This window comes from Bos javanicus, chromosome X (genome assembly GCF_032452875.1).
Source record: "Bos javanicus breed banteng chromosome X, ARS-OSU_banteng_1.0, whole genome shotgun sequence".
NCBI lineage: Eukaryota > Metazoa > Chordata > Mammalia > Artiodactyla > Bovidae > Bos > Bos javanicus.
Window position 1 is genome coordinate 13,549,875 of NC_083897.1, and position 71,292 is coordinate 13,621,166.

Consider the following 71,292-nt stretch of genomic DNA (forward strand, 5'->3'; position numbering starts at 1 on the left):
GTCCAAACTGCTGGAAAGTAACAGCAATAATTTGAACTTCATAAGTTACCCCCAAACTTCACAGCTTCAGACGACAGGCATTTTTTTTTTTTTCAAACTTTAAACTTCTTATTTTGTATTGGGTTATAGCTGATTAACAATACTGTGGTAGTTTCAGGTGAACAGCGAAGGGACTCAGCCATACATATACATATAGCCATACTCCCCTAAATGCCCCTCACATCCAGACTGCCACATAACATTGAACAGAGTTCCCTGTGCTAGACAGTAGGTCCTTGTTGGTTATCCATTTTGAATATAGCAGTATGTACATGTCCATCTCAATCTCCCTAACTATCCTTTTCCCCTAGCAACCATAAGTTCTTTCTCTAAGTCTGTGAGTGTCTTTCTGTTTTGTAACTAAGTTCATTTGTATCATTTCTTTTTAGATTCCACATATAAGGGATGTCATATGATATTTCTCCTTCTCATGACAGGCATTTTTATCTCATGGTTCGTGTGGGTCAGGAATGGGGTACACTTAGCTGGACTCCATCTCAGGTTCTCTCAGAAGCAGTCGAGGTGATGGCCAGGTGTAAGTACCTCAAGGTTCACCTGGAGGATGGTCACTCCCAGCTGTCTTATGAGGCTGTTGGAGGGGCCTTCAGGCACTCACTGGCTATTAAATTGAGAGCCTCTGTTTCCTTTTTTTAAGTTTTATTTCTTAAAGTGAATGATAGGTACATGTATCACTTTCCATATCCTCCTGTATTTTAAACATTGCCTAACTCCAGTATTTTGGCCACTTCATGCAAAGAGTTGACTCATTGGAAAAGACTGTGATGCTGGGAGGGATTGGGGGCAGGAGAAGGGGATGACAGAGGATGAGATGGCTGGATGACATCACCAACTTGATGGACGTGAGTCTGAGTGAACTCCGGGAGTTGGTGATGGACAGGGAGGCCTGGCGTGCTGCGATTCATGGGGTCGCAAAGAGTTGGACACGACTGAGCGACTGAACTGAACTGAACTGAATGCAATTTTAATCTGAAGTACATTTAATTAAAATATAAATTGCTAAAACATATAATACCTCTTGATGAAAGTGAAAGAGGAGAGTGAAAAAGTTGGCTTAAAGCTCTGCATTCAGAAAACTAAGATCATGGCATCTGGTCCCATCACTTCATGGAAAATAGATGGGGAAACAGTGGAAACAGTGGCAGACTTTATTCTTTGGGGGCTCCAAAATCACTGCAGATGGTGACTGCAGCCATGAAATTAAAAGACGCTTACTCCTTGGAAGGAAAGTTATGACGAACCTAGACAGCATATTCAAAAGCAGAGACATTACTTTGCCAACAAAGGTCCATCTAGTCAAGGCTATGGTTTTTCCAGTGGTCATGTATGGATGTGAGAGTTGGACTGTGAAGAAGCTGAGCACCGAAGAACTGATGCTTTTGAACTGTGGTGTTGGAGAAGACTCTTGAGAGTCCCTTGGACTGCAAGGAGATCCAACCAGTCCATTCTGAAGGAGATCAGCCCTGGGATTTCTTTGGAAGGAACGATACTAAAGCTGAAACTCCAGTGTTTTGGCCACCTCATGCGAAGAGTTGACTCATTGGAAAAGACTCTGATGCTGGGAGGGATTGGGGGCAGGAGGAGAAGGGGACGACAGAGGATGAGATGGCTGGATGGTATCACTGACTCAATGGACGTGAGTCTGAGTGAACTCCAGGAGTTCGTGATGGACAGGGAGGCCTGGTGTGCTGTGGTTCATGGGGTCGCAAAGAGTCGGACACGACTGAGCGACTGAACTGAACTGATGCTAAATTTTATTAAAACTTTGTTTAAAAATTAATTGGAAAAAAATCCTAACATGGAACTTTAAAACTGAAAACTACTCAGAGATCCCCTAACTAGCTACTTCACAGAACCAAAAGAATAAAACCAGAGAGGTTAAGTAGTTGGCCTATTCATCACTATAGACTGGATCTACTAACTTATAGTCTTTTCATCACAGGAATATGGGTTGAAAATAAATTGACAGCAAACATTATTTCTAACACATATTTGGAACTGAGAAAATTAATTTTCTATGGATCATAAAATACCTGCTTTGCTATGCTAAGCACTCCCTCTGCATAGTCTCACTTGACCTTATAAGGTAGGTATCATACTACCAGTATCCCCAGGGCAGCTCACAACATGGTAGCTGGCTTCCACAGCACCAGCAAATGAGAGATGATGGGAGAGTGCAAGAAAGACAGGGGTCACAGTCTTACAATCTAATCTTGGACAAAGCAGCCCATCACCCTTCAGTTCAGTTCAGTCGCTCAGTCGTGTCCAACTCTTTGTGACCCCATGAACCACAGCACGCCAGGCCTCCCTGTCCATCACCAACTTCCAGAGTCCACCCAAACCCATGTCCATTGAGTCGGTGATGCCATCCAACCATCTCATCTTCTGTCGTCCCCTTCTCCTCCTGCCTTCAATCTTTCCCAGCATCAGGGTCTTTTCAAATGAGTCAGCTCTTTGCATCAGATGGCCAAAGTACTGGAGTTTCAGCTTCAACATCAGTCTTTCCAATAAATACCCAGGACTGATCTCCTTTAGGACGGACTGGTTGGATCTCCTTGCAGTCCAAGGGACTCTGAAGAGTCTTCTCCAACACCACAGTTCAAAAGCATCAATTCTTCAGTGCTCAGCCCTCTTTATAGTCCAACTCTCACATCCACACATGACTACTGGAAAAACCATAGCCTTGACTAGACAGACATTTGTTGACAAAGTAATGTCTCTGCTTTTTAATATGCTGTCTATGTTGGTCATAACTTCCTTCCAAGGAGTAAGCATCTTTTAATTTCATAGCTGCAGTCACCATCTGCAGTGATTTTGGAGCCCCCAGAAATAAAGTCAGCCACTGTTTCCACTGTTTCCCCATCTATTTGCCATGAAGTGGTGGGACCGGATGCCATGATCTTAGTTTTCTGAATGTTGAGCTTTAAGCCAACTTTTTCACTCTCCTCTTTCACTTTCATCAAGAGGCTCTGTAGTTCTTCTTCACTTTCTGCCATAAGGGTGGTATCATCTGCATATCTGAGGTTATTGATATTTCTCCCAGCAATCTTCATTCCAGCTTGTGTTTCTTGCAGTCCAGTGTTTCTCATGATGTACTCTGCATAGAAGTTAAATAAGCAGGGTGACAATATACAGCCTTGACGTACTCCTTTTCCTATTTGGAACCAGTCTGTGGTTCCATGTCCAATTCTACCTATTGCTTCCTGACCTGACCTTGCTGCTGCTAAATCACTTCAGTCATGTCCGACTCTGTGCGACCCCATAGACAGCAGCCCACCAGGCTCCCCCATCCCTGGGATTCTCCAGGCAAGAACACAGGAGTGGGTTGCCATTTCCTTCTCCAATACATGAAAGTGAAAAGTGAAAGTGAAGTCGCTCAGTCGTATCAGACTCTTAGCGACCCCATGGACTGCAGCCTACCAGGCTCCTCCATCCATGGGATTTTCCAGGCAAGAGTACTGGAGTGGGGTGCCATTGCCTTCTCCGGACCTGCCCTTGACCATATTCTATTTGTGAGAAGCGAGTCACTAGGTTCAGCCCATACTCCAGGGAAGAAATAGACAAGGGTGGGAATCTCAGGAGGTGGGGATCATGGGGACCATCGTAGAGGCTGCCTACCACAGAAACCAGAGGACTTAGGTGGAGAGGGGTCAGTGAGACCAAGTGCCTACAGAGACACACACTAAGAAGGATGAACGGCGAGATGGGGAAGGGGGCAGAGCCAGAGAGCAGAGGTTGGGGACGACTCTGAGTTGAGCCAATGAAGATATCTGGTAGAGATTCTTTTTTTCAGATTTGGCAGTGAGAGCGAAGTGCCTATCAGTGAAGGGATGAGAAGCTTGTAGCACATTTGAAGGTCAAGGGAAGGAGCCAATGGAGAGGTGAACATTGCAGATGGTGGAGGGGGAATGAGAAATTGTGGAGCCAGACCCCCCCTAGGACAGGACAAAGGGAAACCTGTCAATTGCTGGGAGCATTTACATAGTGCACTGTAGGCTACAGGTGCTTTTACATGTATGTACTTATTTGATCCTCATAACAACCCAGAAATGTTAGCAGGGCAAGTTATAGCATCACCCCCATTTTACCCCTGAGGAAACAGGTGTAGAGAAGGGCTGTCTGAACCAGGGCTAGAATTCAGGTATTCTACCTCCGAGTGTTTCAAGTCCGTGTGGCTTCCTCACTGGGCCCCAATGCTCTCAGCGTGCTACTCCACTGCTCAACAACCAGCCTTGGCTCCCTCATGCCTGTGAAGTTGAGGAGCTTTTCTCACCCCGAGGGGACTGATGAAGGGCAACAGTTTCACTTAAGGCAGGGTTGCAGATGGGAAGGAGTAAGAATTCCTCAACTGCCAAGGGGGCTGTGACTCAAATTCGGCAGCTTTGGGATATGAGAGGGGTGTGGGGAAGACCCTGCAGAGTGGCTTGGTGACATATATGCCAGGGTCCACGCGATTCTGATTAGACACTGTGAGGCAGCGTGTGGGGACAGTTGCCTGGTCAACGTGGGCCAACAAGGCCCCCGAGGCTGACTCTCCCAGTGGAGGGGTGGTCCTCGTGAGCTCCTCTCTCAGCCACTCAGCGCGGCTGACTCTCCTGACTTTGGCAACATGTGGAAACTCACTGTGGAGATGTTGGCCTCCCTCTGGGAACTCCAGCTCCACCTCCCCCCCCTTACTATGGCCTTAACCTTGCCCCAGAAGATCTGGAGCACCTTGGGACTGGGGGCTGTGTCTTGCCCAGCAGGCAGGGAAGCCAAGCCCTGCCCTTGGTGAGCTCCAGGACATACATACAACTCACACACAGCAACACACACAACAATACCCACAACTTACCCTGGTCCCAGGACAAGGAGCCAAGAACACTCGGCCATCTGGAACCACCTCAGCTACAAGGGTCCTCAGAGTCTTTTCAGAGCCTCATTTTTAGATAAGGAAAATGAGGCAAAGGAGAGGGAGCTACTGAGTGGCTGAGAGGGAGGGAGGCTGAATAGTCTGAGGGAGATGCGATGCTAAGGCGGGAGTACTGCTAAGGAGAGTGTGAAGGAGCTGATGAAGGCAATGCTTGAGAAGGCCTGGGAGTGGCATACTGTAGGTGCTTAACAAATGCATCGTAAATAAATAAAAGAGATTCTTGCTGCAGGAGTGGGGGAAGGACCAGGCCACAGGGGTATAAAACTCAGTCCTGCTGGGTTCAGATCTGTGAGACTGGAATAGCCTGGCTGGGCTTTTCTTTTCAGGGGACACAGCTCTGACAGGAAATGGGGGTGGGGACAATGGGGAGCGGGGTTAAAGAGAGGGAAGCCCCACCCTTAACTGAGGCAGAGAGCTCCCTCCTTGCTTTCTCCTACAATTTTTATGGAGCATTTACTTAGTGCCAAGCAAATGCGTGGGCACACGCACACACACACACACACACACAGCAGTGACACACTATCAACACCTCCGTATTACACATCAGGAAACTGGCCGTGAGAAGTTCAAGACCTTGCCCATAGTCTCACAGCCGATAGTGGCCATCTGGTTTCAGTGCCTGCGCTCTTAACCCCTACACTACATGCCCTTCTGGCTGTAGGGACAGCAGGGCCCTAAGGAGACTGCCCCAGGGAGGCCTGCAGTCACAGAGCTCCCAGTCTAGAGACAGAGAGCAGCTACCAGGAGTGACACAGCCGTGGGACCAGGGCCCACACAGGAGCAGTGAGAGGGCCATAGGCACCACGAAAAGGGGCCAAACCTAGATCTAGTCCAAGCCTGGTCTAGCGTGCCAGGGAAGGTCTCCCTTGAGCACTTGACTCTTTCAGCTGAGATCTAGTTTGATTCTTGCCACAGCCCAGTTTACAGAAAGGACAACTGAGGCCCAGAGAGGTCAGATGACTTGCCTGGGAACACAGAGTCACAGAGCTGGGATCCAGAGTCGAGGCTCAGACTCCCAGGCCCCTCCACTGCCCTGCAGTAGGAGCAAATGCGAAGGAGGGAAGCTGTGCCATGAAGAAGGGTGTGAGGCAGCGATTCTTGGAAAGTCTCCGGCGGGAGCCTGCACACTCTGGCAGTTCCTGGGGGCAGACAAAGGGGGGCCACACCCACCAGGCCACCAGCTGGGAGGTAACTCCATGTGCTTCTGCCCCAGACCTTCTGTGTAATGGACGCGGTGTTCACGACACCTTCCCCTGAGTTTCCATGGCAACTAGGAACCATCTCGCTCCCCAATCACAACTCACAAGATGTTCTGCCTGTTGTGGCCAGCAGCTGTGTCAGGTTGTGAAGAATAACAGATGCCTGCACTTTGAGACTCGATTTGTTCTCCAGTCATCTCTGATGGGGCAGAGGTAGATGTGATTTTAGTTGGGGGGAACAGGGCGAGGGAAGGTAGTAAGGGGTTTCTAATACTTCAAATGCATCCACCTGTCTCAGCTCAATGTCACTAGAGATAGACCATTATCAGCATTCATCCCACAATCCCCTGCTGGAGCTAGTAAGGCGATGTCTCTGCTGAAGACATGCTCAAGATTCAATAGACCCAATCTTCAGTTACCCTCGAAGATTCCATTTTCTCACCTGCTAAATGAAGATAATTTATTTTTCTTTTTGGCCGTGCCACATGGCATGTCAGATCCTAGTTCCCTAACCAGTGATTGAACCCATGTTGCCTGCATTGAAAGTGTGCAGTCTTAACCACTGGACCACCAGGGAAGTCCTGGAAGAAAACTATACCTGTCTAAATAGATTATTATAAAGAAATAAGATGACACCTAGCACAGAAAGTATGTTTTAGTAAAATGTGTAGCACACAGCAGGTGCTCAAAAATGTCAAATTTGGAAGGTCCATTCTAAACATTTTTGCCTGTCCCCACAGATCCTTATTAAAACCTCCATAAATAAATAGAAAGACAGAAGCCCCAGGGGTCTTCGAGAATTCAAAAAGCCCAAGTTAGAGGTCAATCAGATGTGCATAACACACTGGTTTATTGACAGTGGGCCTACCAGCATGAGAGTCCTGCGTTTCAGTCCTGGCTTCCCTTGTAACTCAGCTGGTAAAGAATCTGCTTGCAATGCAGGAGACCTGTGTTCGATCCCTAGGTTGGGAAGATTCCCCTGGAGAAGGAAATGGCAACCCACTCCAGTATTCTGACCTGGAGAATTCCATGGACTGTACAGTCCAAGGGGTCACAAAGAGTCGGATACGACTGAGCTACTTTCACAATGATTGGCTGTGGGGCCTTAGGCAAGTCACCTGCCCTCTTTGATCCGCAGTTAATCTTTCCATTTGGACTGGCTTAAGCAGAGGTTTTTGACTATGTTCCACAGAAGCTAAGGTTCCTCAGGGACACTGTGGTAGGGAGAAGGACAAGACTGAATGGGGAATGCCCCCACCCATCCAACTTTGATGGAATTCATATGTGCCACAGCTTTCAAAGTAGTTTGAAAACTCTGGCCTCATGGTCCTGGAGTTGCTAGGCAGACATAGCACCTTGGCTGCTTCCTTAGCCCCAGAGGGTAGTGAGTCCAGTGGCCTGGCAGCAGCCATACCAGGACATGTCCCCAACCCCAAAGGTATCCCAGACTTCATTTTCCCCCATGAAAAACCAGCCCGAGCCCTCTTCCTGCCTTGGCACTTCTCCCTGACAGTCCCAATGGCCCAAGCCCTGGCTGCTTCAGCCAGACACCCCAGACCTGTATGGTGAGGGGCCTGGGGCAGAGAGGGGGCCTCTGAGGGGGGACAAGGCTGGGCTGGCTGACTCTTCTCCTGGGGGGAACAGCAGGAGCCAAGCCCCAGGACACTGGACCAGTGGCCTGCCTCCCAGGGTGTTCTTGCTGAGTGTGGTGGGTGGGGGCCTAATCTGCATTTGGGACAAAGCCTACCCGGTGCTTGAGTGTTGTTGCCATAGAGACTCAGAAAGGTGTTATTAGCATCTTTTCAACTCAGTGGCCCTGTGTGGTCCGGTCCTGTGCAATCTTAGCAGTAGCACACCATCACCCTGGCAACCCATTAGCCTAGTGTTGTTACCATGGAAACCCCAGCAAGGTCGATCAGCCCAGGAATTCCCCGGAGGAGATGTGTGCTGGGGGACCCGCCCATGGCAGTGCCCACTCCTCAAGCCTCCCAATTGACAGTGCCCCATTCCATGGGCACCAAAGGTAGTTTAGGATCTTTTTTGGACGAGCTCAGAGTCAGTGTGACAGGAAAGAATTTGGCCCTGCAGAGTGGCAGATCTATATGCTTCGTTACCATGGAAATGGTGCTTTTTAAGGATCTCAAAGCACAATGCAAAACTAACTCTTCCAGGGGATTGAGGCTGGCAGGAAAGGAGGCTTTGAGCCTCATTCATTTGTGCATTCATTCATTCAGCATTCATTGGCTACCTATTAATACAGTGAAAGCTGTGTATGTCTTAGGTGCTTCCCTGGTGGCTCAGACAGTAAAGAAGCCACCTGCAAGGCAGGAGACCCAGGTTTGATCCCGGGGTCGAGAAGATCCTCTGGAGAAGGGAATGGCAACCCACTCCCAGGTGGCACTAGTGGTAAGGAGCCTGCCTGCCAATGCAGGAGACATAAGAGATGCAGGTTTGATCCCTGGGTCAGGAAGATCCTCTGGAGGAGGGCATGGCAACCCACTCCAATATTCTTTCCTAGAGAATCCCATAGACAGAGGAGCCTAGAGAGCTACAGTCTTTAGGGTCACAAAGAGTCAGACACAACTAAAGCAACTTAGCATGCAAATATATGTGTTGGCTTCTAATTATAGAACCATCTTCTCACTCACTAACCCCAGTTGAAAGATAACTAATGAGATGGGGGTAACCATCCTACTTCCTGCTTCAGTCTCCATTTGAGAAGATATTGGCATGCCAAAGGGAATGGAATCATAGGGCCTCTGTGTGTCTAGGGATACAGGGAAAATATTTCCTTCTGTTGTCTCCTGTTTTAACTTACACCCTACTTGAGTCTTCAGGAAATTGGGATCTTTGTGTAGTCTGGATCACCAAAGGCTTGGCCAGACATGTGAGAAGATTCTAGCAGCCACAGTTGCATGAAGTCAGAATAGGCTATGCTGGTGAGTAGCGAGCTCTCCGTCACTGGAGGTATGCAAGCAGAAGCAAAACAGCTGCTCAGTGAAGACTGTCTATAGGCCATCAAGCACAATGATTAAGAACACAGGTTCTGGGGGCCAAACGCCAGGCTTCAACTCTTGGCCCAGTTGACTCGCTAGGTGACTTGGGGCAATTTTCCTAAGGTTATCAAGCTTTGGTTTCCTTGTCTATAAGATGAGAATGATAAGAGTTTCTACCTCAAGGGGATGTTGTGGGGATTACATGAGTATAATATATGCAAAGCACTTAAAACAGTATATAATAAGTGTTCAATAAATAGTAGCTGCTATTATCTACTAATTGCTCAACTAAGGTCCCTGCCAACCCCAGGACTCTTGGTTACACCTTGGGGATAAAAAAGAGATTCTGGCAAGGCTAAGATTGCAAGATCCCCTGTTGGGAAGCTGCCTGAGGGAAGCTCTCACTCCTTACCTGCTTCTAGCAATGGTTTCTGTCTCCAAGCTCTGGGAATCAGTGACTCCATTGAGCCTCAAGACAACTCAAGAGGTACAGTGATCATCAGCATGTTACAGACAAGAGAGGCCAAACTCGGAGGGGGAGGGTGACACTGCTACCAAGGGGCAGAACAAGGATGGGAGCTTCCTTTCCATCACGCTGCCTGGCAGTCCTCAGGGCCGCCATATGGGGAAGATGGCAGGTGGAAGGGGCATGTCATGGGGCAGGCAGAGGAGCCCTGCCCGGGCAGTAACTTGTGAAGAGCAGCTCCGCACAATTCGCATTTTTCCTAGGAGGAGCTGAGGCCCAGGGAGCAGAAGAGGGTGTTTCCTAGAAATGCTGTGGGTGTGGCTGGTGTGCATTACCCATGGGCAAAGGACAAGGCCAGGCCTGTTCATGTGTTCTTACTTGAACCTAAACTTGAATCCTTCTGAGCGCCCATCCCTTTGATCTCACTGAGAAAGCTGGGCCTTTGGGCAAAGTCCAAGGGAGTCATTAGACTCTGATCTGACATTTCTGTTCTCAACCTAATGGCTCAAGTATTTAACTGATGGCTGGTGGCCTGAGCAAGTGATTTTGCTTGCTGAGACTAGTGAGGTGGACCAGTGTTTTCATGCCATTTGGAGACGTGATGAAGAAGGGGGCTGTTTAAATAGAAAAACCTGCTGTTAGGCTGGAGAACAAGAGTAAGACTCATGGTATCCTGAAGCTCCAGGTTAATACATACATACATACATATATATATATATATATAAAACCTGGGAGTATAGGAAATGGACAGGGGTGACCGATAATCTTTAATAACCAGCATGGCATGGCCATTAACTGATCGGAATGTTCAGAAATACCCAGGAAGGCAGCACTAGAGCATACCGGGAAAGAACAGCCCTGGATTGGGCCTTGCCAGGCAGTGGGATGCTCCTTTGGGCCTCTCCTGGGAACACGTGCAGAAATCAGATTTGTTGTTGCCTCTAGAGGCTGTAAGATTCCCACAGTAGCTGCGGGTGTGCAGGGGTGGGCCTGCTGGGGGAGAACTGGTGGAAAGGCTCTTCGGGAAAGCCCAAGACCCAGACAGCCTAGGAAAAGTCTGGTATGGAGGCAAATAGGGCCCAGCCTGGACTCAGAGAGCCGAATGCCACCTTTTGAAGCCACCAGCTGGAGAACTTTAGCCCGGCATCCTTAGGTGGTAATTTCTGTCCCTCTTCCAGGCACAAGCAGGAAACATGCAGGCATACAGTCCATGCCGCGGAGCAAACACACATACCTGCCCAGACAGTGTTCACACACACAGTCCACCTGTGCGCATGACCTGTAGATAACTTCTCAAGTCGTGGGAGCTCCACACTCACACCCACAAAATCATTCACAGATTCAGAGTCCTGCAGCAGAAGCAAGAAAAACAGTCAGCTTTCACTAACTCCAGTTGGTTGCCCTCCACATACACATTGGTCTTTGCCCTTCCTCACACCTCCCGGTGAACCACAGAGTTGAGGTGACCTCAGGAACTTTCCTTCAGTGGCCAGTGAGAAGTCCCTGCCATTCCCAGGCTCAGCCAGCAGGGAGCAGCCTCTCACGCCACACTGAATTTCACCAGTGGACGGAGGGGCCAGGAGGAGAAAGGGAGGTGGAGCACAAGAAAAGTGGAACATTTAAGCAGCATGCCAAGTGTCCAGCCAGTCTGAGAGCTGGCCCAGGCACAGCCAGCCACCCGGTCCTGTGGCTGTGGGGCCTCAGCCCCTCCTGCCCAGCTGATGAAATCGATAGAGCCTTGGGCAAGCTAATGAGATGATATTTTAGTTACCATAGCAGGGCCCTGCTGTCGCTCTGCCCAGCTGAGAGCTCAGAAGGGAATCAGCTAGCACACACGACTTGAATGGAATCTCTCACTTTGTGAATCATAGCGCCTCTCAGGGCCCACTTTCTGTGAAATGGGTTTAAGAATAAATCACACATGCTTACTCCCTCCAAGCCGTGGGCTCCCTCTGCCAGGACTTCCTTTTTCTTGCTTTATTCTCTATTCACTCTGACGTCTCCTGCCACATACTTCTCAAGGAAGCGTCTCACACTCTCCTCCCCAACTGAATCCTGCCACTTCTCTGTGATAAACTTCCTCGAGTCCTGTGCTTGCCCACAGGGCCCTGACACCATGTGGTCAGATGTGCCCTTGGGACTTTTGAATAACACAGGTCTCCCTCACCAAGTTCAAGGAATGTGGCACAGAGCAGCCACTCAAAGGCATTTGTTGAATGTTGAGAAATGAATTTCTACGGCCCATGGCAGGAGACAAACTGGGCACCCTCTGAGGTAGGCATTGTTCACACCTGAATCACCTCTGTAGTGTAGCAAACTTTTCCACTTCAGAAACTTCAGCCTCTCGACAAGCCTGTGAGGAAGCTAGGGATTATCATTTTCATTGTACAAACAGTAAAACTGGGGCCCGGAATGGTGAAGTGTGACCCAGGCTTAGTGCTTGGAGGAGCCAGGATTTGTAAGCCTCCAGATCCCGTGCTGATGCAGGTAGACGTAAGAGACGTGGGTTTGATCCCTGGGTCAGGAAGAGCCCCTGGAGGAGGAAGTGGCAACCCACCACAGTACTCTTGCCTGGGAAATCCCATGGACAGAGGAGCCTGGTGGGCAACAGTCCATAAGGTTGCACAGAGTTGGACATGACTGAAGTGACTTAGCACAGCACAGCGCCCCGTGTGGAAAGGTGCTATCGTTAGATTCCCCTATCAGTCATCACTTTGGGCATCATCACCTCCATTGTGGTAAAGGTCATGCTCAGTCTGGCCAGAAAGTATATATTTGGCAAGGACACAGGCTTTGGTGGAGGAGCAAGCCTGGATTATCTGGGCATCGCCTGCCCGTGACTTTCAGGGCTGCAGGAGCATCTGGTCAGGCTTCATAAGAGAGGCGGCCTTAGCTGGCACTTGAAGGACTGGGAGAATTAGAGAAGGCAGAGAGCCAGGGAAGGGAAGGCTGGGGAGACTAGAGGTGCACCGAGAAATGGGGTTTGGGTGACGTAGGCCAAGTCCTTCCCAGCCTCTGCTTCCTGAAAGATACATGAGATGCTCACTTTGTCACACTACTGCTGGGACCATGGCAACAGTCAGGTCCCGCCCTTGCCAAAGGCAAGGAAAGGAACAGTCGTCTCTGCAGTCACTCACCTACCATCCTGCACAGAGTAGGTGCTTTTTTTTTTGTTGAGCTCATTGTCCAGGAGATTGATTCTTTTGAATCAGTCTTGGGTGGGGGCAGGCAGAACAGGTTTTTCTTGTGCTTTGGTTCTGAAAATATTAGCCTCAGCTGAGGCGAGCTGGAGCTACTTTTGCAACTTGCACAATGCATGGGACCTGAAACTTGACAGGCCATTCGGGAGCTGGGATGGCGGTAGAGAGGGCTATGGGGCTGGGCTGCGGGGTAGCCCAGAGTCACCTTGGGGTGGGGTAGGAGGGGAATCAGTGTGAAACTCCTGGGGAAAGTAGCATCTGAGGTGATGGAGGTACAAGGGACCCAGAGGTGAGAACTCCCTCCTGAGATGCCTCCTCCCTGTATCCCCCATCCCTGTGTGCTCTCTCCCCTCCCTGCTTTGTTTTTCTTCTCTTATCATTCAGCTTAGGAGTTCCCAAAAAGGTGTGTGTGCTAAGTCACTTCAGTCGTGTATGGACTGCCGCCCACCAGGCTCCTCTGACCATGGGATTTTCAGGCAAGAATACTGGAGTGTATTACTATGCCCTCCTCTGGGGGATCTTCCCAACCCAGGGATCGAACCTGTGTTTCCTGTGTTTCCTGCATTGGCAGGCAGGTTCTTTACCACTAGTACCACCTGGGAAGCCCCAAGAGGACTCTAGGCTATGAGAAAGTTTGGGGGTCTAGAGACAGGAAAGCTTATGACAGTGCCAGGGTCACTGACGCTTGTCCCCACACTTGCTGGGGAAGAAGTCCGAGACATCCCTGCCTAGATGGAAAGCTGGCTTCTTCATCCAGGCCAGGCCAGTGTCCCAGATCCTACAGACACAAGTATTGCTGCTGCCGTTGGACTGAGGGAGCCAGAGTGAAGGCTTCCCCATCCCCGGGGAGTAACTGCTTGGCATTTCACTAGTGCCTTTGGCTTCCTTTAAAACAGTGTCACCTGGGTCCTTATTCCGTTACATACCACAGAAGATCCTCAGACGAACTTAGTCTCTTTGTGCCTCAGTTTCCTCAGGTGTAAAATGGAGTTATGATGGGGACTAAGTTAGCTAGGACAGGCGATGCACTCAGAACAGTGCTTGGCACCCAGGAAGTGCTGGCTCCCTACGTGTCTGTTAGGACCGGCTTGGCAAGTCCCTTTAAGTGAGTCTCTTTCCTTTTCTGAGCCCAACTTTCTGTAAAAAGGAAGAGGCTCAGCAGACTGAATGGCCTCTCAGGAGCCTGCCAGCTCTGCCCTGCTAGGATTCTGTAAATCCGAGGGAGGAGGAGCTGCAATTCTTGTCCTGTGAAAATAGGTGAGGGGGAACTGGGATCCCCAGAAGATGAAATGACTTGCCTAGGGTCACACAGCCAGTTACAGGCCAAGCTGGGATTAGGATCCCAAGTGCTGAGCCACTAACTTCAGGCCACTGGGCTGCAGCCTGCCAATTCTCTCACACTCAGCGAAGGTCAGAAAGCATTTGGCTTGCAAGATGGGAGCAGTATAACATGGAGGTTCCAGGGACTTCCCTGGTGAACCAGTGGGTAAGACTTTGCCTTCCAGTACAAGGTGTGCAGGTTCGATCCCTGGTCAGGGAACTAGGATCCCACATGCCTCATGGTCAAAAAACCAAAACATAAAACAGAAACAATATTGTAGCAAATTCAATAAAGACTTTTAAAAAATAAAATTAAATGAAGGTTCCAGCAGCCTCTGGGGCCAAGGGACGCTTAGACAGACCCACAGAACCCAGTCATGGACTTCCTCACTGGCCAGGGGTCCTGTTTCCCATCATTTCTTCAGTTTCTTCTCCCAGAGCACTGATTCCCTCTGGAGCATCTTCGCTGTTTGCTGGGACCACAACAAAGCTTCCTACCACCCGCCTCTTTCCAGGCAGCCAAGGCAGGTGAGGAGGCTGAGACCCAGAAGGGGCTAAGGGGAGACTTTGCCAAGCTGCCCAGCCAGCCCTGGGCAAAAGCAGATTCGGGACTGGAAGTCAGGTTTCCGGGTCCCTGGCCTCTGGTAGAAAGTAACCTACGGGCCAGGCAGTTCTTCTTGAGCAAGTGCCCAACTCCGAAATTCCGGATAAAGTGCTGCCCAAGGTAACACTGCCACAGGGGAGAGTGCTGAGGGCCATCCATGCTCGGGTAGGCCCTGTGGATTGTCTGCGTGTGCACATGTGTGTCAAGTCGCTTCAGTCGTGTCTGACTCTTTGTGATCCTATGGACTGTAGCCCACCAGTCTCCTCTGCCCATGGGATTCTCCAGGCAAGAATACTAGAGGGGGTTGCCATTTCCTTCTCCAGGGGATCTTCCTGACCCAGGGATTGACCAGCGTCTCTTCTGTCTCCTGCACTGGTAGGTGGGTTCTTTACCACTAGCACCACTTGGGAATCCCATGGGTTTTGTAGGCAGCTAACCTGAGCTGAGAACAGAGCCAACTTTGAGACTGTCCTGGCCAGTTAGTGGCTCTCTGAGTCTGAACAAGTGACTTGACCTCCCTGAGCCTGTTATTCCGTCTATAAATTGGGGACAATGATGGCTGCCCTGTCCACTTCTCAAGGTTAGACTAAGGCTTAGTGAGGATAATATTACCTCCCACTAGGGAGCTCATACATGAGACAGGCACGGTGCCCAACACTTGACCTGCATCGTGGCATTCCATCCTGGCCATAGTGCTCAGAAGAAGCCAGAGGATCCTGTCCACAGAGGAAATGGGGCTCACTGAGACACCAGCTTTCAGGTCTCACAGAGAAGTGAGTGGTGGTGCTGGGAGTTGAGCCCTGATCTGACTTCAGACTTCCCCTTCCACAGACAGCCCTCTGCTAGTATATCTATGGTCAGATAGCATGGAACAGGAGCCAGCTCCTAACAAGTTGATTAACTGCTTTTAATTCTAGACCTTGCTGCAGAATGGGAGTCCTCCCTTTGGGCCCCAGAAAAGGGTTCAAGGGCTCTGTTGGAGGGCTTGCTGATGCTCCACATGAGAAAGGCTTCTATGGCCCACCATCTGTTTTTATAAATACAGTTTTGTAGCACAGCCACTGTGGTTCATTCACATTTTGTCTATGGCCACTTTTGAAGGGCAATAGCTGACTTGAAGACTTGGGACAGAGACCTCATGGCCTGCAAAGTCAATTTACAGGAAAAGTTCACTGATCCCTGATTTGAAACATTCAAGGATATGTCCTAGATGCCCCTCTGGCCTTCGACTGATGTCCAAGGCAGCAGTCAGGAGTGTCCTTCTCTGAGCACTGGCCAGTATGTAGGGAAAATTGGTTTTTCAAAGAACCCTGGAGAGACCTTCCATTTCAGGGGTTCCAGAAAAATGCTGGCTCAGTCAGCAGCCCCTTCTAGGATCACAAAAGAAGGTAGTAAGTCTTCTCCACCATGCCCTTTGGCAGTCAGCTGAGATTCACTCTATTTAGAAATTTGGAGTTGAGAAATTTCAGTTGAATAAACTTCAGGCCTGAAAAATAGAATTCTATAAGCACCTCGGAATGACTAGCCCCAGTTAGCAGTATCGAGTCAGCCAGGGCTTGTGGGAGAATCTGAAATGTTACACATCTAAGTGGCTATGGCTCATTTTATATTACACCTGGGGTCCTGAGAAGCCTTGTATAGCCTGAGTCTGTTTACCTCCCTATTCTCTGCCTTTTGGGGACTGTCCGATTTCCAGGTGGATTTGAAGAACTGTTGTTTTTCAGGTTTATCTGCCTCCCCCCGTGCCCTTCCACATCTTGGTCCAGTAGTAATCAGTGAACAAAAAGTGAATTCCTTTTTCTTTTTTATCTCTTTTTCAAAAACAACCCCCCTGCTGCTGCTGCTGCTGCTGCTAAGTCGCTTTAGTCGTGTCCGACTCTGTGCGACACCATAGACAGCAGCCCACCAGGCTCCCCCGTCCCTTGGATTCTCCAGGCAAGAACACTGGAGTGGGTTGCCATTTCCTTCTCCAGTGCATGAAAGTGAAAAGTGAAAGTGAAGTCGCTCAGTCGTGTCCGACTCTTAGCAACCCCATGGACTGCAGCCTACCAGGCTCCTCAGTCCATGGGATTTTCCAGGCAAGAGTACTGGAGTGGGGTGCCATTGCCTTCTCCAACCCCCCTACTCTGGTTCTATTGTATTTACTTGGTCAAGATATCTCCAAAGGGTGGCAACCCTTATGTCCCACCTTCTTTGGGTTTGATGTCTAATTATACTTCCCAGGTAGATAAAAAGAACCTGTCTGCCAATGCAGGAGAAGCAAGAGACACAGGTTCAATCCCTGGGTTGGGAAGATCCCCTGGAGGAGGGCATGGCAACTCACTCCAGTATTCTTGCCTGGAGAGTCTCATGGACAGAGGAGCCTGGCAGGCTACAGTCCATAGGGTTGCACAGAGTCGGACATGACTGAAGTGACTTAGCACACATGCACGCCTATCTTTACAGAAAGCCACCAGCTTTACTTCTCCTCATCGTCTGGTCCAAGGAGATCAGACTTACCACCACCCACTAGCATCCAGTGACGAACCATGCCTGGAGGAGCCCGGTAGCTACTCCCCTTCCTTGTCCCCTCCTCCACTGTCCATCATCCTCCTGCCAACTTTACCAAACGCAACTGGGTCTTCTGGGGCCAGTGTTAGCTGGTCAGTCTCCATTAGCCTTTCTTTGATTCCCCCAGTCCACACCACACCATCTATTTCAAGTGCACTTACTGGTGTTTAAGTACATTTTATACTTTAGTCTTCTCTCTAATTAGGGGATCTTTCATAGTACTATAGAAAGAGTTTACATTCTAGAATTCAAAGTCCAGATTCTAGATTCACTTACTGGCTCTGAGCCTTTGGGCAAGTTCTCTTAGCCTGTTTTCTCATTTGTAAAATGGGGGATGTGTGTTGTACAGTTGTTAGGATAATACAAAGATTTGATATTTTTTCAAAGAGCTCTGTAAACTGTTACAGGGCTACACACTTACAGGTCAGTATTAAGTCGTTCTGTCCTGCCACCGCCCACCCCCTCCTTGGTTTCATGTGAAATTAGAGCTTTGGGGGTGATTAGGGGAGGTAACAGACCAATCAGCATGAAGCCAGCCCACCCCAAACCTCCTTGCCTAAAACCAGTTCCTTTGACGACCAGTTTGCCTAAAAGTCAAAGTAGTAATTTTGAAAGACGGCATTTTGTACCAATTTTCCTAAGAGGCACTTCCAACATAATGTCGTTTTCTAAAATCACTGTCACAATCTGCAACATTTTTGTCAATGATGAGATTGCTGTGTGTGCTGTGGGTGGTGTTTTCTATTTGACCTTTCATTGAGCAGCTTTATGACTTTTTAGCAAGTGTCTCAAGACCCTTTCTTCAAATTGTATATTTCTAGAACTAAATACCTGTCAAATCTGTAAAATTTCCCACAAAACTTGAAGGTACCTTTTGGATCACTCCTGTCTCCTCTTCGCTGGGTTTTACTCTGGATTGTGTATGCCTGTGTGCACCTAATGAGTTGATTAACCAAATTAGCATGTACCCAGCATTCCTTTCTGTTCTCCAAGATATTGGCATTTTGACAACAATCGTGAAGAAGTGAGACAGATGGGGCAGAATTGCATCGAACTCCTTGCATTTTATTTCTCAGGCTATCTTGTGCATCAAGCAACTCTACTTTGTGAGACATAAAATGATACATACAAAGTCATTATCAAATGTATTTATTGCAGGAAACAGAACATTTCTCAAGAAAGGCAAACTGGCTAAAAAGTCCCAGGTGTGTTCAAAAGTAGATAAAAATAGAAGAAGGCACGCACCAAGGATATAAAACAATTTTTAGTAGAAATCCCACCTTTAATCAGAATGTTCTTAATTTTTTTTTAATCCTTTAAAGGACACTGCATATAACAATTAGGACACTCAAACAGATGCCAACACACTTAAAACTGGACTGTATGTTATGTGAACTGGTCATTAAGCATAGCAATTCTTTTTGTGAGTTTTTGGCAAATTAGTTAGAAGCCATCAGACCTGGAACTGATATAGAAGGCAGGTACTTCCTTCCCTGTGCGTGAAGTTCATGGGCATTGGGGGTGGGGAGGGACTGGGGACTTCAGGGGAGAGGTGTGCCCCTCCTGAAAGTGACCTCCAAGAGTAAGGGTGAATTGTCAGCTTTTCATTCTTTATTATAAGACATATTTACACTGAACAATCTTTACAAACACAGTGAACACAACTAGGGAAAGGGAAGGCTTTCTTAATGAAAAGGGCCTTAATAACTTTGTATAAATTAGTCTAAGAATCACACACAACCACTTTAAATAAGACAGCCCCTCAGCATCCCCACTTCTCGTGTCCCCAGACTTTCCCAGCCATCCCTTTCCATCTCGTTCCCCACAGGGCTGGGCAACTGATGCGACAGGAGAAGCAGAGAGGAAGAGGGGAAAACGGCCCAGTCCCTGGTGGGGGCATCCATGGCAGAAGAGGCTTTCTGGACACTGGTCAGCCCCCACTCCGGGCTGAGAGGCATTGGGGGGTCAGCGGGTGCCCAGCCTGGTTCCCCAGGGTGGGCCTTGAAGCAGCAGCAGCAGCAGCAGTAGCGTTAGCAGCAGTGGAGAGAAGGGGAAGGGTTCGGGTATAGGCGAAAGGGATCTGTTGTGGGACTCGGGGGGCCCTGACTCCCCCTGCTCCCACACATACATGGGTGGCCATCAGGCTCCTGTCTTCCCTTTTCTCCTTCCCAGGCCTCTCAGAAGAAAGCCTGCTGAGATCCACACTTCCTCCCATCTTTCCTTCCTCCCTCCCTCCCTTTCTTTCCTCTCTCCTTTCTGTCTCCCCCCTCCCCAAGGAAAGGCCACTGGGAGAGAAAGTCCTGTCAACATGAAGGGACGGCTATTGAGTCCAGTTGCTTAAGGCCACCTCCTGGCTCCTGGGAGTCTTGGTGCCTGAGCTGCCGCTATGAAAATACCTGGGGTCTGCGAGTGTCACAGGAATGGGAGTGGCTGGCCAGTCATAGAACTTTCCAGGCCAGGTTGGGGAATGGACCCAAGGCCAGGGAGGCTGGGACAGCTCCGTCCCACCATGGGGCAGCTCACAGCCAGTTCCCTCCCCCTTCCTAGGCACCCTGAGCCCCAACCCCGGGAGAAAGGCACTTCATGGCTTTGGAAAGCCTCATCAAGAAGGAAGAGGATGTCCTCACGTGGGAGCGGGAGACCTGAGCCCTCATTCTGGCTCTGGTGACACTGAGCAGGTCACCATCCCCCTCCAGGCCTCTGCTTTTTGCAGGAGTTTGCATAAGGAGGTGGAGCTAAGTGATCTCCAAGGTGCCTTTTGGCTCTGATAGTCTGTGATTCTTGGCAAAACCAAGTGTCCTGCTTGGCTTTCGTTCCTGGGAGGGTACAGAGCCGCCTCAGGCCCATCTCCTCCCCTCCAAAGCTGGAGCTGAAACTAGCCGGGGTAGGGGGAGAGGGACGGTCAGGCAGCACAGCAAGGTGGTGAGAGAAGTGACGAAGTATCCATAACAGCTTTATGGAAAGCCCAAATGAACTTCTTGGCCAACCCAGTACAGCATGGCCCCTCTCCTTCACCTCTTTCCTTAACTGGGCCAAACTCAGGGAGGAGGAAGACACCACAGTAGCTATTCCTCTCTTCTCTGGTGCTTCACCTCCTCCTTGACCAGAGAGCCAAGCCCCCATTCCCGTGTCCCCCAAGGCACCCTGTCTGCATGCCAACACCCCATCCCTCTCCCCTCTCACTAGAGTCTCTCATTGCTCAGCTCCCTGTGCCCCTCTGGCAGCCAGGGGAAGGCTGATGCCCTAGTTGAAGAAGGGAGGGTTCCACCCAGCCCGCAGGGCATACCTGAGGCAGGAAGGGCCAGAGAAGGGTTAGGCATTAGGGTATCAGACAGAAGAGGTAGGGCTTAGAGCAGGGGGAGGGCTGGTATTCCAGTGCGAGGTCTCCCAAGTCAGGAATCAGGGGCTGAATGGATCCTTGATGGGAAGGCAAGTGGGGGAGGAGAGCCAGCCGGTGAGCAGCTAGAAGAGGGGCCAGGTGAGGCGAACGGCTGTGAGGGCTCCAGAGAAGCAGGCCGATCTATGGAGGAGTAGAGAGAAGTCACAGGGGGTGGGCGTGTGGTGGCCCCTTCAGTCCTAAAGAGACAAAAATGACCAGAGAGGAGTCATTGATGTGTCCTAGGTCAAAGGAACCGCCCAGGGCAGGACAGAAGACCACCTTCACCCTGCTCCGCGCAAGCCTGAACCTAAAGCCTCAGGCCCCTGAGCTGGTGCCCCTGTCCCGGAGACAGTGGGAAGGACAGCAGGTCACCTCTAACTCTCCTCCCATAGCTCCAGGCAGCTCTCTTCCTGTCTTCTGCCTGCGGCTACCCCCAAAGCTCCCTGCCTCCTTCTCCGCCTCTGGTGAGGATCCACACTCACACACATACCCTGGGGCACCCCTCCCCAGCTTATCAAAGCACGTTCCCCCCCTAGTCTTCCAGAACACTCCACCTGGGCCAGCCAGCCCAACTCTAGGCAGCCGGGCGGACGGGAGCCAGCACCTGACTCCCGGGGGAGCGCCAAGCCCCTCTCGAGCCTCGGCCTCCCATCTGTGAGCCCCAGGGTTCTGTGTGGGGCTGGGACTGCCTGGTGCAGGTCTCTGGCCAGCAATCAGCAGCAGGCCCACCCAGCTTCCAGACTGTTCCTCCCCTGCCCACTCTGTGCCACCCACTCACCAGAGGCTCAAGTACCTGCTTCAGAAAGGCATGGGGCCCTTGTGGGAGAGGCGTGGCCGCTGGCGCCGGAACTTCCTCCGACCTCCCTGCCAGGGGCCTGGGCCGCTCCTCGGCCCCCTGGGCTGCACCAGGTATCGGATGGTGCCTTCTTCCATCTCCTTCCCATCAGAAGTCTGCAGCAGGGGTCCTGTAAGAAGAAGAAAGCCAGTCAAGCCAGTCATCCCCAAAGGCTGATGCAGAGGCCCGGCCTCACAGCCGGCCAGGAGGGGCAGTTTCCCCATGAGGTGGCGCTCTCATAGTTTTTCTTTTTCAATCCATGAACCAATGAACTTTTTGCAACAGTTACACTGTTCTGGGGCAAATGGAACCCATGACTCACATTTTGCAAATTATACACCTGACTTTATGTCCTTTTGAGAGTTTTATCATGTTTCTGATGGGCACAAATACACGTTCTGTGTTCAGAACGTCATCAAGAGGTGCAGTTTGGGGTATCAGGCCTGTACTGAACCTGGGGCATGGCAGACAGTATACCTCCCACTGCACCCTGGCAACTGATACACTGAAAACATTTCAGACACAATATTTCAATGAAATGAACTCCCCCCATCACGTGGCCATCACCTAGATTCAACAGTGATCCAGATGGAGTCACATATGCTTTGGTTCTCCTGTTTCTTTCTTTGCGGAGGTATTCTAAAGCAAATCTGAAACATGATGTCATTGTACATCCTTTGATATGCAGGTGACCCACTTTTGAGTCCTAGAGCTCTCAGACCTCCCCCCTGGGCATGTCATCAGTGTCTAGCCATCTTGGGGCTCACTTGCTCCCATGGCCTCCTGGTGGGTGACTGGGGGACTGCTGGGGGGGGCAGTCTCTGATTCTCTGTGTCAGGGGGACAGGGTGGTCTCTGACTCTGCCTTATGCAGGATTCTATTCAGGTGACCAGATTCAGAGGCCAATAAATATTGTACAAATGAATGAGTAAACAAATGAGTGAACGTCACCTGAAGCAGCAAGTGCATCGGGAAGGGGGCTGGGCTGCTAAAGTTGCCCCCCTTACCACACCTCTTTTCATCCCCAGATCATACCCCCATCCTGTGTCTGATGCACATTCCCTCTATTCTGATCCCAGTTGGCTTCTTTTCTGCTCTAGGGGCTCCCCTCTACATCTGTGCACAGAGTAGAAACCTCCTGATGCCAGAGCAAGCCCTGCCGATAGAATCCAAGTGGTGCTGGGTGTTCCTGGGTGCGATGAGGGACGAGACTCATGGGCCACCTCACATGGAGGCTGACGTCCAGCCAGGGCAGGCGAGCTGGCACGCCACAGACAAGCCAGCTACCAGAGGCCAGCAGAGCGGGGAGTGGTGATGGTGCTGGGCGAGAGACAGACCAGCAGAGTGTTAGGCAATGCCCAGGATGGGGCTGCTCCAGGCAAATACAGCTTCTGAGGCCAGCGATCGTGAATCCCAGTCTCCCTCTTCCCACACCAGCAGGTTCGCCTCCAGCTATATCCCTCTCTCTCGAGACCTGTTTCTATCCATCCAGGAGTCTCCACCACTAGCTCACAGTTTCCATATAACCGCCCCTTGGCTGCCAGTTCCCCCATTATACCCCTGGCAGCTCTTCCTTTCCTTCCTCCCTGCCTCCAGCATCCCCATGCTCCAGTTCCTTCCTTGGCTAGTTGGCTTTTGTGATTCCTCCTCCACTTGCACACAATTTCCAGGCATTTCTCCTCCTCTTAGGCCAGAAGCAGGCGAGGTCTGTCCTTAGGGCCCTCCCTGCCCAGGCCCCTGGGGCCTACCGCTCTCCAGTGCTGGCCCAGACACGCACGCGCACACTCTCTAGCCCTTCACCCTCCCTCCCGCAGAAGAGTCACAAGCCCATTAGGACCTCTCTGTTTACCAGCCACTCTTCATGCTTCTGGTTGGGACTGGGTTAATGTGGTCCCCTAAACCCAGCACCTAATGTAAATTCAAACACAAATTGTGCTTTGGGGCAGTAGGGGCCAGGAGGCTGCTTCCTCCCGTCGTGGGGCTACCTTCTGCAAAGGGGCTGGAACGTGTATAGGGACAGGAGGGAAGCCCCTTCACTCAGCCCCCCACCCCAGCTGCTTCAGCTTCTGCCCTGTGTTTTGGAGCCCCCTCAAGGCTGTCCTGCCCTCTGCAAGAGGATAGGAATGATGCTAACGAAAAGTTAGTACCAGAGAAACTCTCGGGGCAAAAAGGACTGTGCTGAGGGTGTGGCCAGGCACACAGAAGCACCCTAAAGACCATAAAGGTCTCAATGAGGTCTTGATTCTTGAGTCTGAAGGGTGACCAATGGCACAGGCTATGGTCCCAGGAACAGCAGGCCATGAGAAGAGAGTCACAGTGCCCAGCTGGGAAGGGTATCATCTGCAAATGCTCAGACCCAGGGCTGTAAGTGGTGGTGGCAATCAGGGAGGGAGGCCTGGTGGGGGAGGCTCCTAAGAGGGAGGGAGGCCCAGAGCCAGGATGAGGGGCATGGCTGCTGGGCTCAGACTCTAGCCAGGGAGATGTCTAGACACTGGGGCTGCAGAGAAGAACTACCTAGGCTGACTGAGCTCTCAGCCGGACCCTGGAAAGCAGTCACCCAGAAGCCCCAGGCATCTTGCACCCCACTGGGCAGGGGGCTCACTGTCCTCCTCATAGCCAGAAGTTTGCAGTTCCTCTCCCACCCTGATCCTATCACCCACCTGTTTCCTACTTTTGATTCTGAGTCTGGTTCACCCTAAGATAAGCTGACACCTGAAACTCAGGCTTTGTCCTGTCTAAAGGGGCCAATCAGAGGCTTCCGATTCTCATCACTGCAGAGGTCCTGGCTACACAAGAGAATTCCCCTGTAGAAATTGGGTCATCCCCAGTGAACTTAAATATCTTCCTCTAACTCATCTGCTACTTAAAGGAAGGCTAGGGCAATCCAGCCAGGAGTCGCAAGCCTACAGGGACCGAAGTGCCATCAGCATCTCCACTGTGAACCACAGTCAGGGGTAAACAGGGCTTGCTTTTCACACCACATGAACTCCAACCCTGCCAGCACACGATGAGGTATGTGCCACTTTTCAGGAACATGCCATCCTCACTTGGAATGAAGTATCATTTTTTTTTCTTATTGCCATCCAGCCTGTCTTGTGATGGCTTTAAAAGCCCACACAAGTGGCACTGGCTGTGTCCCCTCCACTGCTCTGGGGTCCTGCATGTGTCTCTGGGATGAGGTGCCCCTCCTCTGTCTGCCCAGCCCCATGCCCTGAGCCGTCTTCCCATGCCAGCCAAGCCACTGAAGACACCTGCCCTGGCAGCCCTGCTCATCTGCTTCACCTGCATTAGTCCCTTACTGACTCAGGTTACCTGGGGGCTTAGCTCTAAGGCATTGGGGATGGAGTGGAGACGCCCCCTCCCTGAGTCAGAGAGGTCAGAGTCTGTCCTCACGCTGTCATGGTGGCCAGGCCTCAGCTGGGGCTGGGGAGAGGCAGGAGAGAGAGAGAGGTGCTCAGACAAAGACCAAGGGCTGCTTGGCCCTGGCTCAGCAGTTTGCAGACTCAGAAGAGCAAAGTGTATCCCAGGTCAGGAGGCAGCGGAGGAGTCTGTGTGTGTTAGTGGGGGTGCATTCCAAGTCAGGGCACAATGTTGTGGAGGAAGCATGGATTTCAGGCCTGGAACTCTGACTGGGGACTCGGGCTGCGGACAGCATGTGAGTCTGCGCCAGGGGTGAGGTGCTTCAGAAAAGCTCTTTCTCTGACCCAGGACAGGAGGCACGAACAGCAGGACCTGTGTCCTTGGACCCTGGGCTGGTGGCCACCTGCACGGAGGTGGCCTCCTTGGCTCCAAGAGAGGCTGGGGCGGGGGGGCAGGGTGAAGAGGCAGGGGGAGCCTGGGAAGTTTCCAGTGCTTGGCTTAAGCAAAACGTGAGGGCAACGAATTTACCCAAAGCAGGTTGTGGAGATAAGGCGACCTAATGAAAAAAGGTGAATTGAAGGAGGACGTGTCAGGGTCTGAAACAGACAGCGCCTTCCCTCCTGTTGAAACCAGCTCTGCCTTTACCTCAGTGCTACCCCAACAGCTGGACATCTAAAGGGTCCAAGTGCTGGTCGGTCAGTGAACAGTCTCCCTGGAGGCTCTGGGGGAGCCCCAAGTGTGCCGATCAGGCAGGCCCAGCTTCCTCTGGGATGCCCTCTCTGCACCCACTCTCCCTGAAGGCCCCTGGGTGTCTTGTCTTGCCAAGTTCTCTGGGCGGCAGGCTCCCGGAGGGCAGGTCCCTGCGGGCTCCTTCATTTGTATCTTTTGCTCACTTTCTGCCACTGTCCACCTGACAGGAGTTTGTCAGGAAAAAGCCTGCTCCCCTTCTTCTCAAGGAGGTGGTTGACCCAGGGCTCAGGCCCTGAAAAGAGAGACCACTAGATAGCTAGCTGAAGGCAGGTGGTACCAGAGCCAACCAAGTCACCTTCCTGAGAAGCCAGGCAGGACTCCCTGGGGCCAGAGCGATGCCAAAGGCAAGAAAGAGCTGAGAAAGCAGGTGACCTACAAAGAGAGAGGTGGAGCCCCGCCAGGCCCCTCAGAGCCTCCAAGATTGCATTGTGTTCTGGAGGGCCTGGAACCAAGGAGGACCCGGAGCCTGCCTCTAGGAAACGTGCTGCCCTGCTCTCTGCCTCCCTCAGCTCCTACCTCCCGGAAACTCCAACCCTGGCACTGGCGTTAGTCCACCTGGTCTTGGGCTTTCCATTCTCTGGTGCCCATCAGGCAGCAGTGACAGCCAGATCACAGGACTGTGGCAGCTGGAGGTGGGAGCTGGCAGCCCCAGGAGACACTGACGCACAGACAGGCAGCCTGGACCGGGAGGCTGGGCTGTGGGTGGAGACCGGGCTTAGAGATGATTGCCAGGTATGCCAGGTGGGGCTGTGGTGCAGGTGGGGGCCAGCTACCTGGAGGTATCGACCGGGTCAGGCGCTCTTGCCTTGTTTGGTGCCTGCAGACAGGGGGACTGAAGTGCAGCATGACCATGCCCGGGGTGGAGGGGAGGAGGGAGGGAGCCAGGATCTCGAAGAACTGAGTCCCTGCGGTGGGACCGAGGCCTTGGGGAGAGCCTTCCCGTATGGGAGCAGGAGAGCAGACCAAACAGGACTTGGGGGTAAGGGAGGAGACCAGCCCGGCCCGGCCCTGCCCGGCCCGGCCCAGGGTAGGTTGCCTCAGCTCACATGCAGGCTGCAAGGAGCAACAGCTGGGCTCCACGCCGCCGCCCCCGCCGCGCGCTCCTGCCTATGCAACAAGTGTCACGTCTGCATCTTGGCACATCATCCCCAGTGGCCCGCGCCCCTGGACCGGCCGGCTGCCCCTAACTTTCCACGCGGGAGCCCTGCCCACCCGGCTCAGGTCAGCTCCCTCCAATGATCCACGAGGGGAGCGGGACGCGCGGGGCGCGGGGCGCGGGGCGCGGGACCCGGGGCGCACTCCTGCGGCCCTGAGCTCCTCAGACTGCGAGGGGCGACCGGGAGGGGCCAGGCTCCGGGCGGGTGAGGCCCCAGGCCGAGCCGAGCCCCCCACTGCCTCGGAGGGAGCGGTGTCCGCGGCCGGCGGGCCCCTGACCCCGGGCGCCCTGTCAGTGGGCGGCCCGGCGCGTGGCGGCTCCGGTACGGCTCGCGCGCGGCTCCCAGGAGGCGGAGAGGGAGCGAGCGTCGGGGCGGAGGGCGGGGAGCGCGGGGTCTGCAGCGCGGACTAGCGGGAGGGCGCGCACTCACCTCCGCACACCGCGCTCAGGCAGAGCCAGAGCAGCAGGAGCGCCTGCACGCAGCGCCGCAGATTCATGCTGCTCCGCCGGCCGCCGCCGCGCGGCCCGGGCCAGGGGGCGGGGGTGGGGGCGGAGAGGCCGGGGGCCGAGGGAGGCGCGAGCCGCGGCTCGGGCGGGCTGCAGGACGCGGAACTCGCGTGGCTCCGGGCCGCGAGACCGTGCGCCCCGAGCCGCGCCGCGGGCTGGCCGGCCGCCGCCTCCTGTCTCCCGCAGCCTCCCTCTCCCGCCGCGGGGCAGCGCCGCCCAGCTGGTCTCGGCGGCTCCGGGGGCGGCGGCGAGCCCGTTCCAAATGGCTGGCGGCTCGGCTGTGGCTCCAACGGCCCGGGGCTCAGGCTGCCAGCGGGAATGCGCCCCGCTCACTCCAGGGGCTGCATTTTGTAGCCTGTGGCTTGGCCGCGAGCCCACTTGGTCATGTGGTCATCGGGAGGGCTGGAGGGGGGGCCAGGAAGAGGGAGAGGGAGCGAGCCTCCCACACCGCCCCCCTCCCGGCACGCACTCGGCAGCCCCAGCCAGGGAGCGAGAAGGAACCTCGAGGTGGCCCCACAACAAAGGCGGCGCGGCCGCTCTGACAGCCCACAAGCGGCTCCCCGGACAAAGCCCGCCTGGCCGGGGGCCAGAGGGTTCTGGAGACCTGAAGGATTTCAAACACAGGAAGCGTTTGGGGCAGTCCGGGGCACACTTAACCCTTTGTCGCCACGCTTCCTTAACAGCTGTCAAGGAACCGAGGCACTGCCCCCACTCGCCCCCTCTACCCCTGACTCGGTCCATCCGCAGGGCCACCCCGCAGCTGTAAGGACTTAGCCGAGACCCTCAGGCACTGGCCCGCCTCTCTCCTCTGTCTTCAACTGGGTTTGAATTGTGCCCGGTGCCCCCATTTTTCCTACTATCCCTCCAGGAGGCACCCTCTAACTGGAATGCCCCCACCCCATCCTTCCACTTCTCATTCAGAAGACTTGCCAGGATAAAGCGTAATCCAGAAGAGGCTGCCCGGGTTCCTCCTCGTCCTTGGGACATGTGACAGTTCCTAAGAGACGGCATCTGCTCTCTTGTTCCCCATTATCACAACAAGGGACCATTTACCGATTCCAGACAGCCTAGGCTAGATTCATTTTGCATGTACTTGGGACTCCCCTCTGAAAGTGGGTCCTGAAGTTGTTTGCCTTCCCAGTCTAGACTGTCCCTTCCTACAGCCTGGGAGCTCCCAAGGCAAGGAACTGCCTTTCAGCGCCCTGGGAACCCCCTAAGATAGGACCTTGTCTTCTCATCCTTCTGCCTCTCTTCAAAGTCCCCAATATCGGGCTCTGCACATAGGTGGCACTCAACACATGTTAAAAGACTAAATTGAAAGGTGTTTCCACATTTCAGTTGGCCAAGCAGTTTGCTTGAAGGGCAAGTCCAGATTTACACAAAAAACACCTTGAATGGTGTGTGTGTGTGACACTGAAGATGTAAGAGACCACCGTAGATTTAACATATTTTTTGAAATGTTAAGACAATGCAGTGTACGCCCAACTTTTTAGGAGTCTCCGTCCACGGTAATTGTCAACTCCGAAGTGCGGGTCTCTGCTTTGTTCACAGCTGAATCCCCAGGCCTAGAACAATGGCTGGGGCATGGTTGGTGCTCCCTACATAATTTTGAATATATAAACGATCTTTTCAAAACGCTTTCTATTGCCTAAATCAAGGTATGGGAAGGGGATAATATAAGGTTCTTGTTCATAGGCTACGGCCAGATTGGCCCCAGTTCAGTAGGAAAAAGGCAGAGACAGGAGACGTAGAGGTGTCTTCACCTCTTCATCCGTGAAGCCCAGGCGGTGAGCAGTGGGCATTAGCAACGTGAGATCATTCTCCTTGTGCTGCCCCCTGGAAAGAGTCTTCCCCCTCCAAGAGGAGAAACAGGGGACCTCTAGTTTTCACCCTCAACGGCTGCAGGGCCTTGCTGTTGTCACCTAGATTTACTGCATCTCGAGGGGATGATCATCTCCGTGCTACCCCCTTCAAGGTTGTCAAGGGATTGAATGAGATAAGGTACCTGAAGGTACCCGTGCAAATCGCATACCCGTGCAAATCGGAAATCAACCCTTGCGGGATGCTTTTTAGGAACCATGATCCTCTAACTGCTGATGGAACTAGCCCGGGCATTTGCGAATGAGCGCCCCCATAAGTCCGTTCATGGAAGCGTTCATATTTAATTGCTCCTTAACCAGGGTGTGGATGGGCTATTTGCTAAGTGGTTAAGAGCTGCTCTCTCTAATGCGATTGGCCCCAATGACACAGTATCCACCTATGGCTGCTGTTGCTGCTGCTAAGTCGCTTCAGTCGTGTCCGACTCTGTGTGACCCCATAGACAGCAACCCACCAGGCTCCCCTGTCCCTGGGATTCTCCAGGCAAGAACACTAGAGTGGGTTGCCATTTCCTTCTCCAATGCATGAAAGTGAAAAGTGAAAGTGAAGTCGCTCAGTCGTGTCCGACTCGTAGCGACCCCATGGACTGCAGCCTACCAGGCTCCTCCGTCCATGGGATTTTCCAGGCAAGAGTACTGGAGTGGGGTGCCATTGCCTTCTCTGCCACCTATGGCTAGAGGCTACTGAATTGGACGGCACAGAATAGAACCTTTCAACCATTGCAGAAAGTTCTATTGGACAGTGTTGGGCTAGAGTAGCCCAATCATTCTTTCTTCTTCTTACTTTATTTATTTATTTGGCTGTGCTGAGTGTTAATTGAGGTATGCGGTATCTACTTCCCTGCCTGGGGATCGGACCTGAGTCCCCAGTGTTAGGAGCGTGGAGTCCCAGCCACTGGCCCACCAGGGAAGTCCCTCATTCTTTCTTATATAATCCTTTTCCCCACCTTACTTTGTCTTCAAAATGCTCAAGGGAACAACATACAAAAGCAAAGCCAAATACAAATTTAAGGCAAACAACTCTCAGTGAATAGAAGCTGCGCTGTGCAGCTTGTGGGATTTCAGTTCCCTGACTAGGGATTGATCTCAGACCATCAGCAGTGAAAGCTTGGAGTCCTAACCACTGGAGCACCAGGGAATTCCCAAGGCATGCATCAAAAGCAAGATTTAAAGAGCTGACCATGTGGGAGAATTATGTTTTAATCTAATTCTTCTCTCCACTTCACTGAACTGCATCCATTTTTCCAGTCCTGGATCCAAGATCACATCTTTTTCCTTTCTTAGTCTTCTAGATCTCATCTTTTTCCTTTCTCAGTCTACTCTTGCCAACAGTAACTTTATCTTCTTCTTAACAGCTATAGCTATAACTTTCATTGGCAGTTTTTTAGCCTGCACTTTTGTATCTGCATGCCATGTTCTGTGGGTCTGTGGAGAGGGTCCACCACCAGGATACCCATTTCAGAACCAAGGCCTGTGAGGTAAGGGATACAACTGAGCTTAGTCATACTGAAACCCCTGTATGTTCCTGTATATCTCAGTAGCTTAGTCAAATAACTAGTTTGCATACTTGTCTCCACCCACTAGACTTGAAGGTCATCAGAATGATAGCAACTCATGCAGTGTGTGGCACAAAGTTGGCACTTGGAGGCAACTTGTTGAAGAAATAACTGACTGTTGGTAGAACTATGCACTGTCTTTTGTTTGGAAGAGGACACTGTTGAGTTCATATTAGCAGAATAAATGTTTAAAGGTCTTTGCTATCTTCCCTGGTGGCTCAGGCGGTAAAGCGTCTGCCTACAATGCAGGAGATCCAGGTTCAATCCCTGGGTCGGGAAGATCTCCTGGAGAAGGAAACGGCAACCCACTCCAGTATTCTTGCCTGGAAAATCCCACGGATGGAGGAGCCTGGTAGGCTACAGTCCATGGGGTCGCAGAGAGTCAGACACGACTGAGCTACTTCACTTTCTTTCTTTTCTCCAAGGGTGGGGAGGAGGTGCAAGCTGCTGTCCCCACCTTCCTGCCCTGAGGCAGCAGCATTCTTGCAATTGGAACCTGTAAGGAGGGGCAAGAGTCGGTTTCCAATCAAGTTCAGAGGCAATTCTGAGGACCAGGGTAGATCCAGTGTACTGTTGAAGACAGAGATGAGATATCGGACCCCTGTGAAGCCAGCCTGTGACTCGTTGCCCTCATGGGCGCTGTGCACAAGCTATTCCATTCTGCTTGGTGACCTCTGTATGCCTTCACCGCCAGCCTCTGCTGCTTGGTTGACTCCCTTTCCTCTGGGTTGCAGTGAGCAGTGTGTGTATCAGAAAGAACTCAGTTTCTGGAATTTCAAATACCTGAATTCAAATCCTGATTCTCAGCATCAACCCTTAGTTGTGTGACTTTGGGCAAGTTATTTAACCTCTCTGAGCCTAAGTGTCTTCAGTTAGTAAATGGGGGTAATAATAGTACCTACCTCGTCATGTTAGGAGATTAAACAAAATAATGCCTGTAAAGTACTTAGCACAGGCCCCAGCCACAGTAGTTGCTCAGTCAATGTTAGTTTTCTCCTTTTACTGATAAGATCCCCCCACCCACCCACTTACCTTTGGGTTCTGGCCTCTGATCTCTTGGAACTGATCAGGAAAGAACAGCTCTATCTTTGCCCTGTTCCATCCATACCTCTCTTCTTAGTAGCCATCAGAACTGTTCACTATCTTATTCCCCCAAAGCACCCATCTCTACTGGAGTTAATCTGATGAATACACTTGATCCAGGAAGTTAATGCATGATAGGAATTTGAGGTTTGCCTCCCAGGTATGGTATTATGATAGTATTATGATGAAGTATGTCCTATTCCCCAGAGTAGTATCAAGCTCCACCCTTTCAAGCAAGGAGACATTCTCGTGACTTTGGCTCAAAAAAGACACTGTACATCATTGTGGTGTGCGGGGCTTCTCTCGTTGCAGAGTGTGGGCTCTAGGCACGCAGGCTCAATAGTTGTGGCATATGGGCTTAGTTGTTTCATTTGACTGCTCTATATAGAGCTCCAGCTTCCCTCGTAGCTCAGCTGGTAAAGAGTCTGCCTGCAATGCAGGAGACCCAGGTTCAATCCCTGGGTGGGGAAGATCCCCTGGAGAAGGAAATGGCAACCCACCCCAGTATTTTTTCCTGGAGAATCCCATGGACAGAAGAGCCTGGCAGGCTACAGTCCATGGGGTTGCAAGAGTTAGACACGACTTAGCAACTAAACCACCACCACACAGAGCTCACCTTGCTTCAGAGCCAACTCAAAAAGGGATCCCCTCTGACAACTTACAACCCAACCTTCTTTTTTAAAAAAATTTTTGTTGGGATAGAGTTAATTTACAATATTACATTAGTTTCAGGTGTACAACATAGTGATTCAACATTTCTATGGACTACGAAAGTGAAAGTGAAGTCGCTCAGTCGTGTCCGACTCTTTGAGATCCACGGACTGTAGCCTACCAGGTTCCTCCATTCATGGAATTTTCCAGGCAATAGTACTGGAGTGGGTTGCCATTTCCTTCTCCAGAGGATCTTCCCGACCCAGGGATCAAACCCGGGTCTCCCGCATTGCAGGCAGACGCTTTACCATCTGAGCCACCAGGGAAGCCTATACTCCATTTAAAGTTATAAAATATTGGCCATATTCCCTGTGCTGTACAATCTAATATATCCTTGTAGTCAGTTTATTATATACTCAGTAGTTGGTGCCTCTTCATCCCCTACTCTCACCTTGCCACTCCTCCCTAATCTCCCCAATGGTAACCACTAGTTTGTTCTCTGTATCTGTGAGTCTGTTTCTGTTTTGTTATATTCACTAGTTTGTTTTATTTTTAGATTCCACATATAAGTGATATCATACACCATTTGTCTTTCTTTGTCTGACTTATTTCACTAAGTGTAAAACCCTCCAGCTTCATCCATATTGTTGCAAATGGCAAGATTTCGCTCCTTTTATGGCTAAATAATATTCCATTGAATATATACCACAGCTTCTTTATCCATTCATCTGTTGATGGACACAGGTTACTTCCATCTTGGCATTTGTAAATAACACTGCAGTGAACAGTAGAGGGGTGCATGTAATTCTTCAAAGTAGTGTTTTTGTAACAACCCAAGTTTCAACTCATAGTTTCATACACTGAAACCTCAGAGTGCATTCCTGTTGTAGCCCATTCCTCTCTTTCTGTCCCCACAGAGGAGGAGGATGTAGCTAAAATTTATTGAGCATCTGCTGCGTGTGAAGCACTGTTCTAAATGCTTCACGTATGTTAACTCATTTAATCCTCATGCCCATGAAGTAGTCCTACTTCTTACCATTCCCATTTTACAGATGAGGCAACTGAGGCTAACAGAAGTTAAGAAAATTTCCCAGGTCTGCTGAACCTGGAAGACCACACACTTCCCTCACTGAACTTTGAGAAGCAAATTCTCACTTCTCTGAGCCTAATATATCACTTTATTTGCACTTCTTTTTTTAAGATTAACTTATTTATGGCTGCACTGGGTGTTGATTGCTGCGTATGGGGTTTCTCTCGCTGTGGTGAGCAGGGGCTGCCCTTCATTGCAGTGTGCAGGCTCTTCTTGGTACAGAGAGCGTGGGCTCCAGGCATGCAGGCTCAGTAGTTGTGGCACATGGGCTTGGTTGTTCCATGGCATATGGGATCTTCCCAGACCAGAGGTCAAACCTGTGTCCCCTGCACTGGCAGGTGGATTCTTAACTCCTGAACCACCAAGAAGTGCTATTCGCACTTCTAACACTACACTCGTACTGTCTTGAATCAAATTAGGAAGCAGTGAAGCATAGTGGTTAAGCTTCTGGGTTCTGAAATAACGCCACTGTCCCTAAATAGGTAACTTAGAGCAAATTATTTAAGCTTTCTGAATTTTAGGTTCCTCATCTGAAAAAAAGGGGGGGGGGCTTAGCTCCCTGGAAAATTGAAAGGATTAAACCCAACAATACCTAGGAAGTACTTGGTACACTGCTTGACTCTTCTAGTAAGGCAAGCATTATATAAATTTTATATATTCTCATAGGTATTTGTTTATATCTTAACAACAGTATGAGACAGTAAGGCTATGTCTTACTCATTTTTGTGTTCTTATCAGCAGTGCTAATGCCCAAAGCAAATACTCAATAAATATTCATTGAACGCGGGAAGGAACTGTATGTGTGTTAGTCACTCAGTCGTGTCTGACTCTTTGCAACCCCATGGACTGTAGCCCATCAGGCTCCTTTGTCCATGGGATTCTCCAGGCAGTACAGTCATGTTAATAATCAATCTGAGTTTATGATAAATATCAGGTATCCTTATTTGGGCAAAGTCATTACAGCCTGTCCAACAGGTTCTGAGATGGGTCAACAGCAAGAGTTAGCAGAAATAACACAAAGATGTGAACTCCCCCCACCCCCAATTGGTAGTGGCTATTTTAACAGGAGTAATATAAAAAGTGGAGTGACAAGTACACATCCGGAGAGTGATAAGCCTAGCCAGTACTCAGAGAAATCTCCCTAACAGAAAGAGTCCCAACCCCCTCATTATGCAGATAGAGAAACTGAGGTCCAGAAAGGAATAGTGACTTGCCCAGGGTTACACAGAAAGCGGGCGGCAAAGTTGGGACGGAGACCTAGATCTCATTGACTCCTGTCTCTTGCTTTTCCCTCGGTGCCTTCCCTGAATACAGCTGTCACTCACTCACTGGCTGAGCAGTGCCCCGGCTGACTGTGAAGCCACTCAGAACGGCTGTGGTTAGTCACGGACTCTCATTCACAGTCAGGCCTTCTGGAGCACATCATAATAATGAATCTTCCCAATATCACTCATCCAATTTGTTCCCTAAGACGTAAGCTAAATTAATGATCAGAGAAGTTCAGTAGCAGCAACCTTGGTGAAAAGTCTGTAAGAAGAGCCTCAAAGCTTCCGCTGTCTCTGTAGCTACTTAACAGGAACTTGAAAAACAGCAGAAAAGGCCAGCTGCTGGTTGATGCCTCACTAACTAGCTCCTTGACAAATGATCTTTGCTTGGCTCAGCACCAGCAGAGAACATGAATTTTCACTGTCTCATTACTAAGTATTTGTCTTTCCAATTATATTGGCTAGAATTGAGTTTTCTAACTCATCTATATGCCCCAGAGCAACTAACACAATGTTTGCCATACAGTAGAAACTTAATACATCTTCAGGGATTAACTTTCCCACTTTGAGTGTGAAACCATGATGTTAATTACATGGAAACTAGCCTGAAACTTACTCTATAAATCAAAAGATCCTAATGACCAATTGGGGGAAAAAAGCCAGTTGTTGGGATTTTGGGACATTGCCAGGATTTCTTCTTCAGCTAGCTGTATGATTCTCCCCTCACCTTGGTATCCAATCCCTCCCAGTCTTTATCATCAACTGGATCCTAACCCTGGCAACAGATTAAATGTCTTGCCTCTCACACTTGCCCTTGCCCCAAGCATGCAGCGTCAAATACTAAACATTATAAGTTATCACTTTTGCAAAACTTGGAGAAGTAGCCATTTTGCAGCATAACCACACTACCTCTATTAACATCCCTGGCTTTAATTCCATAACTCAGTCCCCTTGCGTGCTAAATCCTTTCACAGGGCATGTTTCTGCCAGTTGCAAATGGGTTCCAAATGTCCCAGAAATGTTCATTCAACGTTTACATTTCTTCCAACTTCTTTGCAAACAACATACATTCCCAGTTTCTCTTATATATTTAACAGATCAAGGGTTCCCTCACAGATACGCCTCACATGACACAACTATGTTTCTGAAAGGTATTATGGCAATGGAATTCAGATCATTGGCAATATATCAAATATTTTCAACGGACTGACTGCTCACTAGCAGGATCCAGTCCCAAGCGGGAGCCTCCAAGAAGGTAAAGAACTGCTCTTCCACCCCCACCGCCACCGCAGCCCCACAGAGTTGCCCCTTTTCCCTGCATCCTGCCCATTCCTTCTGATCCTTCAGCCTCGCCCAGAGCCACGCAGGTCCCCGTTCCTCCCGCTGGTCTTTCAGAGCAGTTTCATTTCCTCTGCACATCCTCTATGACGTCTCCCAGGAGCCTCCATCCTTCCTCTCCTCCAGGATCTATAAATACACTGGTCTCCCGAGGGGGGCCTATGAATTCCTTCCTCAAGCAGCAAGGCCCTGTGAACTAGGATGGCCACTCCCAAATGAGCAGGTTTATCTCCAAGGTCCAGTGGGCCATTGAACCTTTCTTCTTCTTGCTTTGCTGGCTAATCTTAACCAGACTTACATAAGGTGGGGTATTATACCACCTCAAATCTGGTACCTTTGTGTGCTGAGACAGAGCAAAGATGGATGGGAACTAGGTGTTAAGTCTATGACCAGTTTGGCTGTGTGCTTAGAGCTCTGAAATAATGAGGCTAAGCTAGCAAGATAATCTCGGTCAGCTTTGCTCCATCCCAGATGCGAGTTTCTACCCCTATGGTGATCAGAGGTGTCATCGTCACCGCATGGGTCTTAACCCAGATCACAGACTGAGAGCCTCTTGATGTCTCACTTCGTCGTCCATACATTTCTGGAACACAGAAAGAGAGAGCCCAGTAATGTATTAACTTTAAAAAGGTAACATTTGGGGGGAAAAAAATAAAGGTAGCCATTTTACAGCAAAATCTCACATATTAGTTTCTGAAGGTGGCTGTAACAAATTACCACAAACTGGGTGGCTTAAAACAGCAAAAACTTATTCTATTCCAGCTCTGGAGGCTTGAAGTCTGAAATCAAGAAGGTTCTAGGTGAGATTCCTTCCTTGCTTCTTTCAACTTGTGATGACTCCAGGCATCCCTTGGTTTGGGGCTGCAACATCTTCACATGGCCTTCTGTGTGTCTGTGTAACCTCCTTCAGCCTCTCTCTTTTCTAAAATATTTATGTATTTGGCTGCTCCAGGTCTTACTTGCAGCATGCAGGATCCTCAGTCTTTGTTTTGGCACATGGGATCTTTAGCTGTGGCATGTGGGATCTAGTTCCCTGACCAGGGATGGAACCTGGGCCCCCTGCATTGGGAGCTCAGAGGTTTAGCCACTGGACCACCAGGGAAGTCCCTGCTTCTCTCTCATAAGGACACTTACCATTGGATTTAGTGCCCACCTGCATGTTGCAGGCTGACCTCTTCTTGGAATCCATAACTTAGTTACATCTGCAAAGACCTTTATCCAAATAAGGTTACATTCACAGTTTCTAGGGGTTTAGAGATGCACATATCTTTTGCGCACTCCCATTCAACCCACTGCACCCCACTACCTCCGCTCGTATCCCTAGCATGCTGGAATCGTAAGAGCATGAACTTTCTGTCCATGTTGCTTCCCAATATCTCTCAAGTCTGTATACTTCTCTATGTTTCTGTGCCCCATTCTCTTTTAAGCCCCATCAGTCCTTGCACATCATTCTCCAAACCAACCAGAATAATTAGGCTGGCCTGCTCAGCTTGCCAGTCTTCTGTGGTTCCCAGTGGCTCTGAGGGTTGAGACCCAACTCTTGGCCATGGCCTACAAGGTGCCAGCCACCTGTCTTGCCTCTCTCCCTCTTTCTATCTGCAGTGCCATGTCCTTTCCTCTTGGAGAACTCTCTACTCCACCCCACCTTCTCCTGGCTAACACCTATCAAGCATCAGCTCAGCTCTAAGGTCAAATACCGCTTCCTTAAGCGATGCTTGCCTTAGCCTCCAGACCAGCTGAGAAATCATCATATCTCTCATAGTTTACAATTAGATTTGCATTGTATCAATAACTCTCCTCACCTACCTTCCCCGCCAACCCCAATTTATTGAGCTCCACGAGGGCCTGTGGCTGTCTGGTTTCATCACTGTCCTCAGAACCTAACCGGTGTCCAACACATAGTAGGTGTTCAGCCATTATTTGAACGAATATATGAATTAATTAATTCATCCAAACATCTGTGTTCTCGTCGCTTGTGTTCCTCTCCTAAAAACGAGAGAAACAATGCCTATCTCACAGGGTTGAATGATGAGAAAAATGAGATCATGGAGGGAAAGGGGCTCTATAAATCATGAGATGCCTTACTCATTTAAGGAATCGTGATAACATTGACCAATGTCATCAGCTTTTTGGAAGCCAGGGAGGCGCCCTGCCCAGGGTCTGGGGCAGCAGGAGATTCGAGGGTGGAAGCAAGAAAGGACCCTTTAGAAGAAGAGTTTCTGTAGGAGTTCTGCTGGGTAGGATAAGATTACATGGACACTCCATTCCCCTGCTTCAGACTTGCAGCTCCTAACTTATCATCCTCTGGGATCAAAAGAAAATGCCACTCTCCTCAGGTGTAAAGATTGCCCTGAGTCACCCTGGGCATCGAGGGTTTTAATCGTCTTCCTTTAAAGCATCTGCTCCAGCTGCGGGCTGAGGGGAGGGTGACAGCCAATCAGGCTGGGTCCATCTCCGCTCGTGCTTTCCACGAGGTGATCCATCAACCTTGGCACTGGCTTCAGGCGCTGCCCAGCTGACAAATGACTTTGAAGCGTGCCTCTGGGCTTTTCATTCTTTCCCTTCCTTGCCTTCTTGGCTTTCACTGCCAACAGGTGGGGAGGGGATCACCTCCTTCCTCCTGCTCCTCTGGCACGTCCATCTAGAAGGCATCCCTGGAGGCCTGACATTCCAGTTCTTCAGTGTCTTGCATTTGATTTCCCCAGACCCTGTCAAGTCATAATCTCCTTTCCTGCAGGGAAGGGACACTTCCACCTCTTCCTCCATATCCTCTCAGCTCCTTGCATTTGGGTCAAGAGACCTAAAAAGGCCATTTCTCATTTCCACCTTGTCTTCCATTGTTTTTTCCCCTGGGATGTCTATGCATTCATGGTCCTGAGATGCCTCATTGGTCTGGAATGTCCATGACGAGCCGATCCTCTGAATCATAGACTTAAAGAAGTTGGAAAGAGCAGAGCTCATTAGGCTGTCGTTTCCCCAGTTTCCTCCTCTGACCTGGACGTTTTCCCACTGCCTGGAGGGTGTGCTTCCCTACTGCGTTGTTCAACTGGGCTTTGGGGCTCTGTCTACACAGTCCCAGAAAGTAAAGAACAAGGCCTGTTTCTGAATAATTCAAACAAAATCTTGTTTAATCTCAATGATTTGGGCATCCTATTACAAAGCACCATTGCGGTGCAAGGCTTTGGGATAATCCCCTCTAATAGCTATCACAGAATCAGAGCTGGAAAGGACCTGGCAATTCATCTGTTCAAAAAACCTGCTTCTGGGACTTCCCTGGTGGTCCCGTGGCTAAGACTCCAAGCTCCCAATGCAGGGGGCCTGGGTTCGATCCCTGGTCAGGGAACTAGATCCAACATGCCGCAACTATAAGTTCGCATGCCGCAGCTAAAAATCTCACAAGGAAGATCAAAGATCTCGCCTGCTGCAACTAAGACCCAGCATGGGCAAATAAAAAAGTAAACAAACCTGCTCCTTTTTAAATTTTGTATTATAGTTTTACTTGAGAAATAATCAACATAAAGTAACCTTCACATTTGCCTGCTGTACAAAAAGTGTACAATTTGCCAAGTTTTGACATATGTGTATCTCCATGAAGCCATCACCACCATCACATTTCCATCACTCCCTAAAGTTTCCTTCTGCCCTGTTGTAATCCTTTACTTCATCCCCTCTGCAGTCCCCCATCCCCAGGCAACCACTGATCTTCTTTCTGTTACTGTATAGTTTGCATTTTCAGAATTTTATATAAATGGAATAGCACAGTATGCATTTTGGGGGCTGGTTTCTTTCCCTCGGCAGAATTATTTTGAGATTCCTTTATGTTGTCTGTATTAATAGTGTCATATGCATCAGTTAGTTGTTTCTGCTTTTTGACTGTTGTGATAAATGCTTCTATGAGCACTCATGTACTCATTTTTGTATGTATGTGTATCTTCAGCTCTCTTAGGTATGTGCCTATGAGCTTTTACCTTCATATGGTAACTATATTTAACCTTTTGAGGAACTACCAAACTATTTTCCAATGCAGTTGTCCCATTTTACAATCCCACCAGCAAGGCATGAGGTTCCTATTTTTACTCATCTTACCATCTTATTGTTCTGCTTTTTTTTAATTCAAGCCATCCTAGCAATGTAAACTGATATCTCACTGTGGTTTTGATTTGATTTTCCTAATGACCACTGATGAAAGTGAAAGAGGAGAGTGAAAAAGTTGGCTTAAAGCTCAACATTCAGAAAACGAAGATCATGGCATCTGGTCCCATCACTTCATGGGAAATAGATGGGGAAACAGTGGAAACAGTGGCAGACTTTATTTTTGGGGGCTCCAAAATCACTGCAGATGGTGATTGCAGCCATGAAATTAAAAGACACTTACTCCTTGGAAGGAAAGTTATGACCAACCTAGATAGTATATTAAAAATCAGAGACATTACTTTGCCAACAAAGGTCCATCTAGTCAAGGCTATGGTTTTTCTGGTAGTCATGTATGGATGTGAGAGTTGGACTGTGAAGAAAGCTGAGCACCGAAGAATTGATGCTTTTGAACTGTGGTGTTGGAGAAGACTCTGAGAGTCCCATGGACTGCAAGGAGATCCAACTAGTCCATCCTAAAGGAGATCAGTCCTGGGTGTTCTTTGGAAGGAATGATGCTAAAGCTGAAACTCCAGTACTTTGGCCACCTCATGCAAAGAGTTGACTCATTGGACAAGACTCTGATGCTGGGAGGGATTGGGGGCAGGAAGAAAAGGAGACAACAGAGGATGAGATGGCTGTATGGCATCACCAACTTGATGGACGTGGGTTTGGGTAAACTCCGGGAGTTGGTGATGGACAGAGAGGCCTGGAGTGCTGCGATTCATGGGGTCACAAAGAGTCAGACACGACTGAGCGACTGAACTGAACTGAACTGAATGACTAATAATGTTTCATGTGTAACCATTTAGAGATTTCTTTGGAGAAGTGTCTGTTTAGATCTTTTACTACTGTTTTTTCATGTATTTATTTATTTATTATTTTATTTGGCTGCATCGGGTCTCAGTTGTAGCAGACAGGATCTTCGTTGCATCATGTGAGATCCTTTCATGGCCATGCACGGAGTCTCTAGTTGTGTCTCACAGGGTCCAGAGGTTGCTGGCTTCAGTAGCTGTGACACGTGGGTTTAGTTGATCCTTGGCATATGTGATCTTTGTTCTCCCACCAGGGATCAAACCCAGGCCACCTGCATTGCATGGCAGATTCTCAACCACTGTACCATCAGCGAAGTCCCTTTTGCCCAGTCTTTACTTGAGTTTTTATCTTTTTATTGTTGAGTTGTAAGAATTCTTTTATATTGTGGGATACTAGACCTTTATCAAATGTATGATTTGCAAATATTTTCTCCCATTCTGTGCACTTTTTCACTTTCTTCATAGTGTCCTTTGATGCACAAAAGTTTTTAATGTTGATTAAACCCAATGTGTCTATATTTTGTTTGGTTGCTTTTGCTTGTGGTGTCATATCTAAAAAACAGTTGCCTAATCCAAGGGCATACGGATTTACAGCTATGTTTTCTTCTAAGAATTTTACAGTTTCACCTCTCTTACATTTAGGCCTAGGATCTATTTTGAGTTAACTTTTATGTATGGTGCTAGGAAGGAGACCAACTTCATTCTTTTGCATGTGGATATCCATTTGTTCCAGCAACATTTGTTGAAAAGGCTATTTTTTCCCCATTGAATTGTAAACAGCATTGTTTGAAAACTTCAGTTTCTGGAACTTCCTTGGCAGTCCAGTGGTTCAGACTCCACCTTCCAATGGGTTCAATCCCTGGTCCCACATGCTGTGGGCTGCAGCCAAGACCTGTGGTGGATTCATTTTGATATTTGGCAAAACTAATACAATTATGTAAAGTTTAAAAATAAAATAAAATTTAAAAAAATAAAAATAAAAACAGGAAAAAAAAAAAAAACCCTTCAATTTCCAGTTATTTTTGTTGCTAGTATATAGAAATAAAAAGTGATCTAGTATTCTGAAACCTTGCTAACATCACTTCATAGTTCTAGTAGCTTTCTTGTAGATCTCAGTAGATTTTCTACATAGATGATCATGTTATCCTCAAATAAAGTTTTACGTCTTCCTTTCTTATTTAGATGCTTTTTGTTTCATTTTCTTAACAATTTGCATTGGCTAGAACTTCCAGTAAAATGTTGAATAAGGGCAGACATCCTTGTCTTGCTCCTGATCTTAGAGGGAAAGAATTTGGTAGTTGACCATTAAATGTTATGTTAACTGTAGGTTTTTTATAATACCCTTCATCAAGTTGAGGAAGTTTCCTTCTATTTCTAGCTTGCTGAGAGTTTTCCTTAGGAATAGATGTTGGATTTTGTCAAATTCTTTTTCTCCATCTATTGAAATAATCATATGCTTAGAGTTTTTTTGTTCATCAATATGGTGAATTACAACTGCTTGATTTTCAAATGGTAAACCAAATTTGCCTTGCTGGCAAAAACCACACTTGATGTGGCTATATTCTTTTTATATATTTAGTTACATTGATTTGTTAAATTTTACATCTGTATTTATGAGAGATATTGGTCTGTAGTTTTCTTGTTATGTCTTTTTCTGGTTTTGTTATTGTGGTAATGCTAATAATAAACACAAATAGAATTAATGGGGAACTATGTTTTCCTTTTCAACTTTCTGGAAGACTTTGTATAGAATTGGTATTACTTCTTTAAATGTTTTATAAAATTCATTAGTGAAGCCATTTGGCCAAGAAGATGTCTTTGTAGCATGTGTTTAACTATAAACTCACTTTCCCTAATGGAGGGCTATTCACAGTACCCATTTCCTCTTGGGTGAGCTTTTGTGTTTTCCAAGAGACCTGTCCATTTCATCTAAGTTGTCAAATTTATTGTTTATAATACTCCCTTAGTATCCTTTTAATATCTGTAGAATCAGTAGTTATATCACCTCTGTCATTCCTCATATTGGCAATTTGTGTCTTCTTTCTTCTTTTTCTGATCAGTCTGGCTAGAGATTAACAATTTTATTGATCTTCTCAAAGCTTTTGGTTTCATTTATCTTCTCTATTGTTTATTTCTTTTCTATTTCCTCAGTTTCTATTCTGATCTTTATTATTTCCTTTTGTCTACTTACTTTGGGTTTAATTTGTTCATCTTTCTCTAGATTTTTATTATGGAAGCTGAAAATCATTGATTTGAGACCTTTCTTCTTTTCTACTATAGACATTTAGTGGCATCTCACAAATTATGTTCAGTTCAGTTCAGTTCAGTTGCTCAGTCGTGTCCGACTCTTTGCGACCCCATGAATCACAGCACACCAGGCCTCCCTGTCCATTACCAACTCCCGGAGTTCACTCAGACTCACGTCCATCGAGTCAGTGATGCCATACAGCCATCTCATCCTCTGTCATCACCTTCTCCTCCTGCCCTCAATCCCTCCCAGCATCAGAGTCTTTTCCAATGAGTCACCTCTTCGCATGAGGTGGCCAAAGTACTGGAGTTTCAGCTTTAGCATCATTCCTTCCAAAGAAATCCCACGGCTGATCTCCTTCAGAATGGACTGGTTGGATCTCCTTGCAGTCCAAGGGACTCTTAAGAGTCTTCTCCAACACCACAGTTCAAAAGCATCAATTCTTCAGTGCTCAGCCTTCTTCACAGTCCAACTCTCACATCCATACATGACCACTGGAAAAACCATAGCCTTGACTAGATGGACCTTTGTTGGCAAAGTAATGTCTCTGCTTTTTAATATGCTATCTAGGTTGTTCATAACTTTCCTTCCAAGGAGTAAACGTCTTTTAATTTCATGGCTGCAATCACCATCTGCAGTGATTTTGGAGCCCCCCAAAATAAAGTCTGCCACTGTTTCCACTGTTTCCCCATCTATTTCCCATGAAATGATGGGACCGGATGCCATGATTTTCGTTTTCTGAATGTTGAGCTTTAAGCCAACTTTTTCACTCTCCTCTTTCACTTTCATCAAGAGGCTTTTTAGTTCCTCTTCACTTTCTGCCATAAGGGTGGTGTCATCTGCATATCTGAGGTTATTGATATTTCTCCCGGCAATCTTGATTCCAGCTTGTGTTTCTTCCAGTCCAGCATTTCTCATGATGTACTCTGCATATAAGTTAAATAAGCAGGATGACAGTATACAGCCTTGACGTACTCCTTTTCCTATTTGGAACCAGTCTGTTGTTCCATGTCCAGTTCTAACTGTTGCTTCCTGACCTGCATACAGATTTCTCAAGAGGCAGGTCAAGTGGTCTGGTATTCCCATCTCTTTCATGTTTTCATTTTTATCCATTTCATAATAGTGTCTACATTTTTATTTCTTCTTTGCCTTGTGGATTATTTAGAAGTTTGTGATTTAGTTTTCAGATATTTGGGAAATTTCCAGAGATTTTTCTGTTATTGGTTTCTAATTTAAATTCATTGTAGTCAGAGAATATACTTTGTATGACTTAATTATTTTGAATTTTTGAGACTTGTGGCCCAGAATATTATCTATCTAGCTTGGTAAATGTACTGTATGCTCTTGAAAAGAGTATGTATTCTGCTGTTGTTTCATGAAATGTTCTATAAGTGTCAATTAGATCAAGTTGGATGATGGTGTTATACTTATCTTCTAGATCCTTGCTGTTGATTTCCTGCCTACTTATTCTATTAACAAAAGATGAGAGGTGAAATTTTCTACTGTAACTTTGAACTTTTCTGTTTCAACCTGTAGTTCTGTCGGCTTTTGCATCATGTATTTTGAAGTTCTGTTATGTGGTGCATAAATGCTTAGGATTGTCATGGCCTCTTAATGGATTGATCCACTTATCACTATGAAATGACCTTTATCTCTGATATTAAGTTTTGCTTAATATCATTTAATATTGCTGTTCCAAATTTCTTTTGATTAGTGTTACCATGGTATATCATTTTCCCATACTTTAACTTTTTTAACCTATTTTAAACTTTATAGCTAAAATGCTTTACAGACAGCCCCTGACTTACAGTGGTTTAACTTGTAATGTTCGACCTTATGATGGTGTAAAGCAATACATATTCAACAGAAACCATAATTCAAATTTTGATTTTTGATTTTTTTTCCCTAGGCTAGCAACATATGGTACCATACTCTCTTGTGGTGCTGGATGGTGGCACCGAGTCACAGCTCCCAGTCAGCCAAGTGATCATGAGGGTAAATAATCAATACACTTAGAACTATTCTGTATCCAGACAACTATTCTGTTTGTAACTTTCAGTATTCAATGAACTACATGAGATATATAACACTTTTTTATTGATATAAAATAGACTTTGTGTTAGATCACTTTTGCCCAACTGTAGGCTAATGTAAGTGTTCAGACCATGTTTAAGGTAGGTTTGCCTAAGCCATGATGTTCAGTGTTGTTGTTGTTCAGTCACTAAGTCATGTCCAACTCTTTGCCACACCATGGGCTGTGGCACACCAGTCTCGCCTATCCTTCACTCTCTCCTGGAGTTTGCTCAAACTCACATCCATTGAGTCAGTGATGCTATCTAGCCATCTCATCCTCTGCCACCCTCTTCTTTTACTTTCAATCTTTCCCAGCATCAATAAGTTAGGTGTATTAAATGAATTTTCAACTTATGATTGGTTTGTTGGAACATAACCCCAAAGTGAGTAGAGGAAGATCTGTACTTGTTCAATTCAGTCACTCAGTCGTGTCCGACTCTTTGTGACCTCATGAACTGCAGCACGCCAGGCCTCCTTGTCCATCACCAACTCCGGAGTCCACCCAAACTCATGTCCATTGAGTTGGTGATGCCATCCAACCATCTCATCTTCTGTCGTCCCCTTCTCCCCCTGCCTTCAATCTTTCCTAGCATTGGGGTCTTTTCAAATGAGTCAACTCTTCACATCAGGTGGCCAAAATATTGGAGTTTCAGCTTCAACATCAGTCCTTCCAATGAACACCCAGGACTGATCTCCTTTAGGATGGACTGGTTGGATCTCCTTGCAGTCCAAGGGACTCTTAAGAGTCTTCTCCAACACCACAGTTCAAAAGCATCAATTCTTCGGTGCTCAGCCTTCTTTATAGTCCAACTCTCACATCCATACATAACTACTGGAAAAACCACAGCCTTGACTAGATAGACCTTTGTTGACAAAATAATGTCTCTGCTTTTGAATATGCTGTCTAGGTTGGTCATAACTTTCCTTCCAAGGAGTAAGTATCTTTTAATTTCTTGGCCGCAATCACCATCTGCAGTGATTTTGGAGCCCAGAAAAATAAAGTCTGCCACTGTTTCCACTGTTTCCCCATCTATTTCCCAGGAAGTGATGGGACCAGATGCCATGATCTTGGTTTTCTGAATGTTCTGTACTTGTAGGCAGCATATAATTTGTTCTTGCTTTTATATCCAATTATAATCTCTGCATTTTATTTGGGTATTTAAATCATTTACATTTCAATTAATTATTGATATAGTTAGGTTTAAGTCTATCATATTGTTATCTGTTTTCTATTTGTCCCATCTGTTCTTTGTTTCCTTTTTCTTTTTCTTATTTCTGTCTTTTTTGGGACTAATTGAATATCTTTTATTATTGTATTGTATCTCATTTATTTGTTTATCAGCTATGACTCTGTTTTATTATTTTAGTGGTTACTTTAAGGTTTATAGTAAACATCTTTAACTTACCTCAGTTGATCTTCAAATGGTATATACCACACAGCCTATACCATGAAAACATATTTATAATAGTAAATATATGCCCTTTTCTCCCCTCCCACTGTTGTCATACATTTTGTTTATGTGCATTATAAATCACACACTGCATTATTATTATTTTTGCTTCAATAATCCACTATCAAAGATATTTAAATAATTTTTCAAAATCTTGTATATTTACCCATATGGTTACTATTAATATTTCTTTCTTCCTTTTCATAGATCCATATTTTCATCTACTATCATCTTCCTTCCATTTCTGGTAGTATGTGTCTGTTTGGTATTTCTTTCTTTCTTTTTTTTTTGACCCTGCCAGGCAACTTGCAGGATCTTAGTTCCCTGACCAGAGATCAGACTTGGCAGTGAATGGGTCAAGCCCTAACCACTGGACAACCAGGGAATTCCCTGGCCTTCCTTTTTGAAAGATATTTTTGCCTGATGTAGAATCCCTGCTTAACAGGGGTTTTTGTCTTTGTTTTTAAAAATATTTTGCTTTATAGTCTTCTCATTTGCATTGTTTACAATGAGAAGTCTTATCTTTGTTTCTCTGTTCATAAAATGCCTTTTTTCTCTGGCTGCTGTTAAAATGTTCTCTTTATCACTGATGTTGAGAAATTTGATTATGATGTGTCTTGGTGTCATTTTCTTCATATTTCTTATACTTGGAGTTTGCTGAGTTCCTTGGATCTCTCAGTTTATAATCTTCATCAAATTTGGAAAACTTTGGGCCATTATTTCTTCAAATATTTTTCTGTTCCCTCTTGTCTCTTTTTCTCCCTCAGTGACTCCAATTATATTTAGATTATGCCACTTGAATTTTCCTACAACTCACTGATGTTCTGTTCATTTTTTAAAATTCTCTTTCCTGTGTGTATTTCATTTTGAATCCTTTCTACTGCTTTGTGTTCAAGTTCACTAGCCTTTTTTTTCTTACAGTGTCTAATCTGCCATTAAGTCTATCCAATGTATTTTTCACATCACATGTTGTAGTTTTCACCTCTGTAAGTTTGATTTGGGTATTTAAAAAATACCTTCCATGGCTCTACTTAACTTTCTGAACATCTGGAATACAGTTACAATAACTGTTTTAGTATCTTTGTTTACCAGTTTTAACTGTAAGTCAGTTCTGGTTTGGCTTCTTAATGATTTACCACCTTCTTATTGGCTTTAGTTTCCTGCTCCGTCAATGCCAGGTAATTTTTTTTTTTTTTTTTTTTGGAGCCACACATCGTGAGTTCTACTTTGTTGGATTCTTTACTATGACTGTATTCCTACAATCAGTGATTCCCAACCAGGGATGGCTTTGTTTCTCTGGTCTTGGCATCCAATAAGTAGGGCCAGGTATGATGGCAAACACCCTCCAATGTACAGGACAGCCCCCACAACCAAGAATTATCTAGCTCAAAATGTCAGTTGTTCTGAAGTTGAGAAACTTTGCTATATATACTCTTGAACTTTGTTCTGGGACTTAACTACGTTTCTTGGAAATTGTTTGATCCCTCTTGGGTCTTGCTGTTAAGCTTTGTTAGATGAGACCAGAGCAGTGCTCAGTGTAGAACTAACTACTCTCTAATACCAAGGCAAGACCCTTCTGTGTACTTTCGCCAATGCCTCAGTTTTCGCTGGATGGGAACCAGCATTATTCCCAGCCCTGTGTGAATGCTAAGCTCCAGTCCCTCTAATCATTTGGCATAGTTCTCTCCCGAGCATCAAATACTTTCCTCACACATGTTCATGAACCTACATAGAGTTTGTTCCATTCCTACTTCACTCACCACATCCAGCTTACCTCCGCAGGATATCCTGGAGATACCTCACAGTCGCTATGTCTACTCTCACCCCCCACCTCAGACCTCCTCTTCCTTCCATATCTCAGTCCATTATGCCAGTCTCCTAAGCTCGAAATCCAGGAGTTGCTCTCCCCTGCTGCCTCTTCACTCCACCATTCAGCCAGCCAATTTGGTCTCGCTAATGTCTCCAGCATTCTGTTCTTACTTTCCATCCCCACTGTCCCTACCTTAGCATAGGCCATCATCATTTCTTGCTTGAACCCTTCACAAGTGAGTTCCATGTTGCATCTCCAGCATCCCCTGCCACACCTCCTTATATACTCTCATCTCTACTACTACAAAAATTTTCACTGCTCATCAAGCAGGCCACAACTTTATGCTTTTGCACATGCCACTCTTTTTGCCTGAATAGAGTTCCTCCCTTCTTTGTCTGGCAAACTCTTTCTCAGGCTTCAAGAGCCAGCTCAAAAGTCACCTATTCTGTCAAACCCTCCTTGGTTTCTCGAGGCATCTATTCATTCCTGCCCCTCCATTCTCCTTTTGCCTTCTGTCCACACTTTGTTAACAATATTGCTCTCATCTGGTTAAATGAGGTCATAAGGGTGGGCCCTAATCCCATAGTACTGTGGCCTGATAAGAAATGGAAGAGAGAAAGAGAGAGAAATATCCCCCTCCCCTCAGCCACATGAGGACACAGCGGAAAAAGGCTGCAAGCCACGGAGAGAGTCTCACCAAGACCTTACCATGTGGGCACTTTGATCTCAGACTTCCAGTCTCCAGGACTGTGCAAATAAATTTCTGTTGTTTAAGCCACCCAATCCATGGTGTGTTAATTATGGCAACCCGAGCTGACTACTACAGTGCTAATGTTGTTGTTTAGTCACTAAGTCGTGTCTGACTCTTTTGTAACCCCATGGACTGTGTCCTGTCAGGCTCCTCTGTCCATGGGAATTTCCCAGGCAAGACTACTAGAGGGGGCCGCCATTTCCTTCTTCAGGGGATCTTCCCCACCTAAGGATCGAACCCATGTCTCCTGCAGCTCCTGCATTAGCAGACAGATTCTTTACCACTGAGCCACCAGGGAAGCCCTAATACCTGATGAGTGCATTTTTTTTTTTTGAATGAATAAGGAAGGAAGGAGGAGGAAGGAAGAGAAGGAGAGATGGAATGAATGGGGAGAGATGATGAAGAAAGCTGGAGAAAACAAGAGAAGAGTAAGAAAAACTTAAGGAAACAGGAGAAAGAAGGCAGGGAGTGGGAGTGAGCTGACAAGGGAGCCAGTTTCTTAGTGGTGACCAGGCCCATGCCCAGGGAACCAACGCCAAGATGGAGGCAGGTGGATACAAGCCTCAGGGCCAGTGCTGAGCATCCAGGCACGGGATTTTATAGATGTTTTCTCGCGAAAGGGGCCACGGTCTGCTTTTCTCAGAAGCTATGTGTCCTCCAGGGAAGGACCCAGTGCCTGCAGCTTTTAGAAGGAAGCACCTTGGCTCTTTGGCTGAGCAACCACTGAGTGCCCTGGCTTCCCTCAGCTGCTAGAGAGACAAGGAGAGTGTTTACCCAACCGTCCCAGTGTCCTCAGAGGACTCAGCTCTCAGTTACATGGCGAACAGCTGGCTCTGGAGGGGCTGTGTCCTGGGCGCTGAGACTCGGCGCCTCCAGTGATGTGAAAGCCTCCTCCACCGTGGGAATGCTTCCTACACTGTCACCCTCCTCGGGTGGGGTTGGGATGGGTTCATATACGAACTGGGACCCGAACAGTGGCTTTAAAAAAAAAAAAAAAAAACAACGCTGCTTCTAGCGGAACACTCCTCGAAACGAACACAAAGTTTTTTGGTCACCCAGGGCTTGTGCAAATTGGTTTCAGACTCTGCCACCCGCTGCCGCAGCAGACAGCAGCCGTCTTTCCAGTCAGAAGACATTTCCTGGCCGGGCAACCGGACCAGCCGGCCGGCGGCGGCGCAGGCAGTGCCAGCCAGCCCGGGAAGCCACGCGCTCAGTCAGCTCCGGGGGACAGAGCAGCCCGCCGGCGCCCTGGGGCCTGCAGCCAGCCCCGGGTTCACGTCTCCCCTAACCGGCTGGGTCGGGCAACGAGGGGGTCCCGGCTCCACCTACTCGGCCCAGCCCAAAAATCGGGCCAAAACCAGGCAGACATTCGGAACCTGTCTGATCGCTTTGGGGAGGGGAGGGGAGAGGGGTGGGGTGGGGTGGGGGAGAGTTGCAGGGAGCAGAAGCTCTGAGAGCCATTCCCTGACAAGCATCCCTGCTCAGCAATGCGGGCAGGGGTTGCGAGGCCCAGCCCCGCGGGTAGTTGGGTGCAGGGACGTGACGGGACCGCGAGGGTTGATGCTTTCTTCTGTTGTTCCCACTCGTCCGAGAGGGCTCCTAGCAAACATACTCTGCTCTTCCCAGCTCTCCCGATGAAATCCAGAGCTCGGTTTTGCTGCCGCTATCCAGGTCGGGATTTTTGGTCCACGTGAAGACTTTATTTACGCTGCTACGCTAGGATGTCGACCCAGCAGCCCAGCCAAACGCCGAGGCAGCCGTGAAGTTGGGACTTGTGGAAGAGTGGAGACTGGCTCCCAACCAAGCAGCCACACACTCCCCTGGAAACTGGGGGCACCTGGAAGTCCACACTCTGCTGCCCGGCTCCTTGGCCTTGCTTTTCAAACGTTATCACTTGGACAGATCGCTCGGGGTCCTTGTTAAAGTGAAGATTCTGATTTAGGTGGGTGGGGCCTGAGACTCTGCATTCCTAGAAAGCTTCCAGCTGCTGCCCTAGACCACACCTGGAGGGGCAAGGGGCACAGCATTGCTCTTGACTGCAGCTATGCCAGTTCAAATAACCTGGGGAGCCCAATACACTTGAATTTGGTTGAGTCATCTTAAGTGTTCTCACCATAAAAAAATAAAAAGATACTATGTGAAGTGATGGATTTGTCAATTCCACTGTGTAATCATTTCACAGTGTACACATAGATCAAATCATCATGAGGCACACCTTTAAGAAAACATCATATTGTACAACCAAAATATGTTAATACACACTTTTTTTTTTTTTAATACACACTTTTAATTTGTTGATCATACCGCAGTAAAGCTAGGAGAAAAAAAAAACTAATCAGGCCAGGCCCCACCCCAAGATGTTCTGATTTAAATAGTCTGGGGTGGGGCCAGCTTTTTTTTTTGTTTTTCATTAGGCTTCTCTGGTGATGGTAATGGGCAGCCAGGATTGAGAGCCAGTGGTGGAAGCAACTGTGAAAAGGGACTTAGGCTGTAATCAAGGACATTGATTCCATACTGGGCCCAACCACAGGGGTTCAGTATGTGACCTAGATTAAGAATTCAGTTGTGATCAAAGAATATAATTGGCTCATATGGTTTCATATACCTCATCTTACCTCTCATTCATTCAACCATCAAATATTTATTGAGCCATTATATTGTGGTGGCCACTGTGCTAGCTAATAAGAATTCAGCAGTGAGTGACAGATACGGAGCTGACAGTTTAGTAATCAAGTAACCACCGAAATAAAATGCAAATATATGATTGGATGACTGCTAGAAAGAATCTGATTTAATGTGTACCTGGGGAGGGGGCTAGAAAATGACAGTTAATTACCCATTAATCTGAAAGATGAATTGTCACTCTCTAGGTGAAAGGGGTGGGCTGGAGAAGAATGTTCCAGTCCAAGAGACTAATAGCAAGGCAGTGTGGCTGGAACAGAGTCAAGATGGCCATGTGTGCCATCAAGAACCTGGAGCGGTAGGGAGGTACCTATGTAGAGCAGAGGTTCCCAGTTCTGGCTGAAAATTAAAATCCTCGGAGAAATATACCCAAGTTTGGCTTCCTGAAAATTCAGATTTAGTGGTCTGGGTTTGGACCTAGGCATCAATATCCTTTTTTTTTTTTTGACCGTACTGCAGCATGTGGGACCTTAGTTCCCTTTGTTCCCCTACCAGGGATTGAACCCATGGCACAGAGCCCAAACCACTGGACCACCAGGAATTCTCCTAGGTATCAATGTCTTAAAGTCTCCACAGGTGGCTCTAATGTTGAGTTAAGGATGAGAATCTTATGATGAACATAGAGCCATAAGTCTTTTGACCTTTATCTTAAGAAGCATGGAAAGGCATTGATAAGTTTAAGCAGGCAGGTAACATGATTGGATTTGCATTCAAAACACTCTGGCTGCAGAGTGAACAGACCAGAGGGGGCAGATGTGTGGAGAACTAATACATTAGACCAGGTAAGAAATGATGATAACTGGGGCCAGGATGGTACTGGAAAGAATTGGATGAACTCAAGAGTTACTTAGGAGGGGAAATCAGCAGGACTCAATAATCTATTGGACATGGGAAATGGAGAGGGGGAATAACTGTCAAGGATAATTTCCAAGTTTCTGACTTAGACAATTGATATTGGTAGCATGGAGATAGGGGATCCCCTGGAGAAAGAAATGACAACCCACTCCACTATTCCTGCCTGGAGAATCCCATAGACAGATGATCCTGGCGAGCTACAGTCTACAGAGTCGCAAAGAGTCAGACATGACTGAACACACACACACGCAGCATGCAGAAGATGGGAAGTGGACCACATTTGGAAGGAAGGTCATAGATTTGGTCCAAGCAGAGCAGCTATCAAGTAGGCAGTGGGATAGGCTGTCTAGAGCTCAGAAGAGAGATCAGAGCTAGAGATATTCGTTTGGGAGCCATCAGGAGAGGTATTTGAAGCTGGGCAGTTACCTGGTCAGCTGGGGAAAGATCAGAGAATGGCAAAAATTAGGAGAGACCTTGAAGGATGTTTAATGGCTTGCTCTCCCAAGATCCATACTATAAGGTTGTACTAACCTTTCCCCTTCCCAATCCCTGTCATCTCTCCCCACTCGCTCTCATTCATTAAAGACTTTTGGGAAAACAGTTCATGATTTTCTTCTCCTCCAGAAGCGCCCCCACTATCACGGATGACATGTCCATATGAACATGCCTTTCAATGCCTCCATCTCTGCGTTCCTTAACTTCCTCACCTTTATCTCTTCTGCACTCCTTCTCAAGCTACACTTACCCAGCCACACTTAAGCCCTGACATTGCTCTCAACTATGCCACTTTAATAAAAATCACTCTTCCAAGATGTGATACATATATACGATGTAATATTACCCTGCCATAGAAAGAATGAAATAATGCCATTTGCAGCGACGTGAATGGACCTAGATATTATCATACTGTGTGAAGTCATACAGAGAATAACAAATATATGATATTGCTTATATGTGGAATGTAAAAGCAATGCTACAAATGACTCTATTTATAAAACGTAAACAGACTCACAGAAAAAAAAAAAACACATAGATGTAGATACATAAACACAGGAAACAAATTTATGGGTACCAAAGGGGAAAGACGTGAGGGAAGGATAAATTAGGAGTTTAGGATTAGCAGGTACACATTTCCCTGGTGGCTCAGATGGTAAAGAATCTGCCTGCAAGGCAGGAGACCTGGGTTCAATCCCTGGGTCAGGAAGATCCCCTGGAGAAGGGAATGGCAACCCATTCCAGTATTCTTGCCTGGGAAATCCCATGGACAGAGGAGCCGGGAGGGCTATGGTCCATGGGGTTGCAAACAGTTGGACATGACTGAGCGACTAAGACTTTCGTATAAAAAATAGGTAACTAATAAGGACCTACTGTATAGCACAGGGAACTCTACTCAATGCTGTGTAATGACCTGTATAGGAAAAGAATCTAAAAAAGAGGGGATCTGTGTATGTGTATAACTGAGTCACCTTGCTGTACAGCAGAAACTAACACAACATTGTAAATCAACTGTACTCCAAGAATTTTTTTAAAAAATAAATAAAATTCACTTTCAAGCCTCAGCTCTCTGCTACCTCCACATCCTCCAGTTTGCTTGTTTGTTACCAGAACTGTTCTTCTATCTTTTTGGGTGTCCAATCCATTGATGCTTCTATTTCCCCTACTTTATCAGCCCTCTGCTTTCTTCACTTCTTTATTATCCAGCCTGGAGTCTATGGTCTGTCATTTTATTACCATGGTGACTGAGCTTTCTCCAAAGATTAGTGTTGGGAACCAGATGCTGGGTACATGGGGTCAAGGCTGAGCTCTTTGGTGAGTATTTGCTTCTTTGCTGCAGATTAAAACTCAGACCTGGGTGCTCTGCATACCAGGAATGGTGACCCAGGTAGAGGAGTTGCCATTTTGTTTTGAAAATGAATATGCTCTCCTTTCATTCTTGCCTCGACAGAAGGCCACTGCCTACCTCAAGCTGCTAAAATGCTTGAGGGCAAAACCAATATGTTCCTCAGAGAAGTGGCTGAGGATCACCTCAAGTGTTTGAGCAAGTATTCAGTGGGGTTCCAGAACATTGGGTTTTGAGGGCATGAGTGCATGCTCAGTTCAGTTCAGTTCAGTCACTCAGTCGTGTCCGACTCTTTGCGACCCCATGAATCACAGCACGCCAGGCCTCCCTGTCCATCACCAGCTACCGGAGTTCACTCAGACTCACGTCCATTGAGTCAGTGATGCCATCCAGCCATTTCATCCTCTGTCGTCCCCTTCTCCTCCTGCCCCCAATCCCTCCCAGCATCAGAGTCTTTTCCAATGAGTCAACTCTTCGCATGAGGTGGCCAAAGTACTGGAGTTTCAGCTTTAGTATCATTCCTTCCAAAGAAATCCCACGGCTGATCTCCTTCAGAATGGACTGGTTGAATCTCCTTGCAGTCCAAGGGACTCTCAAGAGTCTTCTCCAGCACCACAGTTCAAAAGCATCAATTCTTCAGCACCCAGCTTTCTTCACAGTCCAACTCTCACATCCATACATGACTACCAGAAAAACCATAGCCTTGACTAGATGGACCTTTTTTGGCAAAGTAACGTCTCTGCTTTTCAATATGCTGTCTAGGTTGGTCATAACTTTCCTTCCAAGGAGTAAGTATCTTTTGATTTCATGGCTGCAGTCACCATCTGCAGTGATTTTGGAGCCCCCAAAAATAAAGTCTGCCACTGTTTCCACTGTTTCCCCATCTATTTCCCAGGAAGTGATGGGACCAGATGCCATGATCTTTGTTTTCTGAATGTTGAGCTTTAAGCCAACTTTTTCACTCTCCACTTTCACTTTCATCAAGAGGCTTTTTAGTTCCTCTTCACTCTCTGCCATAAGGGTAGTGTCATCTGCATATCTGAGGTTATTGATATTTCTCCCAGCATTCTTGATTCTGGCTTGTGCTTCATCCAGCCCAGCGTTTCTCATGATGTACTCTGCATAGAAGTTAAATAAGCAGGGTGACAATATACAGCCTTGACGTACTCCTTTTCCTATTTGGAACCAGTCTGTTGTTCGCAAAGGAGAAAAGGAAAGATATAAGCATCTGAATGCAGAGTTCCAAAGAATAGCAAGAAGAGATATGAAAGCCTTCCTCAGTGATCAACGCAAAGAAATAGAGGAAAACAACAGAATGGGAAAGACTAGAGATCTCTTCAAGAAAATTAGAGATACCGAGGGAATATTTCACGCAAAGATGGGCTCGATAAAGGACAAAAATGGTAGGGACCTAACAGAAGCAGAAGATATTAAGAAGAGATGGCAAGAATACACAGAAGGACTGTACAAAAAAGATCTGCATGACCCAGATAATCACGATGGTGTGATCACTCACCTAGAGCCAGACATCCTGGAATGTGAAGTCAAGTGGGCCTTAGAAAGCATCACTACGAACAAAGCTAGTGGAGGTGATGGAATTCCAGTTGAGCTATTTCAAATCCTGAAAGATGATTCTGTGAAAGTGCTGCGTGCTCAGTCATGTCCAACTCTTTGCCACTCCATGGACTGCAGTTCACCCCCAAAGACTGGCATCAGGCTCCTCTTTCCATGAGATTCTCCAAACAAGAATACTGGAGTGAGTGGGTTGCCATTTCCTTCTCTAGGGGCTCTTCCTGACCCAGGGATCATACCTGCATCTCCTGCATTGACAGGCGGATTCTTTACCACTGAGCCACCTGAGAAGCCCCTTGAGGGCATGAAAATATGTTATTTGCCCGTATGGTTGGAAGATCTGCTGTTTGAGTAGCATGACCTTGGGCCAGCTATTCTAGCCAGAGAGAATGGCAGAGGCGATGGTAAGAAGGTAGGATGTGTGCTCTCCCAAGGAACAGTGAGCAATCTAGTTTGGATGGTACAGTGTGTCCAGGAAGGAGTTAGAGACCCAATGCCTGTCCTGATCAAACTCCCAGGAAGGAGTTTGAGACCCTAGGCCTACCAGTCATTTGACAAGTCAGTTCACAGACATAATGACAGAAGCTGAGACAGTGGGGGAAGGGGATTCCCCCATCCAGGAATGGAAAGAGTCTGCCCCAATCCACTTAGCACATTCGAGTGTGTAGGTTCCCATTGGAAGAAGTCACCAGAGAGCTGGGGCCAATTGCAACCACACTGCTCATGCTCTAACTCGGAGCTCTTGGCATTTTTTTGTGCCACAGACCCCTTAGCAGTCTGGTGAAGCCTGAACCCTCCTCCCTTCTCAGAATAATGTTTTTAAATACATAAAATAAAATACAGAGGATTATAATGGAAACCCATGAGACTGAAATACAGCCAACATATTTTTAAAATTTGTGATATATGTGCCTCATTTTCAGCAGATTAAATAACAAGATCCAGCAGTGAGCCTTACAATTATCATAATTTCACAGTAGTGATGAGCATATTGATATTTTAAGATTCACTCACTATGATATGAAAATATATGTGATTCCTGTTGGTGGCCGAGTCACAGGCCCTCTGAGATCATGGTGGGTTTTTGCCTGCATTCATGATTGAAGGAACTGCTAAAATGGAGTTGAGAGAGAGCAGAAATAAAGATGCAGCTTTCCCCATCCAAGTTCATGAGCCCTCTGAATTCTAGTGACAGACCCCTTCCAAGACCAGGGGCCCAGGTAGAGGAGCCATGCAGCCTCCCTGGTGCTCCTTTGTGGGACTTGCCCTTTGCTTGAAGTCCCCTGTTTCCTTTTTGGGGGCAGGAATGAGTCTGGAGATCAGGTTTTTAGAAACTGCCTGCGGTCCTGCCCTCCCTCCTCTGCACTCTTAGAGCACGTGTCTTTGTATTTTCTCTTGTGGCAAGTAGAGAGGACTTTCTACCTCAAGTAGAGTTCTTCTTTCAACTCATGCCAACTGAGTGCAGGGCTCTGTGCTAAGCCACGGACACAGGAAGGGGGACCACACATAGTCATTTGTAATAATAACTGCCACTTACCACACATTTTTTATATGCTGGACACTATACCAGCCCTTCATTGATTCATTCAATCCAGACTGACTGGATGCCTACTATATGCTGAGGGCTGTGGGGATGCAGTGAATAAGACAGCTAAACTCCCTGCTCTCATGAAGCTTACATTCTAACAGGGAGGACAAATGGTTACATGAGGGAAAGAAGTGATAGCTCAGTTGGTAAAAAAAATCCATCTGCAGTGCAGTAGACCCCGGTTTGATTCCTGGGTCGGGAAGATCCCCTGCAGAAGGTATAGACTACCCACTCCAGTATTCTTGGGCTTCCCTTGTGGCTCAGCTGGTAAAGAATTCACCTGCAATGCGGGAGACCTGGGTTCGATCCCTGGGTCAGGAAGATCCCCTGGAGAAGGGAAAGCCTACCCACTCCAGTATTCTTGCCGGGAGAATTCTATGGACTGTATAATCAATGGGGTCGCAAAGAGTCGGACACAACTGACTGACTTTCACTTTCACTTTCACTTTCACTTTCACATCATGCCAGCCTGTGGGAAGTGAGAGAAGGCAGAGAGGGCACAGTGTCAAACAGGGTTACCCTTGGTGGTCTCACCGAGGAGGTGAACCTTTGAGACTAGACCTGGAGGAAGTGAGGGCTGAGTCTCCACAGGTATTTGGAGAAAGAGCTTTCTGGGCAGAGAGAACATCAAGCTGAAGCCCCTGCAGCTGGGAAGTGGAGGGGCCGTTGGGGCTGGAAGAAAGGCGTGAGAGGAAGTAGTAGGAGATGAGGGCAAAGGGGAAGTGGAGAGGGAGGAGGGGGGAGGGTGTGTGTGGCACGTGGAGGCCATTACAGTGACCTTGGCTTTTACCCGGAGCGAGCTGGGACGCCACTGGAGGGTTTGAGCAGAGTCCCCCACACCCCCCAACAACCCTATTAGGTGACAATACCATTATTCCTGTTGTCAACTAGGGGAGCTTTGGCTCAGAGAAGCTCAGTGCCTTTGGCTAGTGACTGGCAGAGTGGAAACTTAGAAGCCTCAGGCCTCCCTGCCCCCTAGCCCGGGCTCACAGAAGGTTCTTTAGTCCCTCTGCTGCTTCTTGGCTGCTGTTCCTCTGTCATTTCCCAGGGATTTTCCACCGCTCTGTGTGCCCCCCACCTTGCTCTACCCCCCAACTCTGCCACCATACTTAATGAGCACCTGCTATTTGCCACATACTCTTTCAGATGCTCAGGGCCAACCTTGCTCTCATGGAGCTTTTATTGTAGTGGGTGAGGGAGATAGGCAAGGAGAAAAAAATTTTTTTTAAAGAAAATATTCTTTAGTAATAAGAGCCATGCAGAGAGAAGAGAGTGACTACTTTTTAGAAACTGGGTAGGGAAGGCCTCTCTGAAGAGGTGACGTTTAAATTGAGACCTAGGGACTTCCCTGGTGGTCCAGTGGCTAAGACTCTCAATGCAGGGGCTACGGGTTTGATCCCTGGTCAGTGAACTAACATCTCACATGCCTCGTGGTGCGGCCAAAAAATAATAATAATTTGAGATCTGATGGGAGAACAGTCTAGGCAGAGAGGGGTATGTGAGCAAAGGCAAAGGTAGGAAAGAGCTCAGCTTGTTAGAGGAGGGAGAGGGCAGGGAACCAGGGTGGCAACAGAGTACTCAGTTCAGGCAGTGCCATGTAGGTCAGAGCACGTGGCAATCTGCAGGGGAATGAAATGATGTGATTGATGTATTAATGTTCATGCTGACTTCCCTCTGGATATGGATTGGTGAGGGGAGAAGGGAGGGAGAAACATGAAAAGATTTAGGATGTTTGAGATCAAGTCAACCAGACACTAGATTAAATGTCAGGGGTCAAGGAAAGAAAGCATTCAAAGTTGGCTTCTTGGACTTCCCTGGCAGTATACACTGGTTAAGACTCCGAGCTTCCGGTGCAGGGGTCATGGGTTTGATCCCTGGTCAGGGAACTAAGATCGTAGTGCCGTGCACCATAGCCAAAAAGGGAGGAAAAAAATGATAGCGTCTCAATTTTCAAGCCCTGGATTGAGCAACTGCCTGGATAATGATGCTATTTGCAGAATTAAGGAAAGCTTTGCACAAGCGACTTTGGAGGAAGGGTCAAGAGTCCTGTTTTGAGTACATTAGTCTCAGAATGATGTCACGTGGCCAGTTGGATTCATAAATCCACAGTTCTAGAGAGCAGTCTAAGCTAGAGAGATAGAATCAGACATATAGAACTGTTGCTCTTGTGTATACCCACTGATGCCAAGCACAGTGCCTGGCATATGTCAGTCTATGAAAGGCTGATTGGTTGAATAAATGAATGAATAAAAAGCTGCAGAGTCAGACTTTGGTTCAAATTTAAATCCTAGTTCTGCTACATCCTAACTTGACCTTGAACAAGTTATCAAACCTTCGGTATCCTGGGTTTCCACACCTTGTAGAATGGAGGCAGCAACAATATCTGTTCCACAGGGTTGTGGTGAAGATTATAAAAATCAGTCCTGTAAAGGGCACAATCGTTGGTGCATAGTAAGCGCGCAGTACGTTGGTGGCTATTATAATGTTCAAAGCATGAGGAAGGCCCGAAGAGGGCCGGCCTCGAAGGGACACTTCACAGGGCAGCCCCAAAAGGTGGGACCATGTAGCCAGCCTGTCACATGACAGGCAGCAAGGCCTGGTTAGTTTCACCCTCTGGAGCCAAACTCTGAGTTCATAATCCTGGCTGAGGCACTTAATAGCTTACTTAACCTCTGTGTGCCTCAGGGTGTTTTAAAAGTATTATTATTTAATCTCTAAAATAGAGATAATAATAGCCCTATCTCATACGACTGTTGTGAAGGATTAAATGAGATGATCCATGGAAAAGGCTGAGAACAGAATCTGGCTAAGACCCTGTTCTAAGGGCTCAGTAAGTGTTAGGAGCTATTATCACGGCGCTGTAGGAAGGAGGGAGGGAGCTGAGAATAGGCTCCAGCTGTGTCCTTGACCTCCCTCCAGAGAAGACAGTGCTCAGCCACCCACCCTGCAGCTGCTGGCAGTACAGCTCAGTTCTCCCAACACCCTTCCTCCGACCCCTCCCCAGCAGCCCTCTTCCAGTTTGTGCAACTCCCCGAATAGCTTGCAAGCCTTCGGCAGCGCGCTGGTGTGGAAAGGGCTGGATCCTCGCCACAGGGTGGTGGACACACGGGCCACCCCCCTTCACTCCGGGGGAGGCACGTTAGCCACAGGCTAGGCAGAGGGAGTCCAGGTCCCCATGCTGCCTGGAGTTGTCTAGGAGCAGAGAGAAATAACCAACTAGAGAGTCCCAGCAGCCCCCGGGCTTCTTTTCCATTCCAATGCTCCCTTTGTTGCTAAGAAGCAAAACTTCCCCATCCCCACTGGCACCAGCCTGCCCATTGTTCTCCTAAGAGACCATCCCAAGCCAAGAGCCAGGGCTACCTCCTCCTTACAGAAGTGGCAGCCTGGAGAGGCTGTTGCAGTGGGGGTGTCATATAACCCGACTCCCCACAGCTCAAGACTCTAGAACAGGGCCCAAGGGCAAGTGTTGTTGGGCAGACCCCAAATGGGCCCCCCAAAGTCACTGAAAACATTTGGCCTGGTTCTTCCCCTGCACTGGGCTACCTGTGGTGATGACTGCTCAGGGCCCTGACATCCAAGCAATAGGCACAAGGCTAGAGTCTAATCTCAGCTCCATTTGAGCAATGTGAGCCTTGCAGGTTTCTCCCACAGGTGGGAAAACATAAAATATCCCACCTGGAAGAGACAGAGAGATTTCATGAACAGATGGTCCTTCAGGCAGATGGAGATGGATGGATCTGAGGGGGAAAGGTGTGGGGTGCTCCTTTCCCCAAATGAGAGGGGGCCTCTTTGGTACTCTTGCAGATTCTGACTCTGAATCTGGTTATGAGGCCACCTTTGATTTCCCTCCTCCTCTGATTGGTTATCTGCCTGGGAGTTTCTTGTTACCTCAATGCTCACCTTCCTCTCACCTGAGAAAGAAGAAAGTCTTCACCCACACATTCTTGTCTCTAGAACCCTCTCTCAGCATGTCTTCAGTGACTCTCCATTGCTAAAGGATCAACTTCCAACTTCTTTGAGGCTTATCACCACAAAGAACTTTTTAGAAATACAAAAAGTCTTTCTCCAGATCCTCTGGAGAAGGGAATGGCAATCCACTCCAATATTCTTGCCTGAAGAATCCCATGGACAGAGAAGCCTGGCAGGCTACAGTCCGTGGGGTTGCAAAGAGTGAAACATGACTGAGTGACTGACACACACACAACTTATAAGTATTGGCCTGGCTCTGCCTTCTGGAGTCACCCAAAACTTGACTCTGGGTAAGAGCTAGCCCACTGCACACCAGAAGTCAGCTCCCCTGTGCCCTCTGCGTAGAGAGGCAGTATGGGGCAGGGACTAAGGTCACAGGATCTGCAACATCAGCCTGGAATCTGACTCTGGACTCTGCCACTTCCCAACTGTGTGACCTTATGCAGGTCACCTCTGTAAGCTTCGGTATCCTGTCCATAAAAAGGGACTAATAGGGGACTTTGCTGTTGGTCCAGTGGTTAAGACTCCTTGTTTTGAATGCCTGACTGGGGAACTAAGGTCCCATATGCTGTGTGGTTCCCTCAAAAAAAAATTCTTTTTGATGGGGGAGGGGTGTAATAATAGTACCAACTTCATGGGAGGAGTCATGGGAAATAAATGAGGTGATGTATGTAAATCAGAATGTGTGGTTGGCTTAATAATGACCTCCTGAAGACATCTACATCTCCATCCCCAGAACCAATGAATGTGCTATGTTATATGGCAAGAAGGAATTACAGTTGCTAATCAGCTGCCTTTAAAACAGGGAGATTAAGGAATTATCTCAGGTTATGTGGATGGGTCCATTATAATGAGGGTCCTTAGACATAAAAGAGGGAGGCAGATTCCCAACTGATGAAAAAGTCTTGATTGGCCATTGCTGGCTGGGAAGATAGAAAGGCGTCATGAGCCAGGGAATGTGGCCAGCCTGTTGAAGCCTGAAGAGGTGGAGGAGATGCATTCTCCTTGGAACCTCCAGAAGAACACAGCCCTGCTGACACCTTGATTTTAGCCCAGTGAGACTCCTTTCAGACTTCTGACCTCCAGAACTGTAAGAGGAGACATTTGTGTTATTTTAAGCCACTAAGTTTGTGATGATTTGTTACAGTAGTGATAGGACACTAACCCAGGCTGACTCCAACCCTTCCCTGACTGGTCTCCACTCTTGCCTCTCTCCAATCCATTCCTCACAACATGGCCAAAACAGCGTTTCCAAGACCCTCATCTAACCAAGCCACATCCCTCAATACAACTCCTCTCTGGTTTTCAAATGTGCCCCAGGGCCTTTGAACCTGCTGTTTTGTTTCAAAGGTACCATGCTCCCCTGGGTAACACTTAGTCAGCGTTCATAAACGGGCTCAAAGATGAAAACCTGAATCCCCAGTCTGTGTCAGGTTCTCTGGGTTAGTGCTCTTGGAGCACCCTGCACTCCTCTGTAGCATGTATACATTTCTAAATAAATACATGTATTTATCAGCTTCCAGGTTTCTTGGTCAGCAGGCTGTAAGCATCCCCTGGGGCCAAGACAGTGCCTATCTCACTCACCTAGCCCAGTTTCTGGCACATAACGAGTATTCAATAAATGGCAGCTCTTATCACTGTTTTGTTTTTGAATCTTCACCATTCTGGTTGCCCCACAAACACTGTAGTTTGCAGTCCTTTTTAAAAGTGGTGCCCCTGCCTTGACCTGGTCCTCCAGGGGTGGCAAGAGCAACACAGAGAGGAAGCAGAAGATGCTGCCCCCACCCGCTGGGGGCAGGCATCCCACTTCCATTGATGCAGCTGAGGGCTACGGTCCCACTCCACTAACTGCATCACCCTCTCAGCTCCAGCTGAGCTTGAGGTCACATAAACCACCCACACTCCTGCTCTAGTTTTTGTTTCCATCAGAATATCTGTCAAGCTAGCTCTCCCTATCCTATTTCTGTATGGTTGTTCTTTGTCACCTAAGCGTTGAGCTTTCCTCTCATCTTGGTGGGGTTTCATCATCTAGTGTTGGGACCCTTGTTCCAACCTGCCTAAATCTTTCTGAGTCCTGGTTCAGCCATCACTCCCAACCTCATGTCATTTGCACCCCTGAGTCATATGTCCCTGTGGCTGCCTCCAAGTCCTGGGCGACCACATGGAGCAGGCCCGGTCTAAGAACCTGGCCCTGGAAGTGCTCCTGGGGCCCCCCGGGCCTGGCACCTACCACAGCACACTGACTCAGCAACATAAACTGGGCCTCGGTCAAGTCCTGACTTTACCACCTCTGTGGCTGTGAAATTGGAAAGAATAGTCTATTAGTTTCCTGGGGCTGCTGTAATGTAGCACCACAAATGTGGTGGCTTCCCACAACAGAAACTTCTTCTCTTACAGCTCTCAAGGCTAGAAGCCCAAAATCAAGTTGTCCTCTGGGCCGAAGATTCTAGTGCATAGCCTTCCTTGCCTCTTCCAGCTCCCGGTGGCTCCCGGTGTTCCGTGGCTTATGGCAGCCTAACCGTAACAACAGCCTCTGAAATGTGCCCTGCTTCTGTGTGTGTCTCTGTGCATCCTGTCTTCTTCTCATATGGACACTAGTCATCAAATTTAGGGTCCACCCCATCTAGTTTGAGCTCATCTTAACTAATTACATCTGCAAATACCCCAAGTTCAAATAAGATCATGTTCTTAATTTTTATGTATTTATTTTTATTTTTTGGCGGTGCCAGGTCTTCTTTGGTTTGCAAGTTTTTCTCTAGTTTCAGTGAGCAGGGGCTACTTTCTAGTGGTGCGTGGGCTTCTCACTGCGCTGGTTTCTCTTGTTGCAGAGCGTGGGCTCTAGAGCACAGGCTCTGTAGTTGTGGCCCATGGGCTTAGTTGCTCCAGGGCATGTGGAATTTTCCTGGACCAGGGAACGAACCTGTGTCTCCTACATTGGCAGGCAGATTCTTTACCACTGAGCCACCAGGGAGGCCCCAAATAGGATCACATCCTAAAGTTCTGGTGAACATGAATTTGGGGGGACACTACATACTACAAATGGTAATGCTTTGTCACAGGATCTTCATGTGACTGGAGAAAGATGCAGTACACGGCTTCTCCAACTAAGGGGCACGCGAACCACCTAGGGATCTTGTTCAAAATGCAGGTTCGGATTCAGCCAGCCTGGGGTGGGTCTGCATTTCTCTCGAGCTCCCAGGTGATGCCCTGGCTGCTCCTCTGCACTTTGGATAAGAAGGATGGAGGTGAAAGAAAGTGCTTGGAAAACAAATGTCCAGTAGGCTGATTCTATTTCTTTTGTAAGGAGCTTTCCTCAGGTTCCTGTCTCACCGCCCACCTGGCTCACTCAAGAATTGCAGAAGACAGAAAAAGGGGTTTAGTTTGGATTCCCCCTCAAAGCAGACCCAGAGACAAAGAGTAGGGCTGAGGGAGTTGATTGGGGAGGTGGTCACAGGAAGTACATATTTGGAAACAGAGAAAGTAAGAAAGGGAGAGAAGCCACAAAGGGGGGCATTAAATAGCCAGTGGCCTCAGGCACAACCAGCTGGGGACTGACAGAGAGAGTGGGGACCCTCCCGAGAAGTGCTGCACTGGATAGCTGAGATGGGAGGAGGGTGGAGCATTTTCCCACCGATTCCCATCCCCCAGCAGTTGATGCTGGCCCTGGGGTTGGGGAGGGGGCCGTGCCCTGGGTCGGTCTGGGTAAGCACCAGGGTGCTGGAGAAAGCCCTCCCTCCGTCAGAGAAGCTGCAGGCACTGCAAGTGGGAAGGCAGGCCCACTGGGAAGAACCTTCTGGTACCGCTGCTGGCGACCTCAGCAAGCCCGGGATAGGGGAGGGCCTCATGGACTCCAGAAGCTTTCCAGGTCTGAATGTCATCTGTGTCTCTACCATTCTATTTTAAGTGCATGAGCTCTGAAAGCAAGCTCTCGCTAATACTTATGTTTATATGGTTGCATCCAGCGCCAGTGTACACCCTGCCCATAGGGTGTCACAGAAGAATCTGGCCCTTACTGCTCCCCCTACTCCCACCTTGCCTCAGAATGAGTACAATCATTTCCCCTGTGGGGGCATGGTGGGGAGAGCTGCCCTTAGGGTAATGTGTTTATGCTTCAGGATTACCTTTCTCAGTCCCTACCTTTGCCCAGTTGAGGTGTTCCATGCCCTTGACGTTCAGCACCATGTTCACCTGGATCACAACCCTACAAGGCAGTTGCTTTGATTGTCCCCATTTTATAGCCAAGGAAACTGAGGACCGGAAAAGCTAGCTCATGTGCCTGACATCACTAAGTAAGAGGCAGAGATGGTTGCAGGGACAGCCTATCGGATTCCCTGTTCTCTATGGGTAGAGTCCATTGGAGAAATTAGGTTGTAGGCCCCAGTGACATTTATATACAAATCTAAACACACTTCAATAACCATCTATTGGACAAGAACAGTAAGGCCCACTTTCATTTGTATTCAGCTTCTAGTCATAATATCACACAGTGGGTCTGTTAGGGTATTTGTCACTTTGAAAAAGAAGTTACTGCAAGTAAAATACAAGTATTCCTTTTGATAAAATGAATTCCTGTATATTGGAATTCACTGGGATGGACAGATTTATTGGGATGGATGGATTTTTATTAGATAACTGGTAAATGAATAGACTCAAACCCTAATAAGCCAATGATGCCATGGAAATGTGAAATAAATTCAATGTCATTAGCTTAAAAAATTTCACCATCAGATTTCCTCAATTAGTGATTTTTTCCCAGCGCATCCAATGGCGGAGTCAGCTCCCACATACATTTCAAGAACACATTCACAAAATAAGAGAGGTCCACCTTTCTGCTATGTTGGAGGCCATTTTCCCTCCCTGTCCTGACTGCAAACTCCCGAAAGGAGGGGACAGCGGAGGTTCCTTACTAAGGTGATTTCCCTGTACATGGCATGGACAGGGCCACAGGTGTGTACATGGAAAGGTCTGGAACTCTTAAGTTTGGGTTAGCCAGCCCTTGAAAGATGAGCCCACAAAGCTCTTGGGGAAGGAGGCAAGAGAGTGTGGTGTAGGAAGTGTGTAGCTCACAGAAGAGAACACAGAAGAGGCCCAATCTCTACCTTGAAGTTGCTGACAGTCTAGTTGAAGAGACAGGTGGAACACATGAGCTAGAAATAGCTCTTGTGAAAGACAAGAGCTGAGGAGTTATGTGAGTGTAAGGGGCTCTTCCTGAGAGTACAGAAGGGGCTGCAGAAGGAAGAGATGGATGTGGACTGAGAGGAAACTAGACGAAATGAAAAGGGCACCGAGGTGAGAGTCAGGAGAGCTGGGTTCTAGAGTCCCAGTTCAACCCTCTGTGCCACCCTAAGCATCTACTCCCTCACAGACCCATCCTTGACCAGCTTTCAGTCTAGCAGGGGATACAGGCTCAGGAGTTCTGCAGATGCATGTGGTACCCCCGGTCATGGAGATGGATTCATTCACCCAGTGTCTTCTGAGCACCAGCCAAGCGCCAGGCACCGGGAGGCCAAAGTCAAGAGCTGTGCCGAAATAACTGCAGGTCCCCAAGCCCACCCAGCTGCTCTTGCTTGAGCACCTTTGCTCGTGCTGTTCATGCATCCCCCAGCATCTCCCTCTGCATTTATCCTCCAGCATCACCCTCCTGATTTTGGCCATCTGGAAAAAGGATGGACCCTTCAGCTCCCTGGCCAGGAATCACCTCCTTCGTGAAGATTCCTATTTTATCAGCCCAGGATGCTATAACAGCATACCAGAGGCTAGGTGACTTCAACAATTTTTTCCCTCACAGTCCTGGAGGCCAGAAGTTCGAGGTCATAGTGCCATCATGGTCTAGTTCTTCGTAAAGGTCCTGTTCCTGATTTTCAGTTGGCTTTCTTCTCATTATATTCTCACACAACAGAGAACAGAGAGAGAAACAAGAAACAAGCTCCCTTCTTCTGTCTCCTATGAGGACACTAATCACATTCATGTGGATTCCACCCTCATGACCTAATCACCTCCCAAAGGTCCCACCTCCTCATAACATCACACTGGGGATTCGAGTTTCAACATATGAATTTCTGGGGGACACAAACATACAGTCCATAGCACCCATCATGTTGCACATATCATGCCCCCCACCCCTGGAGTTGGGTGACACAGCAGCCTGGCACCACAGATGAAGCAAAGGTGATGCTGGCAGCCTTTGGAGGAGTGGCCCCTGGACTCTGCTATCTGTCTCCCTTATACTCAGCCCCTAGGAGGCAGGGAGAAATAGTAATAGAAAAATCATAAACAGAATAGAAGCCATAGTGTACAAACTTACAGAGGCTGCAAAATAAATTTACTGTCCCAGAATACAGGGACCCTTTTATTAGGGGAGAATCCAGGCTAACAAGGGTGACAGTGTGGACCCAGCCTTCCAGCAGCCAGGGTGCTTGCCACTGTTTTCCAGCTACAAGCTTTACCCTGTGGGGCCTTGTAAATGGGCCCAGAGGGTCCTGGGGAGGGATCATGGCCCCTCAGTGCCCGCCCAGCCATTTCCACCACTGGAGCAGAGAGGGCTGGGCACACAGGGCAACAAGGTCACCAGGGTCCCATCCCACTTTTCTGTACCGTCTTGGAAATGAGGCAGATGTGGCCCTTTCCAACCAGAGGAGCCATCAACACCACAGGTGAGCCATATGTACTCCTTGAGGGTCCAGTTTGGGTCAGTCCAGAGGGGAGAAGGAGAAGGAGGGGCAGAGAAGAAAGTTCCCATGCAGGTCTGGCAGCAAAGCCCTCCCCCAGTGAGATACTATGACACTGAAGCCACAGGGCCTTGCCAGTGCCAGGGCAGGGAGCAGGGTCCAGACCAGTTCCCCTCTGCACACCATCACTACACCATCTTCCCAACGCAGGAGGGTGCAGGCCTGCGTTAAAGCCTGTGTGATGATGGCAGGGAGCTGAGGGAGGAGGCAGACACCTGGGGCCACACTTCTAAGGCAGCATCTCTACAGGTACTCTGGTTTGTTTATTAGTATGACTTTCCACACCCACTGTCACCCGGGGTTCAGGTCCCCAAAGTCAGCCTGTGGGCTCAGCCTCAGCCTATGGTTAGCAGCCCAGCGCCACTCAGCTCAGCAGGCCTGGTGTGCCTGAACCCACATGCTTGGCTTTATTAACACCAAACTCTGACCAACCAGAGTGACCCACTCCAGGCTCACTCTCCAGGAACACCTTCGTTAAAAACTTTGTAAGATGCCAATAAACAAGATACTAATGAAATCCACAGAGAAGCTAACAACTGGACTGCTCAGAATCAGCCAAGACTGAGATTGAGTCTCTAGAGGAGGTTAGAAATATGGTTAGGAAATAACCAAGTGAAATTCAGCCTGGACGGGGGCCAGCTAACCTCATGCACAAGCTGCTAGATCCTCCCACAGTTATCAGGAGGCAGGAAGACTGCCGAGAACAGCAGGGCTAAGAGAGGCAGAGGAGCAGGATAGGGCAGGGGTTGGAGGCTGGTCCCACCCCAGTCGTTTTGGGGTGAGTCTGTAGAGATATCACATACCCTGGGGAGCAAGCTTCTGCTCACGTGGACCTGCTGGAATTCCCAGGAGGCCCAGGAGGACCAAAGGGCTCCAGGGGAATAGAGCTGTAGGGACGCTGGACAGAAGGGTGTTATGCATGAGTCAGGCTTGGGACAGTTCTGCGTCAGAAGTATCACCTGTCCCATGGACACCCACAGCAAGCCTAGACCCCAAGAGAAACTTGAGTGAGCAGATGGCAGTAATAAAGTCTCTGGAGTCAGTCAGAGCCAGGTCCCACCCCTAGCCCCATATGAACTCGTAGACTAGTTATCTAACATTCTTCAGCCTGTTTCCTCATCTGTAAAATGGGATGATATCAGACTTTCCTTGTAGAGTGTCCTGCGGACAAAATAAGATGTCTGCGAAGGAATAAGCACAATTCTTATCACATGGTGTCAGCCAAGAGGAAGAGGAGGAGGAAACCAAAGACTGTCTGCTGGAGCCCTCACCAAGGTGTCTCTCCGTAGGTCTCCCCCTCAGAACCTGCCTGCTCCAGGCGAATCCATTCCCTCCTCCAAACATTGCTCTCTGCCAAGCCTCAGCTCCTGAAAGAACTACCACTGCCACATTCACAGCCAATCGTGGCTGAATCTTCATTGCTGTTGTTGTTGCTCAGTTGCTCAGTCGTGTCTGACTCTTTGTGACCCCATGACTTGGTTGAATCTTGCTCAACCTGTAACTCTTGCATTAATGGAGACTGCCATACCTTTAATTCCAGCTAAAAATTTGAACTTTGAGCTTTTCCTCAAAGATTCATGAAGCAGCCTTGGGTGATATGGCCCAGTGGGGTGGGGAGGAGGGGGAAAGACTGGATTCCATCCCAGTGGGGACTACTTCTTTTATTCTAGCCCTAGCCATGGACTAAGCCCTATTCCAACCATAACCCTAACATCAGCCTAAACCCCAACCCTAGTCTGCCTGCTGAGATGGAGTGTGAAAGGTTCAGGTCCATACCATTCCCAACATAGGAAGAAAAGCCTTATGATACCTCAGGGGAGTGGCATTTGTTCATTAATGCCTTCTCATTCAGTTAGAGCCCTTAGTGAATCTGAAGTTGCATAGAATAATCTCCCAGCAAATGACAGGGCATTGGAACCTGCGCTCTGGGCACTTTACAGTCTCAGGCTGGCAGTGACAATTTGGAGTCCAAAGGCAATGTGCGAATGAATAAGGTGTTCTCTCTTGACAGATCAAGGCTGAAGGACTTGAAGGGATGTGCTGTCACGTTGAGGATGCACCTCTGAGGGGTGGCAGGGGCAGAGACTGTATTGCTGCCCTCTCATGGGTCCAAGAAGCCTTTCTCTTTCCTCGATACACTTGACTTCTGCCAACGTCCAGCAAGAGAGCCAAAGACAGGCCTACGGGTGAGACCCATTGCCTGGGAATTTGGCCTAGCCACCAGCAGAGAGACAGGCCTCCCTCTGGGCTCTTCTTTACCATGAGCGGTTCCAGCACAAGACTAGGAAGCATCCTATCTGATTTTCCAGGCCAGTCCCACTTTCCCACATCCAAGCCATGTGTCCAGCGTTCTGGGTCAGCACATGTGTTCCCCTTAAATAAGAAGCCTAGAAAGGAAATGTACGGCAGCTGGCTTCAGCCAGCTCTTTTCACCTCAGTCATTCCAGTGTCCCCCTCCACACCAAAGTCTCCGCCAACCAGCTGTGGTCAGCTATGTTCTTGTTCAGAGCTTTCTTTTAAATCAGTCCTTATGTCTAGCTGCTTCAGAGTAAATCCAGGCTCACCATCTGCTGCCTGCAAGGCTGTGTTTCCCCAGAAGACTGTGAGTTCTCGTGGACTGGGCCTACA

At 48.2% G+C, this 71,292-nt stretch overlaps 1 protein-coding gene and 1 non-coding gene across 3 annotated transcripts; one reads left to right on the forward strand and one right to left on the reverse strand.

Moving 5' to 3' along the window:
* Positions 1–18,437: 18,437 nt before the first annotated feature.
* On the reverse strand, positions 18,438–27,618 carry APLN (apelin). Of its 2 annotated transcripts, none has more exons than XM_061407895.1 (3): positions 27,215–27,618; positions 21,477–21,648; positions 18,438–20,880 (listed from the first exon to the last, which is right to left on the reverse strand). In XM_061407895.1, exons 1-2 carry the CDS (start codon positions 27,279–27,281, stop codon positions 21,482–21,484), a joined length of 234 nt encoding a protein of 77 aa, XP_061263879.1. In that variant the 5' UTR covers positions 27,282–27,618; the 3' UTR covers positions 18,438–20,880; positions 21,477–21,481. The 2 variants fall into 2 exon arrangements, with proteins under 2 accessions (XP_061263879.1, XP_061263878.1); XM_061407894.1 differs by having other exon boundaries at positions 21,462–21,648; positions 27,215–27,371.
* A 3,313-nt stretch (positions 27,619–30,931) lies between these two features.
* TRNAC-ACA (transfer RNA cysteine (anticodon ACA)) lies at positions 30,932–31,003 on the forward strand. Its single transcript has one exon. It is a non-coding gene; the product is annotated as a tRNA-Cys (tRNA).
* The last annotated feature ends 40,289 nt before the right edge of the window (positions 31,004–71,292 follow it).

Excerpts from the sequence above, each read along its gene's own strand:
- APLN (XM_061407895.1), bottom strand. The coding sequence starts at position 27,281 with ATGAATCTGCGGCGCTGCGTGCAGGCGCTCCTGCTGCTCTGGCTCTGC. Across the intron at positions 21,649-27,214 it reads CCTGAGCGCGGTGTGCGGAG|GACCCCTGCTGCAGACTTCT; the intron begins GTGAGTGCGCGC and ends TTCTTCTTACAG.